The following is a 72089-nucleotide window of genomic DNA, read 5'->3' as shown; positions in this document are numbered from 1 at the left end:
GAATAGTGAGAAGCATTTCAGATTGGAGAGGGTGCACGCTGGGCTGAGGGACACCCCTCCCCCAGCACATGAATTTCATGCACCAGGCCTCTAGTATAAGCATAACTATTGAACACAAACAATAGGGGAGTGAAGGCTTGGTCTGGAGCTAGAGGTGGGCTGGAGAGGAAAAAAAGGGATATATGCAATGCTTTCAACAATAAAGAATTTTAACAAATAAAATGCATTTATTAATTTAACCAATAGGAGGACAGTGTACAATGTAAGACATGTCTGAATTTCACTCATTTCTCAGTGACTGCAATGATTTCTTTGCTATATAGAACCAGAGGTTTTAAATATTGCAATGGAAATTTTTTTTCTCAGTTTTTAACCCATGTAGAATTTAAACACATTTGTATCATACACTTACAGATTTAATCTGCACTGTTAACATTCTCCACCAAACTTATTAAGTCTAAGCAAGTGAAGTCTACATTTGTAATCCTTGTTAATATCCCTGGGGTAAATACTCCCATTGTCATGACATTCAAACTGGAAAAATGATGGCACTGAACATGGACATGATATTTCAGTAGCACATCATTATATTTTATTTCCAACATCCAATACAGCAGTACCAAATATACTCAAGAACTTTCATAATAAAACAGTAAAATTATTGGGATGCATCAAGTTTAAAGCTTTCTTAAAGTTTGATTCAAGTAGAATTGATATAAAATGGACATTTAATAAACACAGTATACCCTGTTTATGTTTTCATACATGCCTGAAACCAAGTTCCGCCAGCCCTTATCAGAGTCCCCAGACAATGACGCCAGAAGGTGAAGCCAGTGGTGGTCAGGGGGGCCTCCCTGAGACAATCTGGGAAGGTGTGGCAGAGTCCAATTGGAAGGCCTGCTGGGAGCATGCCTCCCCTCCCCCATTTGGGAGTTGAGGGGAGGTCACTGTGGCTGCTTTGGACAACTACAATTAGAAAGGGGGTCCTGGCTGGCATGTGAGTGCTGTGGCAGTATCTGACCTTTTCCTCAGGAGGCCTCGCAGTTTGCCTCCAGCCCCAGGCTGCCTTCAGAAGGGCTGATGGGCATCGCCTTCAGAAAAATAATCGCCATCGGGAAATTTACAGTCCTGAATGCACATAAAGAATTCATGGGCTTAAACATGTTTGCTTATTTATGAGTAAAAGTGCATCTATAAGGTGCTTTAGTTTACTCACCACAAGCATAGTTCTCCAGAGGAAAATGACAAACACAGAACTGTACAAGGAGACAGTGATGATGGTAAGCTTCCACAGAATTTCAAAAAACTGGCTGAGGACATAGTAATGGGGCAGGATATGCAACAGATGAAATAATATGTGAGATCCTGAGGGGCCTTAGACATTTACAATATGTCTGTCTCAAAAAATCATCTTTGGAATCCCAACACCATCCACCATTTGATCTCCAGAGGATTCTCTGCTTTAAGAAAGACTGCAAGTTGGCTGTGTCACTGGCTGTATTTATAGACATTAACACATTGGGTTTCACTGGGGAAAGCAGTTTCTAGTTCACCATGGACTCTGCTCACTTCAGTGTCTAAAATTTTGTAAGAATCCCTCAGAAACAGCTTCTCCGGTGGCAAAGTTAATTTTTACACTCAAGGACTAACCTAATTTAAAAACACAAAGACATGACTTTAATCAGAAACCATCAGATTTAAGGGCTTAAATAAAAACAAGGTGGGGATCATGACTATGACACTAATAGTGTGGGGTTATTCTGAAATCCATGATATTGATTCTTCTAGCCTCTTACATGAAAGGGGACAGACTTCCACGGAGTTCAGATGACTCTGATAACTGTTCTAGAGAGATAGCTTTGATTTAACCATATGTACTTGAAACATCAACACCTTAATTTTTTTTAAATTCTGTCCGAGGGAATTGTTTATTAATTTTAGATAGAGATAGAGAGAGGAAGGGAGAGAAAGAGAGGTGTGGGGGGGGGGGAGAGAAGAAGCATCGATAAAACAGGAAACATGGTTCAATTGCCTCCTCTTTGCTTTCTGAACAAGGATCAAATCTGAAACCTGTTAGTTAAGTGCCCTTACCATGAATCAAACAGGCCATCAATATCAATTTTTGGGGGTGAGCTTTACTGGAGGATGCTCCAACCCACTGAGCCCCCTGAGCAGGGCAGCACCTTAATTCTTAATGCTTCCTTTAAGAGAGTAAATGAGTATGACTCAGTATTTGTGGGGTCCCAAACTTTCTGTGATTTAGAAGGCACATAATAATGGCAGAAAATCACTCTTTGTCCAATATTGGCTTATTTTGCATTGCTGAACAAGGCCTTGAAAGAAAGTCTGCATGACTTTGTGGTTCTAATTTGTAACCTGGTGCCTCTGTGATTGGTGAGATCAATGGTGATAAAGAATAGGAGTCCTTTATTGAGTTTGTGTGAACAATATGAATTATACTAGAGGCCCAGTGCATGAATTTGTGCACAGGTGGGGTCTCTCAACCTAGCCGGAGATTGGGGCAAATCTGTGCCATCTTGTCCAGTCCAGATCGGCCAGACCCCAGCAGCAAGCTAACCTACTGGTCTGCGTGTCTACCCCCCGGTGGTCAGTGTGCGTCATAGCAACCGGTCGTTCCCGGTTGTTCCACAGTTAGGGTCAATTTGCATATTACCCTTTTATTATATACGATAGATTCTTTGTTCACAGTAAGTATTCCATAATTCTCAGCAATGTTTCGAGAAACTCCTCCCCACAGACTTCAAAAGAGCCATGTGCCAGGTAGTATGAAATTTCATACACTGGTGTCATTTGTTGTAAGACTCTGAGTTTTAAATGGAACCACCATTAGGACAGAAACACTGTATTCACAATGAGTGGGAAAGACTGTAGTAAACTGGAGGAAAAGTGCCCTTCTGAACATTTCCCAAAAATGATCAAAGGTCTGTGGCTTATGTGATGTTTGCTAACAGACATTGTCAGGGCCTCCATATCTGTTTTCTGTGGCTGAAGTCATTGACAGAAAAAATCAAGAGTTCGTTGGAGTCCCTGGCCTCACCTCAAGGTTTCCTCAACTGGCTAGACATCAGAGCTGAGGAAGGATGATCCTATAATCAGTCCCAGGATGTATTTTTTGTAACCAGTCAGCATTCCTATGGATTCTGATGGCAAAAGTCTCCACTGCTTGCCGATATTTGCTGCTCCTGTGGCAACGCTTGTCCTCCCAGGAAATTAGGAGAGAGATGATAGAGCCTATATACGGTTGCGATTTTAATTTCCTAACAAGACAGGGATCTCCACTTCTTTAGTTGGAAGTTCTTTTTAAGGTTTTATTAAATCTATTTATAGATGACATGCAACAAAATGCACTCTTCTAATGTGTACTATGTAGTGAGCTTGGACATATGGATAAAGCTGTAAAAATGTCACGTGTGATATGAAAACCTGCTCAAAGTCACTAATCATCCGAGAGATGCAAATCAAAACAACAATGAGGTACCATCTCACACCTGTCAGAATGGCTATCATCAACAAATCAACAAACGACAAGTGCTGCTGGGGAAGTGGAGGAAAAGGAACCCTCGTGCACTGCTGGTGGGAATGCAGACTGGTGCAGCCACTGTGGAGAACAGTATAGAGTTTCCTCAAAAAACTAAAAATGGAACTGTCATTTACCCAGTGATCCCACTTCTAGGAATATGTCCCAAGAAACTAGAAACACGAATCAGAAAGGACATATGCACCCCTATGTTCATAGCAGCACAATTTACAATAGCTAAGATTTGGAAACGGCCTAAATGCCCATCAGCAGATGACTGGATTAAAAAACTGTGGTCCATCTACACAATGCAATACTATGCTGCGGTAAAAAGGAAGGAGTTCTTTCCATTTGCAACAACATGGATGGAGCTGGAGAGCATTATGCTAAGTGAAATAAGCCAGGCAAAGAAAGATAAATATCACGTGATCTCACTCATTTGTGGAATATAATGAACAACATAAACTGATGAACAAAACAGATCCAGAGACAGAGAAACATCGATCAGAATGTCAAACCTCAGGGAATGTAGGGAATGGTGTGGGTAAGGGAGAGAGATCAACCAAAGGACTTAAATGCATGCATATAAGCCTGATCAATGGACACAGACAACAGGGGGTAAGGGCATGAATGGGGGGCTTGGGGGTACTGGGGGAATAAGGACACATATGTAATACCTTAATCAATAAAGGAATTTTAAAAAATGTCACATGTGAAATAATCATATATCTCACCCATGTGCAGGCTGGAGAAAAAGTAGGCTTATAGAATTGGGTATGCAAATCACAGAGTTTATTCTCTTATCTACACTAATAAAAGAGAAATATGCTAATTGACCATACCTCCTTGATGCCCACCAGCCAATCAGTAATGATATGCAAATTAACCCTACAAAGATGGGTAAATTTGCATTCCCAGGCAGGGTGGGCAGTGCCAGATGCCACCTGCAGGGTCCAGGCTGTGATCGGGGACCGGGGCAGGCGAGGCTGACCAGCGTCTCCTGGATCAGTGTCTGCCCCTGGGACGCCTGCGGACACTGGTGGAGCAGGCCCAGGTTGAACATTTTAATGAAAATGGGATGCCTGTGCCCCTGCCCACCGAGCCCCATCCCTGGCAAGGAAAAGGCAGTGGGCAGTTAGGAGGTACCGGAGCTTGGAAGGGACTGGGAGCAACCTGCAGGCTTGCTACCAGGAAGAGGTGCTGAACCATGATGACGCAGAGGGCTGGCTGATGGAGGTGCGCAAAGGTGCAGATGAGGCGGCTCTCACCAGCACTAAGCTCGAAAGCGCATCGACAGCCTGATGGACGAAATTGCCTTTCTGAAGAAGGTGCACGTAGAGGAGATCGCTGAGCTGCAGGTGCAGATCCAATACGCTCAGATCTCCGTGGAGATGGACATGTTCTCCAAGTCTGACCTCTCCGCCACACTCAAGGACATCTGCGCCCAGTACAAGAAGCTGGCTGCCAAGAACATGCAGAATGCCAAAGAATGGTACAAGTGTCGCTTCACCATGCTGACCGAGAGCAATGCCAAGAACACCTACAGGATGTGCGCCGCCAAGGAGGAGGTATCTGAAAGCCGCCGCCTGCTCAAGGCCAAGACCCTGGAGATCAAAGCAAGCCCGGGCATGAACGAAGTGCTGGGAAAGCAGCTGCGAGAGCTGGAGGATAAGCAGAACGCCGAAGTTAGTACTATGCAGGACACAATCAACAAATCAGAAAATGAGAACTACAAAGAGTGAAATGGCACGACATTTAAAAGAATACCAGGACCTCCTCAATGTGAAGATGGCTTTGGACACTGACATTGCAGCTTACAGGAAACTCTTATAAGGTGAGGAGACCCGGCTTATTTCACCAGCGTGGGAAGCAAAGCCAGTGGCTACTCCCAGAGTTCCCAAGTCTTTGGTCGATCTGCCTACGGTGGTTTACAGACCAGCTCCTACTTGATGTCCACTCGCTCCTTCCCTCCTTAATACACCAGCCACGTCCAGGAGGAGCAGATCGAGTTGGAGGAGACCATTGAGGCTGAAAAAGCCGAGGAAGCTAAGGATGAACCCCCTTATGAAGGAGAAGCTGAAGAGGAGGAGAAGGAGAAGGAGAAGGAAGAGGCTGAGGAAGGGGAAAGAGAGGAAGAGGATGAAGGTTCCAAGGAAGAATTTGAGGATGCAAAGGAGGAAGAAGGAGGTGAAGGTGAAGGAGAAGATGCCCAAGAAGCTGAGGACGAGAGGAAAGATGAAGGTGTTGGGGAGGAGCAAGCAACCAAGAAGAAAGATTGAGCCCCCCTTTCCTTAATTATTTCTGGAATAATCCTCCTGAAACCAGGTCAACCCCGTCACCAACCAAGCAGTTGAGTTCCCGATACTATATGAATTAAGAAGTCAATTTATATAACATTCTGAGGTGACTCAGGTTGGACATTAAATGTTGTGCTATGACTTTTCTTCTCATGCAGAGTATCTGCTTGCAGAGTGGCTTCCTGGCTTGCTGCTAGCCTATGCATGGTCCACGCTTATGAGTTCAGGATCTATGACAATGTGAATAATTCAGATGTTTACAACAAAAACACATGAGTACATGAATTCACTGATGTTAATGTTAAACTTTATGGCAAAAATAGTCCTTTGAATCTTTGGTGGTTAGAAATTAAAGACCTTAAATCATGTGCAATAAACAGTAAATAAAGTTACACTGAATGACCAAAAATATATATATTAGGGGCCAGGAAATGTTCAAAGAACTGGGGAACCATTCCCAATTCAGGAAGGGAAGTCACAGGGTGTATATTATTGCTATGAATACAGTATTTCCTACTACTTACAACATATACAATGTAATGTATTAGATGCCTTCCTATCTCATGAAGTACTTATTCTCATAGAGTAATACTGGTAGATATGTTATAGTTATGGCAGTATGTCATATCCTATATATTAATAAAAGGGTAATAGGCTAATTAGAACATGAGACCTTCCAGATGTCCTTCCGGACAAAGCCATGGTGGCAGGGCCGAGGTAGAGGCAGTTAGGGGTGAGCAGGCCAGGAGCAGAGGGCAGTTGGGGGTGAGGGGGTGGGAGGGTTGGCGGGGGGGGGGGTAGTTGGGGATGAGAAGGCAGGCAGGAGGGGCATTTGGGGGCGAGAAGGCAGGCAGATGGGACCAGTTGGGGGTGAGCAGGCCAGCAGGGTGGTGCAGTTGGGGGCAAGCAGGCCATCTTGCAGAGTGGTTAGGGGCGATCAAGCAGGCAGGCAGGTGAGAGGTTAGGAGCCAGCAGTCCCGGATTGTGAGGGGGTTGTCCGACTGCCGGTTTAGGCCCGATCCCACAGGAGTCCCAGATTGGAGAGGATGGAGGCCGGGCTGAGGGACACCCCCCCATCCCCGTGCACAAATTTCATGCACCAGGCCACTAGTTTTATATAAGTCTTTTTCCTTTTTAAAAATAAAGTTATTGACCTTTTAGAAAGAGAGGAAGGGAGAGAGTGAGACATGGAGATATGTGAAATATTGAACTGCTGCCTCCTGTCTGCCACCTACAGGGCATCCAGGTGGGCATGTGGCCTGACCTGGACTGGAACCAGTGAGCTTTCAGGGCAAGGGATGGTGCCCAACCAACTGAAGTACAATGGCCAGGGAAGAGATTTTTCTTGTGCTATTATTTACTAACTATTGTATTAATTTCCTTACCAACAACTCTACACATACTTTACCACACCCCATATTTACCTCCTGCCCTTTTATAATCTCTCTTTCCGCCTTCCCCAGCTCTAAATGCAATCATTGATTTTCCTTCCTTTACAAGGTTAGTTCATATTTTTCGTAATATTATAAACACTATAATGTGTGTATTCTTTAACAAGTATGTGACTCTTTCATGCTACACAGTTAATTTGAGGTTCAACACTAATGTTTATGTGAAATGTTAATTCTTTGTTTTTCTGTTTAGTATTGTGTTCTATAAATAACCACTTAATCTATTGATCTGTCTGGTTTTTTTTTTTTTGTTGTTGTTATTTCCAGTTTTGAGGTATTATCAATAAATTTTCTGGGAATATTGGGTTCAGTTCTTTGTACAAATGTATGTTTTCTTTATCTAACTATTGCCATATAGGTGAGTGTTTTACTTTTTAAGATATGCAGAACTGTGATCTAAATGGTCCTTTCTTTGCCTTCCCAGACATCCACAATAATGAAAATTCTAGTTTTTATTATCCCTGTGAGTACATGCAATGTGTAATATTAATTGTAGGCCTGAAAATAAGTATTGTTAACTTGTTTTGTTTTAATTCCATTTCCCTAAGAAATTTTTATTGTGGGCATTTCTTTATGCATTTATTTACACTGTTTTTATCTCCTTTGTTGAAAAGTCTGGTCAGAAACTTTTGCCAATTTTTAAAATGAATTCATGATTTAATCAATAGGAAGTCATTTCACCACCTAACACATCTGTTTTCACCTCACTCATTCCTCAAGGACTCAACTTCTCTCTTTGCCCTTTGGAACTTTATGTTTTGAACACTGTAAGGAAAGTTGTTTCTCTAAAATTGTATCCTATGTACAATTTAAAGCCACTTGCTTGATACACTTATAAGATTAACCTACGTTGCTAACATTCTCCACCATTCAATTTAAGTTGAAGCATTCAACAGTATATTAAGTGAAGTCAAGGTCTGTAGTATTTGTCAATTTTCTGGTGTAAATACTCTCATCATCGTCACTTTCAAACTTCCAAAGTGACAGCACTGAATATGGGCTGATGAGATATTTCAGTATTCAATCATTATATTGTATCTCCACCTTATTGATATAGTAGGTATAAATATGTTCAAGAACTTTCATAATAAAATAGTACAATAATTGGGAAGTGGCAAGTTTTAATCATTTTTCAAACTTTGATGTAAGTATAATTGATTTAAAACATACATTCAAAAATCTTTTTATTGATTTCAGAGAGGAAGTGAGGAGTGAGGGATAGAAACATTAATGATGAGAGAGAATCACTGATAGGCTGCCTCCTGCATGCCTCACATCGGGGATCCAGCCCACCACCTGAGCATGATTCCTGACTGGGAATGCAACCGTGACCTCCAGCTTCATAGGTCAATGCTCAACCTTTGAACCACAACAGTCAGGCTCTCCTAAGCTTTTAAGGGATCCCGCTCGACCTGCAACCAAGGCAGCAATGAGCAGCGACAGCTCATCCCGGGCTAACCCCCTGAACCTGAACTCAAGCCCTCCTTTTCGCTGATTCTCGAGTGAGCTCACAGTAGTGTTTCTAGAGAGCCCAAGGAGCCCCACCCAGTCTCTCTGCTGTTCCTTGTTCTATCCTAAGCCCTCGATGTTTTTCATTATCCCCATCTTTAATAAATGTTCCCTCAAAATCTCTGAACTCCTGTTGTGAAATCTTTTCTGAATGAAGTCAAGAACTCAAACACTATAGGCCAAGCTGAGTCAGACCGGCTCCAGGCAGGCTACTGTTCCCTAAAAGTTATGCCTGGGACATCCTGTGTAAAGACAGAACATGGCATGATTTTGCTTACAAGACTTGGAAGAAAATGTGATGTCCCACAATCTCTTTGTTGTTGTTCAGTCAAATCAATCTTAATACTGTTAATTTTTCAAATGTCTTTATTGATTTTTGAGAGAGAAAGGGAGAGGAAGAAACATCAATGATGAGAGAGAATCATTGATAGGCTGCCTCCAGCATTCCCCTTACTGGGATGGAGCCCACAACCTGGGTATATGCCTTGACCTGGAATCGAACCAGCGATATGTTGGTTGATGGTTACACGGCCAGCCACTGAGAACCACCCGCTGTGCATACTATTATTTTTTACTAGAGGCCCAGTGCACGAATTCGTCCAATGGTGGGGTCCCACCGGTCCAGCCCCAATCAGGGTGGATCAGGCTGGGCCTGTCAGAAGGAAGAGATGGCGGGAGGTTGGTTGGCCCAAGGCCAGATCAGGGCCAGATCAGGGCCTGATCAGGGCCAGACCGGCTGGGGAAAGGGGCCATGGGTAATTTGCTAATGGGCCCTGCCCCCGATTGGGGTTGGGGTGCTAATTGAGTGTGGGGTAGGCCTAGGGAAGGGCTGTGGGTTGTGGGTAGGCCAGCCCTGCCCTGAATGGGGTGGGTGGGGGGGCAGATCTGGTATGGGGCCAGGTGGGGATAGGACTTGCAGGAGATTGGCTGGCCAGCCAGAGTCAAGTGCCCTCCCACCCGTGTGTACCTCAAAATTGCATGAGATCAAGACCCAGCCGGCCAACCCCCATTAAGCACCATAGGGCAGGGGTATGGCTTCAGGTCCCTCAGCCCCAGCACCGGGATGGGGGACTCGGCATCAGGTCCCCTGGCCAGGCCTCATGTCATACGGCCCCAGTGCCAGGGTGGAGGGCGCAGCCTCATGTCCCGCGTCAACCCTCTCTGAGCGGGGGCGCAGCCTCAGGTCCCCCCACTTGGCCTCAGGTCCCCCTACACTGGCGTGAGGGCATGAGGGCGTGAGGGCGCAGGGCAAGGGCGCGACGACCACTTGTGTAGTAGCTCTTTATTATATAGGATTGCTGACTCTATTACAGATGTTCCCAATTTCTGCCATCCTCCTCTACCCTTTTCTCCCTCTACCCTGCCTCCCCTGCTCCTAGTCTCTCACCACATTATTGTCTATGTCCATGGCCTATACATATATGTACATACTTTGTTTAAAATATTTTTGTTGATTTTAGAGTGCAATGGAGAGAAAGAGAGGAAAACATCAATGATTAGAGAGAATTGCTGATGAGTTGCCTCGTGCATGACTCCATCCCCACACTGGGAATTGAGCCTGCAAACCATGTATGCGCCCTGACCAGGAAAAGACCCAGTATCACATGACCTCATCATTTGAAGAATATCATGAACAGCATAAATTGATGAACAAAAATAAATTCATAGTCATAGAAGCATTGAAAAGACGGTCAAACTTCAGAGGGAAGTCCGGGAAGGGAGGGGTTAAGGGATCAACCAAAGGACTTATATGCATTCATATAAGCATAACCAGTGGACACAGACACTATGGGGGGTATGGGCATGTGCTGAGGCATGGGGGTTGCTGGGCAGAGCTCAATGGGGGAAAATGTTATATGTAATACTATATGTGATGATTTAAACAATAAGTAAGTTAAAAATAAAAATAAAATGAAAAGAACCATGACCTCCTGGTTCATAGGTCGAGGCTCAACCACTGAGCTACACCAGCTGGGCTACATTATGTTAAAATTTACAAAAATACATGTAATTTTTATTGTTGATAGCATTATCGATGTCTCCCATGTCCCTCCTCTGTATATATTCTTTGGTGGATCTCTTGCATTCCTCCCACCTCCTTCCCCTCAGGGATCTGTTCATCAGATCCTGTTAGCCAGGCCTCTAGGAATCACAGAAGCGTCTCAACCCTGGACTTGGCAGTGGTTCTAGGCTATGACAATAAAGGCACAGACACCAAGAGGAGAAGTACACAAACCGGACTTCTTGGAAATTAAAATTTTTTACATCAAGTGACCCTATCAACAGTAAAATGCCAACCCACAAAATAGGGGAAAATACGTTTAAATCACATATCTGATGAGGGGTCCATAGCCAGACAATACGTACACAACTCCTAAAACTCAATAACCAACCAGCCCAATTCAACAAGGGGCAAAGGACTGAGTGACATTTCCCCAAAGAAGACACACAAATGGCCAGTGCACACATGCAAACAGATGATGCTCAACATCACTGAGCAACAGGGGAAGGCAAACCCAGACTATGAGACACCACATCCCACCGTGAGGATGGGCATTATAGCAAACAAACAAAAAATACCCAGGAAATAAATGCTGATGAGGTATAGGAAAATTTGAACCCTTGTGCACTGTTGGTGGAAATGTAAAATAGTACAGCCACCATGTAAAATAGTATGTAGGCTTCTCAAATAATTAAAAATGAAATTACCAGCCTGGCCGGCGTGGCTCAGTGGTTGAGTGTTTAACCTATGAACCGAGAGGTCACAGATCAATTCCCTGTCAGGGCATGTGCCCGAGGTTGAGGGCTTGATCCCCAGTGTGGAGCTTGCAGAAGGCAGCTGATATATGATACTTTCTCATCATTGATGTTTCTATCCCTCTCTCCCTCTTCCTTTTCTGAAATCAATAAAAATATCCTATATAATAAAAGGCTAATATGCAAATTGTCCCCATGGGGAGTTCAACCCAGAGGCTAGGAGTTCGTTTGCTCACTATGGTGTGTGCTGACCACCAGGGGGCAGCAAGGAACATGGCGGGCGACCAGCGGCAGCAGTGGGGCGCTGAGGGAGCGAGGGAAGGAGGAGGCAGGGAGGCAGAGAGCCCGGGAGGCAGCGAACTTGATCGGCCCTGATGACCAGCCAGGCCTAGGGACCCTACCCATGCACGAATTTCGTGCACTGGCCTCTAGGAAGAAGGGACAGCCACCAATTTCATAAACATTTCCCAGAGCCCCACTCTGCAACCGTTAATGGCAGCTTGTTTTTCCTGTTGAAGGCTTCCACCTGAATGTTCTTGAAGGGGGCTCTCTCCCCAGAGAAGGGCTTTGCTGATTCTGAGCCCCTTATGGTGGTTGGAAGCCCATTTCTCTTTATCTCAGTGGAGAACCACATCGAAGACTGGCCTTTGGAACCACATGACCCCTTCCTGCTCCTCAGAATCTGTAGGAGGGGCCCCGTAGTACTGGCCCATAGCCAGGAAGAGAAGCCTGGAAGTCCCACCTCCTCCTCCTGCTGCCTCCCACCTCATTCCCACTACAGCTTTCCTTTCAGTGTCCCTTCCCAGCCCCTGTGGCTCGGAGCACTTCCTGGCCTCTCCGATCCAGGCTTTGTCTTCCAGTGAGCAGGCTCAAATCGAAGTCAGTTTAGAATCATCTGTGTAAGGGTGCAAGGTTAACCTCCTTTACTGAATCATTCCTCCTGGTTCAGGTTTTCTTGGGGGAAGAGGGTTGGTTGGGTGGTTTGATTGCATATTTTAGGACACCTTAGCTGGCTCACGAACCTTTCTTGTCTTCCCTTACCCTCAGGTTTGATCCCCAAGGATTACCGATCCCTGAAAACACAGTATCTACAGGTAAGGCCAGAAGAATGTCTTCATAAATGTGTTGATTTTAGCAAGAGAGGAGTGGGGGAGCAGGTGGGGCGAGAAAGACAGAGAGAAACATGGATTTGTTTCGCTTATTTATACATCGGTTGGTTGCTTCTTGTATGTGTCCTGACCGGGATCGAACCCACAACCTTGGTGTATCGGGATGACACTAACCAATAGCTACCCAGCCAGGGCTTCAAAAGAATGTCTTTGTGAGGGATCTTTATGGAGGGGGATCATTGGACATTTTAAAATATATATATTTATATTGATTTAAGAGAGGAAGGGGGAGGGAGAGAGAGATAGAAACATCAATGATGAGAGAGAATCATTGATTGGCTGCCACCTGTACGCCCCCTACTGGGGATTGATCCCGCAACCAGGGCATGTGCCCTTAACTGGAAGTGAGTCTGGGACCTTTCATTCCGTGGGCTGACACTCTATCCACTGAGCCAAACCGGCTGGGGATCATTGGACATTTTTGAACGAGGTAAAAAAAGAAACGGCCCCTTTCCTGTGCCTGTCCCCATCTGTCTCCATCTGGCCTTCCTCTCAGAGGTTCTCAGGATAGAGAACCTTTCAGCAGACATCCTCCCCATGCCCGTTTCTCACGGTTCTGGCCGGTGCCAGGAACACTGAACAATTCAGCTATTGGACCAGGGTCTGAGTTCTCGCCCCCACTCTCCCTCACTTTAGCCTTGTGAGACATTGACAAGCTTCCTTCCAGGTCTTTCTGTCACGTCTTAGCTGTGAAGCCTCCCCCACCATCCTCCAATCAGTAGCTTTCTCTGGACTTTAAGAGTTTCATATGCTTTTCTTCTTCTGGGTTTGGTGTTTGGTTATTTCTGATAAGAAAACCTTTTACATGAACAAGTATGAGCTCCATAAGGCGTAGACTGCACAACCCTCCCATCCCTCGCCTCCCTTGCCGCCCTCGCCTCCAAGCCTCCAAACAGTGCTAGACCCCTGCTGGGCGCTCAGGAAAGACTCACCTGCATTTCCTGCAGAGCTATGGCCCCGAGCACCTGCTGACCTTCTCAACCTGCGGCGGGCGGGGCTCCTGACTGAGCAGACCCCTGGGGACACCCTCACTGCTGTGGAGAGTAAAGTGAGCAAGCTGGTGACAGACAAGGCTGCAGGTGAGCACGGAGCACAGGGAACCCTTCCCCTCCTCTTCTCTGCACAGGCAGCACCCCTGGAGAGAGCTGAGCAGGAAGCACAGTGCGATTCCTACTGTTACTGTCATTACCGCCACGTCCACTAGGGGGACCTGTTCCCGGTTATTGGACACTCACCACGTGCTAAGCCCTTTAGATATGGTTTCTCCTTTAATCCTCACAAAGGTTAGTTTTATCTTCATTCTACAGATAAGGAAACTGAGGCTGAGAGGATAAGTGACTTGTCTAAGATCCCTCAAATTGTAAGTCACATTGGACCCCAGGTCACTGTGACTCCACAGCCCATACATCTATGTGTTTGCCCTGTAGAGAGCTGGCACCCTGTAGGAGGAGGAAGAGGGGTGGGGAGAGGGTGGTGAATGTCTCATGAGATCCAGGGAATTGTGGATGAACAGCTTAGAGATGTGATGGGTCCGGCTACTTGACTAGAGGCGGGCCTGCCATTTCTGGAATGGAATCCCATGTGGCAGTTTCACGAATCCATTGACTTAGATAAAACCCAGCACAGATGTCTTCCCCAGGAAAGATCACTGATGCCTTCAGCTCTCTGGCCAAGAGGAGCAATTTTAGGGCCATCAGCAAGAAGCTGAATTTGGTATGTGGAGCAGAGATGATCGGGAGTAGGGGGTGCCGGTTCGGTCCTTGGCGGAGTACTCTGAGTCCACAAAAACCTTTTCAGCTTTTGTTTCTATCAAGATCCTACCACCCTAGCTGGTTTGGTTCAGTGGTGAGAGCGTCGGCCTGCGGACTGAAGGGTCACGGGTTCCGTTCCCGGTTAAGGACACGTACCTTGGTTGCGGGCTTCTCCCCGGCCCGCATCAGGCATTGTGTGGGAGGCAACCAATCAATGTGTCTCTCACATGGATGCTTCTCTCTCTCCCCCTCCCTTCCACTCTCTCTAAAAATCAATGGGAAAATATCCTCGGGTGAGGATTCAAAAACAAGATTCTATCTTTCACAGCGTGATAGCACGGGCTGCACATACTAATGAGATAAGGCACACAGATGCATTGTTAGGAAACGTGTAACAAGCGCTTGACAAGGCCAGAGATGGGCTAAGTGCTGCTTCAGTGACAGACACGTCCCATGTCACCGAGGCGTCGGGATCGGGGCCCCTTCCCCCCAGCACTTCTCAGGGAGCATAAGAGCTCAGTCAAGAAAATCAGCGAGCCCTGACTGGTTTGGCTCGGTGGATAGAGCGATGGCCTGTGGACTGAAATGTCCCAGGTTCGATTGCGGTCAAGGGCATGTACCTTGGTTGCGGGCACATCCCCAGTGGGAGGTGTGCAGGAGGCAGCTGATCGATGTTTCTCTCTCATCGATGTTTCTAACTCTCTGTCCCTCTCCCTTCCTCTCTGTAAAAACTCAATAAAATATATATATTAAAAAAAATCGGCGGGCGTTGACCAGCAGCCGGAATCTTGTTTGGACTCTGCTTTTCAGGCCGTGGCTGCTTCTCCCTTTAATTGAAGGAAGAATAATTCTGGGGACCTTCCCTTCTCTCTGACCCTGTAAACGACTGGAGAGCTGAGCTGTCACTTGCTTTGCCCTCTAGATCCCACGTGTGGATGGCGAGTACGATCAGAAGGTGCCACGCGACATGGCGTATGTCTTCAGTGGCGCTTATGTGCCCCTCAGCTGCCACGTCATTGAGCAGGTGAGAACACGTGACCCTCGCTCCCATGCGTGTCTCCCTCTCTCTGCTTTCTCCTGGTCTCTGGTCTGTCCCAAGTTTTGACTGCCCTGCTAACTAGCAAGAAATGGGATGGTTGGGCCGCCGCGACCTTCCTTTCCTGAACCCCACCCTGTTGCCCTTTGGCCCAGTGGAGAGAGCGTAGGCCTGAGGTCGGAAGAATCCCTGGGTTCGATTCCAGTCAAGAGCACGTGCCGGGTTGCAGACTAGATCTCCAGGAGGGGGCGTGCAGGAGGCAGCCAATCAATGATTCTCTCTCATCATTGATGTTTATATATCTCTCTCCCTCTCCCTTCCTCTCTGAAATCAATAAAAATATTTTTAAAAATAAATAATAAACCCCATCCTGCCTTAGACCTGAAACTCACTCTCGTGACCCCCCAGGTGCTGGAGCAGAGGAGCTGGCCGGGCCTGGACGAGGTGCTGCGGCTGCTCAACTGCAGCGAGCTGGCCTTCACAGGTGCGTGGCCTTGGCAGCGGGGCCGGGCGGGCCAGAGGTGGCTTAACGCGTCCCTGGTGCCAGCATGCCAGGCAAGGGCTGAGTCTGGCCCTAGCTAGTTTGGCTCAGTGGATAGAGTGTGGCCTGTGGACCCAAGGGTCCCGGGTTCAATTCCGGTCAAGGGCACGTACCTGGGTTGTAGGCTCCTCCCTGGCCAAGACCCTGTCGGGGCACATGCAGGAACCAACCAACCAATCGGTGTGTTTTTCTCAGTCTTTCCCTCTCTCTTCCCCTCTCCCTAAAAATCAATGGGAAAACATCCTCACGTGAGGATTAAACAAAAAACAAAAAAACAAAAAAAAGGCGAGTCTGGTCTGCTCCCCACAGGCGGGACCAGGGACGACAAGGCTCCCAGCGAGGCCCTGCACCTCATCCTGGAGGTGTTCCTGGGGGGCTGAACCTTCTCGGAGATCTCAGCCCTACGGTTCCTGGGCAGAGAGAAAGGTGAGCAAGAACGGAAGGGTGACAGCAGGTCGTGGACGGGCTCTGGGCTGCAAAGGGCAGCACTCGGGAAGGTTCTCTGCTGCCCTCTGGGTAGCGCTTGCTGTGGGCTGGAGAGTTAGGAGCCCAGTTCCAGGGCATGGCCAGTCGCTGTGCCCCGAGCCTGTGAACTGGTTCTTGGATCCAGCCCGGCTGTTCTACATAGCGTGGCCCGTGTTGGGGGCCACTGATCTGCTGGTTCTCACCTGGCTGGTGCTTTTGGTCCTCAGGGTACAGGTTCATTTTCCTGACGACAGCAGTCACCAACAGCGCTCGCCTCATGGAGGCCATGAGCAAGGTGAATGCCTGAAGCTGCCCCTGGACACACTCCCCAGGGGCTGAGGAGGGGGTGCAGCTTCCGAGTCCGTGTCCCCCCAGCCACCCTGCTCAGGGCTGGGCAACGGGACTTGTTTGGGATTTAGGGGACACATCAGAGGAGGGAGTCACCCTGCCCAAGGATCTTTTCCTGTTTTGGTGATGAAGTACAGCCCATGCTGAGAAGACATGGAGGAGGAGGATCTTTGGCTACATCCTGTTTGAGTCCCATTGTAAATAAAGCCTCTACATTCAATGTTATGTGTTTCATGCTGGATCAGCCCTGCCATCTTTGCTCGTGAAGCACAGGGGGTTCTCCGGGGGGGCTTCACATGCTCCGTGGATTGGCCCGTCGTGGCTCTGGGCCTGCTCTGGGTCTTCTCTGGGTCTTCTTGGAAACTCGCCCTGTTACTGGAGTTTTCAGAACCATAAAACGAGGAGATGGATCAGATAGTTGTAATAGGTGTAGTTTCAGTTGTAATTAAGCAAGTGTGAAGAAGGAAATGCCACTTTTCCATGAAACTAACGAAGAGGTTTAAAAGGAGGGCAGCGGTCAGAGCTGCCCAGGCTAAGAGGAGGTGCTCTGCCGGTGAGGCTCGCTTGGTGGGCGGGGCACATCCTATATAATAAATGGCCAATATGCAAATTGTCCCCTTGGGATTTCTACCACCCTCTATGACGTGTGCTGACAGCTAGGGGGCGGAATGAAGGAAGGCCCTGGCTGGCAGCTGGTAGCAGGGGGGCAGGGGGGTGGAAAGGGGAGAAGGAAGGCCGTGCTGGGCCCCAATCACTGGCCAGGCCTAGGGACCCTACCTGTGCACAAATTTCATGCACCGGGCCTCCAGTGAATAACTAACCTCTCTGGAAAGGGAGTGTGCAGTAGTTACCTTGTAGGAATCAACCTTGAACAATGCATGATGCAAAGATTTATGACCAAAGACATTTATTTGTAAAAATTGTGATTTAAGTATCCATCAATATAAAATAGTTGAAGTATAAGATATCCACATACCAGGATAATGTGCAACCAAAAATCTCTGAAGAAAAGTGATTGATAAACCTTTCTTTTTCCCAGCATCAATTTATTTTTCCAAGAATTTCGATACAATAACTGCAGCAAGACAGTGCTCAATACTATTCAAACCGCACTTAAGCCCTGACTGGTTTGGCTCAGTGAATAGAGCGTCGGCCTGTGGACTAAAGGGTCCCAGGTTCGATTCTGGTCAAGGGCATGTACCTTGGCTGTGGGCACAACCCCAGTAGGGGGTGTGCAGGAGGCAGCTGATCAATGTTTCTATCTCATCGATGTTTCTAACTCTCTATCCCTCTCCCTTCCTCTCTGTAAAAAATCAATAAAATATATTTTAAAAAAAAAACCACCTCACTTAAGATTCTTAAACTACCTCAGCATGTGTAAATGTGAATTCACATTCCAGTAAAACTGGAAAACTAAAATTTTACATACCAACAAATTTACTCAATATTGATGTAACTACAAAATTTTATGTTAACACGTGGCCTTTACAAACTAGTTTACAAACACAAAGTTACTCTGCTTACCTGTCCTAACCTATTTAGTGTTACACCAACAGATCCCCTTTCCCATAGCTTTTACCATGAAGAGACAGGTGATTCAGTGGCGAAAAAATTCCCACAAAAAACCCTGAAGTTCCCACCCAGAAAAAAATGTTAACAGAACTATCCAATTGTAAAGTATCAGCAGATATAACACTGGAAATAGGTCCTGGCAATCCTGAAGTCTTTTACCTAAGTAGTGTAACAGAAAGTTACAGTGTTGACCAAAAGAACACACAGGTTTCTCATTAAACTTTGTTATTTTAATGGGTCTCAAAATTCTGTGACAGATTTTTGGTCATGTTGTTTCCATTAAAAAGTACTGATTTTAAAAACTAATAATTTAAAAACTGCCACACACACAAAGGACCAAATGGTCCACAAAACATTCTCCTTTCCTTCTGAAGGTTTTACGATGCATTGTAATCATTAACCAGTCTTGTACTATTAAACTTAAATGGCCCATTGAGACAAACAGTTCTGAGACCGTTCTTCCACCACTGATTAAGACTGGGGTGGCAGGTGTTGCGAATAATATTCATTTAGCCTTCTGAGCTTCTGGGAAGACTTGGTGACTTTGCCAGCTCCAGCTGCCTTCTTGTCCCCTGCTTTGATGACACCCACAGCAACTGTGTGTCCCATGTCACGAACAGCGAAACGGCCCAGAGGAGGGTAGTCAGAGAAGCTCTCAACACATATGGGCTTGCCAGGAATCATATCAACGATGGCAGCATCACCAGATTTCAAAAACTTGGGGCCATCTTCCAGCTTTTTCCCAGAACGACGATCAATCTTCTCCTTCAGCTCAGCAAATTTGAAAGCAATGTGAGCTGTGTGACAATCCAGCACAGGTGCATATCCAGCACTCATCTGGCCTGGGTGGTTGGGGATAATCACCTGAGCTGTGAAGCCAGCTGCTTCCATTGGTGGATCATTTTTGCTGTCACCAGCCACATTGCCCACGGCGAACATCTTTGACAGACACGTTCTTGACGTTGAAGCCCACATTGTCCCCAGGAAGAGCTTTACTCAAAGCTTCACGGTGCATTTCAACAGACTTTACTTCAGTTGTAACATTGACTGGAGCAAAGGTGACCACCATGCCGGGCTTGAGAACACCAGTCTCCACCCTGCCCACAAGGACAGTACCAATACCACCAATTTTTTAGACATCCTGGAGGGGCAGACCCAGGGGCTTGTCAGTTGGACAAGTTGGTGGCAGGATGCAATCCAGAGCTTCAAGCAGTGTGGTTCCACTGGCATTGCCATCTTTACGGGTGACCTTCCATCCCTTGAACCAAGGCATATTAGCACTTGCTTCCAGCATGTTGTCACCATTCCAACCAGAAATTGGCACAAATGCTACTGTGTCAGGGTTGTAGTTAACTTTCTTTTTTTTTTTAAATATATTTTATTGATTTTTTACAGAGAGGAAGGGAGATGGATAGAGAGTTAGAAACATCGATGAGAGAGAAACATCGATCAGCTGCCTCCTGCACACTCCCTACTGGGTATGTGCCCGCAACCAAGGTACATGCACTTGACCTTGGTACAACCAAGGTACATCCCCTAGCCTTGAAGGGGCCAGAGCCCCATCCATTGGCCACACCTGCTGCTGACTGGCGGCAGCAACAGGTGTGTCCAGTGAATGGGACTGCTTGGCCCCAAGATGCCCCAAACTACCTGTGTCTCCCCAGGTGCATCTCACACCCTCTTTTCTTCTTTCCCCGCCTCCCTAGCCCCTGCACTAGGCTGGGCAGCCCCCTAAGGGAGCACAGGAAGGCAGGCAGGAGGGGTTTGAGGCCCCTACCCTGCCTGCTTCCATTGTAGGCCTCAAGTTTCCCCTTTTCTCACATGGGGCCCTACTCACAAGGAACTAGCCTTGCCCACTGCCACCCCCTGCTACTCCCCAGATAGGTATGTGATCCTGTACAAATCTCCATCCTTTCCCATTTCAGTGTTTTTGTTTTTTACTGGAAGGATAGGAGAATTACAGGCCTCATACTTAAAGTTACAAGCCCCCATTTAAGAAGTAATCCTGCATAGTGGACTAAATTCCAGCTCGTGCATAAAGGACAGTCATGACTGGAAAAGGCCTAAAGTTGTATTGGAATGACCTATAACAAACCTTCAGTCAATTTCAAGATCAGTTTCCTCTTATGGGGTTCCTTTAAAATCATTATTTTCCCAATTCAGTATCTGAATAATTTACTTCTAAATACATTCCACCCTTCTGGAAAAGGATATGTGGCCATCCTCGATTTCAAGGAAATCTCAGCTGCTTTGTCTGTGAAGGGACCCATTCTTTATCTCACTGCTTCACTAATAAACTCACTTTCACTTAAAAAAGAAAAGAAAATATCACCCTATCAGGTGAATTGGGGCAGATTTAACTAATAAAAATATACAGGGTAGCCCGGCCGGCGTAGCTCAGTGGCTGAGCGTCGACCTATGAACCAGGAGGTGAGGGTTCGATTCCCGGTCAGGGCACATGCCCAGGTTTCGGGCTTGATCCCCAGTGTGGGGCGTGCAGGAGGCAGCCCATCCATGATTCTCTCTCATCACTGATGTTTCTCTCTCTCTCTCTCTCTCTCTCTCTCTCTCTCTCTCTCTTCCTCCCTTCCTCTCTGAAATCAATAAAATTTTTAAAATATATATATATATACAGGGTATCTCCAAAAAATGTATACACACTTTGAATAATTAATTTCATTGGGTTAAATTTGAAAAGAAAGAAACAACAATTGGGCTAGCAGCTGTTAAAGTATGTATACATTTTTTGGGACATCCTATATATTGCCCCATAACATTCCCTAACTAGAAGGGAACTGGTTCTGATTTACCTGTCCCTACCATTTGTATAGAAGCTTTACTCCAAGGGAGAGTGCTTCTTAATTGAGGAGGGTTTAAGATCAGATAAAGTAGCCCCAGTATCTACAAGGGCCTTAGTAATTTCCCCTTTTACAGTGATGTCAATTTTTCCAAAAGTATTAATAAGGAGAAGGGGAGCCCTAGCTGGTTTGGCTCAGTGGATAGAGCACTGACCTGGGGACTGAAGGGTCCTGGGTTTGATTCCAGTCAAGGGCACATGCCCTGGTTGTGGGCTTGATACCCAGTAGGGGGCATGCAGGAGGCAGCAGATAAATGATTCTCTCTCATCATTGATGTTTTTCTCTCTCCCTCTCCCTCTCTGAAATTAATGAAAATATATTTTTGAAACAATAAAAAGGGGAAATAACCTCTCATAGTCCTCAGAGCAACCTTATATTTGCTTCTTTTTATTTCTCTAAATCCTATTTTGGTTTTCTACATCCCTACTTTTTTGCGGGTTTTTTTTTGTTTTTGTTTTTGTTTTTGTTGTTGTTGTTGTTGTTGTTTTGTTAATCCTCCCCCAAGGATATTTTTCTATTGATTTTTTTAGAGAGAGTGGAAGAGAGAGGGAAAGACAGAGAGAAATATCTATGTGAGAGAAACATATCAAGTGGTTGCCTCCTGCATGAGCTCCAACCAGGGCTCAGGCTTGGGAGGAGCCTGCAACTGAGGTTTGTGCCCTTGACCGGAATCAAACATGGGACCCTTTTGGTGCGCAGGCCAATGCTCTACCCCTTGAGCCAAACTGGCTAGGGCTCCATTGATTTTTAGAGCTAGTGGAAGAGAGCAGGGGAGAGGGAGAGGGAGAGAGAGAGAGAAGGAGAGAGAAGGAGAGAGAACGAGAGAGAACGAGAGAGAACGGAGAGGAGGGAAGAGGGAGGAAAACATTGATGTGAAAGAGAAAAATCCTTTGGTTGCCTCCAGTTCACACCCTGACCAGGGCCAGGGATCCAGCCTTCAACCGAGGTATATACTAGTTGTACCGGTTAATAATGTGGATTTTGTAATCAAAGAAAACACGATAATTTCAAGAGAAACATCAAAAGTGCTTTATTCAAAGTAATGTCCATCACTAGCTACACATTTCCCCCAATCTTTCAGGTAATTTGTGGATACTGTCCCAATAGGACTTTTCTTATTTTGAGGCAGACCATTCAGAGACCCAATTTTCCACTTCTTCATATGTTTTGAAGTGCTGCTCAGAAAGTGCATGTGCCACTGATCGGAACAAGTGGTAATCTGAAGGAACAAGGTCTGGTGAATACGGCAGGTGGGTTAATACTTCCCAGGTAAGATATTTTAACGTGACTTTAACTGGTGTTGAAGTGTGTGTTGGTACGTCGTCATAAAGCAAAATTACTATGTTGTGTCTTCTGGCCCATTCTGGTTGTTTTATGAACAAAACGTGGTTCAAATTGATTATTTGTTGTCTGGAGGGATCAGTATTAATGGTTTCACCTGGTGTTAGAAGCTCATAATACACCACACCTTCCTGATCCCACCAAACACAGAGCATTGTCTTCTTTCCAAAGCGATTTGGCCTTGCATTCAATGTTGATGGTTGACCTGGATCAATCCATGATTTTGTGATTTGGGATTCCCAAAATAAATCCACTTTTCATTGCCAGTCACAATTCAATGCAAAAAAAGACTTTCTTTCCTGCTGTTGAAGCAACATTTTACTGATGACTTTTCGGTTTTCCATTTGTCCTTCGTTCAGTTGATGTGGAACCCATTTTCTTTCCTTTAACGTCTTTCCCATTACTTGTAAACAATCGGAAATTGTTTGCTGAACAACTTTTAATCTTTTTGCAAGTTGTTTTTGAGTTTGACTCGAACCTTTATCCAATAATGCTTGTAATTGTTGGTCTTCAAACTTTTTTGTTGACCTGGACATTCTTTGTTTTTCACATTGAAATCATCACTTTTAAAGCGTTTAAACCACCATTCACAAGTATCTTGAGATGGAGCATGTTCACCATAAGCTTCCGGAAGTATTCAGCAGCACTTTTCTTCAAAATAAAGTAATGAAATAAAACTTCCCGCAAATGCTCTTTTTTTTTTTTTTGGCATGATATTCGACATTTTTAAGCATAAAAATATCTATGATGTTAACACCTTCAGAAAATGTGACATATGAAGTTTTGAAGCTTGTTGTCAATACAACAAAATAGCATATATATCAAATTGCATATATATCAACATATGTGTAACTCCATCTGTTGAAAAAAAAAATCTGCATTATTAACCACTACACCTAGTGCCCTTGACTGGGAATCAAGGGGAATTGAACCTGAGGCTCTTTGGTCTCTGGTGCACTGCTCTAACCACTGACCTAACCAGCCAGGGCTGTAAATACTTCTCTTAGTGTGTCACAGGCAGTGGCTCATGCAGCTGATTTCTCTTTTGCTTTCCAGTGAGGTTATTGAGGAGGAGTCCACATTATATCTCCAAAAAGCCCTGAGTCCCCTTTGGGAAATATGGGAATTCATTGGGATTCCTGAGGACCAGCGGTTACAAAGAATTCAGGATATACATATGCATATCAAGGTGAGTTTAGTGCTGGTGTCTTTGCAGGAGGACATGGGTATTAAAATTTTGAAATTATTGGTGTTTTGGTGTTATTTGTTGCTTGGTGTTTTTTCCTCCCTTAGTTCCAAACTTTTATGGGGCTATTTTCTCTCTGGTAGGACCTCATGGATAAAATGATTGCTGAAGAGGGAAGTCTGAAGGCAAGGCTCATTAAAAGCATAGGCAACTGTCAAAAAGAGTTGGCTGTCTTGTGCAGCGAGTTGCGTGTTGAGCCATTTCAGGTACACAGGGTCTGGGCTCCTGTTTGGGTCTGAGACTGAGGCAGGAGCTTTGCCTTGGGGCTGAGTAGAGTGTTTCTGTGTCAGGGTGGTCCTGGACACGACAAGTGGGGGAAATGTGCTGCCTAGCCAACCAGTGCCAGCAGTCATTTTTACTGACGTAAAGCGTTGCCCTGTTGAGAGGTGAAGCAGCTAATTTATTTTTTTTTTATTTTTTCAAATTTTTATTAAGGTATTATATGTATACATATCTTACCATTGCCCCCCCCCACCCCACTCCCATACCTGCCCTCACCCCCCAATGTTTTGCATCCATTGGTTACTCTTATATGCATGCATACAAGTCCTTCAGTTGATCTCTTATTTCCCCCACCTCTCCCTAACCTTACCGCTGTAATTAGACACTCTGTTTGATGCTTTACTGCCTCTGTAACTATCTTTTGGTTCATCAGTTTATAATGTTTTTTATCCCTAAATGAGTGAGATCATGTGGTATTTTTCTTTCATTGACTGGCTTATTTCACTTAGCATAATGTTCTCTAATTCCATCCAGGTGTCTACAAATGGTAGTAATTCCTTCTTTTTATGGCAGCATAGTATTCCATTGTGTAGATGTACCATAGTTTTCTGATCCAGTCATCTGCTGACGGGCACCTAGGCTGTTTCCAAATCTTAGCTATTGTAAATTGTGCTGCTATGAACATAGGGGTGCATATATCCTTTCTGATTGGTGTTTCTGGTTTCTTAGGATATATTCCTAGGAGTGGGATTACTGGGTCAAATGGGAGTTCCATTTTCAGTTTTTTAAGGAAACTCCATGCTGTTCTCCACAGTGGCTGCACCAGTCTGCATTCCCACCAGCAGTGCACGAGGGTTCCTTTTTCTCCGCATCCTCGCCAACACTTGTCGTTTGTTGATTTGTTGATGATAGCCATTCTGACAGGTGTGAGATGGTATCGCATTGTCGTTTTCATTTGCATCTCTCGGATAATAAGTGACTTTGAGCATGTTTTCATGTGTCTCTTGGCCTTCCTTCTGTCTTCTTTCGAAAAGATTCTATTTAGGTCCGTTGCCCATTTTTTTATTGAATCATTTATCTTCCTTTTATTAAGTTGTATAAGCTGCCTGTAGATGTTGGACATTAAACCTTTATCAGTGATACCATTTGCAAATATGTTCTCCCATACAGTGGGGTTTCTTGTTGTTTTGTTGATGGTTTCTTTTGCTGTGCAAAAGCTTTTTATTTTGATGTAGTCCCATTTGTTTATTTTCTCTTTGGCTTCCATTGCCCTAGGGGCAGTATCACTGAAAAAGTTCTTTTGGCATATGTCTGAGATTTTGCTGCCTGTGGATTCCTCTAGTATTTTTATGGTTTCCCGTCTTATATTTAAGTCCTGTATCCATTTTGAGTTTATTTTTGTGTATGGTGTAAGTTGGTGATCTAGTTTCATTTTTTTGCATGTATCTGTCCAATTTTCCCAACACCATTTATTGAAGAGACTGTCTTGACTCCATTGTATGCTCATGCCTCCTTTGTCAAATATTAATTGTGCATATTATTTTGGGTCAATATCTGGATTCTCTATTCTATTCCATTGATCTATATGTCTGTTCTTCTGCCAGTACCAGGCTGTTTTGAGGACAGTGGCTTTGTAATACAGCTTGAAATCTGGTATTGAGATCCCTCCTACTTTATTCTTCTTTCTCAGGATTGCTGTGGCTATTCGGGGTCTTTTTTTATTCCAGATGAATTTTTGGAGAGTTCTTTCTAGGTCTGTGAAATATGCTGTTGGTATTTTAATGGGGAGTGCATTGAATCTATAGATTGCTTTGGGTAGTATGGACATTTTGATGATGTTGATTCTACCAATCCATGAACATGGTATGTTCTTCCATCTGTTTACATCTTCCTCTATCTCTTTTTTCAGTGTCCTGTAGTTTTCCGCATATAGGTCTTTTACCTGCTTGGTTAGGTTTATTCCTAAGTATCTTAATTTTTTTGGTGCGATGGAAAATGGGATTGCTTTTTTAGTCTCTCTTTCTGTAAGTTCACTGTTGGTGTATAGAAATGCCATAGATTTCTTGGCGTTAATTTTGTATCCTGCTACCTTGCCAAATTCATTTATTAAGTCTGTTAGTTTTTTGATAGAGTCTTTCGGGTTTTTTATGTACAATATCATGTCATCTGCAAATAAGGACAGCTTTACTTCATCTTTTCCAATTTGGATGCCTTTTATTTCTTCTTCTTGTCTAATTGCAATGGCTAATACTTCCAGTACTATGTCAAACAGGAGTGGTGAGAGTAGGCATACTTGTCTTGTTCCTGTTCTTAGGGGAAATGGTTTTAGTTTTTGCCCATTGAGTATGATGTTAGCTGTGGGTTTATCATATATAGCTTTTATTATGTTGAGGTATGATCCTTCTATTCCCACCTTGTTGAGAGTTTTTATCAAGAAAGGGTGTTGGATTTTGTCAAATGCTTTTTCTGCATCAATTGATATGACTATATGATTTTTATCTTTCAATTTGTTTATGTGATGTATCACATTTATTGATTTTCGGATATTGAACCATCCTTGCATTCCTGGGATAAACCCTACTTGTTCATGGTGTATGATCTTTCTGATGTACTGCTGGATCCGATTTGCTAGAATTTTGTTGAGGATTTTGGCATCTACATTCATGAGGGATATTGGCCTGTAATTCTCTTTCATTGTGTTGTCTTTATCTGGTTTTGGTATTAGGGTGATGCTGGCTTCATAGAAGGAGCTTGGAAGTGTTCCTTCCTCTTGAATTTTTTGGAATAATCTGAGGAGGATAGGTTTTAGTTCTTCCTTGAATGTTTGGTAAAACTCTCCTGTGAAGCCGTCTGGCCCCGGGCTTTTGTTTGCCGGAAGCTCTTTGATGACTGCTTCAATTTCTTCCATAGTTACTGGCATATTGAGCTGTTTAGATTCTTCCTGATTGAGTTTTGGAAGGTTATATTTTTCTAGGAATATGTCCATTTCCTCCAGGTTGTCCAGTTTGTTGGAATAGAGTTGTTCGTAGTATTTTTTAACAATCCTTTGTATTTCGGCGGGATCTGTTGTTATTTCACCTCTTTCATTTCTGATTTTGTTTATTTGAGTCCTCTCTCTTTGCTTCTTGGTGAGCCTGGCTAGAGGTTCATCAATCTTGTTTATCCTTTCAAAGAACCAGCTCTTTGTTTTGTTGATCTTTTGTATTGTTTCTTTGGTCTCTATGTCGTTTATCTGTGCTCTGATCTTTATTATTTCCTTCCTTCTACTTACACTGGGCTTTTCTTGTTGCTCTTTTTCTAACTCTTCGAGTTGTTGGGTTAGGTAATTTATTACCCCTGTTTCTTGTTTTTTGCAGTAGGCTTGTAGAGCTATGAACTTCCCTCTCAAGACTGCTTTCGCTGTGTCCCATAGATTTTGGATTGTAGTGTTTTCATTGTCATTTGTTGTCATGATGTTTTTTATTTCTTCTTTGATCTCTCTGGTAACCCAGTCATGGTTTAATAGCATGCTGTTTAGTCTCCATGTGTTTGATTTCTTTGGGTTGTTTTTATTGTAGTTGATTTCCAGTTTTATGCCACTGTGGTCTGAGAAGATGCTTGATATGATTTCTATCTTCTTGAATTTGAAGAGACTTTGCCTATGTCCCAACATATGGTCTATCTTTGAAAATGACCCATGTGCACTTGAGAAGAATGTATATTCTGTGGCTTTGGGGTGAAATGTTCTGAAGATGTCAATTAATTCCATCTGGTCTAGTGAGTCATTTAGGATTGATGTTTCTTTGCTGATTTTTTGTTTAGAGGATTTGTCCAATGGTGATAGTGGGGTATTAAAGTCTCCTACTATGATTGTATTGCTGTCAATCTCTCCCTTGATATCCTCCAGGAGTTTTTTTATGTATTTGGGTGCTCCTGTATTGGGTGCATATATGTTTACCAGAGTTATTTCTTCTTGTTGGATTGCTCCCTTTAGTATTATGAAGTGGCCTTCCTTATCTCTTGTTATGTCCTTCACTTTGAGATCTAATTTGTCAGATATAAGTATTGCTACCCAAGCTTTTTTTTCAGTTCCATTTGCCTGGAAAACCTTTTTCCATCCCTTCACCCTCAGTCTGTGTGCGTCTTTTTTTCTGAGGTGGGTTTCTTGTAGACAGCAGATATATGGGTCATGTTTTCTTATCCAATCCATTACCCTATGTCTTTTGATTGGGGCATTTAATCCGTTTACATTTAAAGTTATTATTGATAGGTACTTATTTGTCGCCATTCCTATTCTTTACACCTGTGTTCCTTCTTCGCTTCCTATTTCTTTTTTTTTTTTTTTTTTTTTTTTACAGCAGACCCTTTAGCATTTCTTGCATTGCTGGTTTGGTGGTAATAAATTCCCTTAGTCCTTTTTTGTCTGTGAAGCTCCTGATTTCACCTTCAATTTTGATTGACAGCCTTGCTGGGTACAGTATTCTTGGATTCAGACCCTTCCTTTGCATGACTTTGTATATTTCATTCCATTCCCTTCTGGCCTGATGAGTTTCTGTTGAGAAATCAGTTGCTAGTCTGATGGGGGTTCCTTTGTATGTAACTTTCTGTCTCTCTCTGGCCGCTTTTAAGATTCTTACTTTGTCGTTGGTGTTTGCCAATTTAATTATAATGTGCCTTGGCATCGGTCTTTTGGGGTTCATTTTGCTTGGGACTCTGTGAGCTTCTTGGATTTGTGTGGGTTTTTTCTTCTCTATATCAGGGAAATTTTCTGTCATTATTTCTTCAAATAGGTTTTCTATTCCTTGCTCAGCTTCCTTTCCTTCTGGAACCCCTATTATGCGGATGTTGTTTTGTTTCGTGTTGTCCCAAAGTTCCCTTAGGCTCTCCTCCTGCCTTTTAATTTTTTTTTCTAGAAGTTGCTCTACTTGGGTACTTTTTCCCATCTTGTCTTCTAGCTCACTGATGCGGTCCTCTGCTTCTTCTAGTCTACTCTTGATGCTTTCTATTGAGTTCTTTACAGCAGCAATGTCATTTTTCATTTCTTCTTGGTTCTTCTTCATTTCCTCTTGGTTCTTGCTCATATTGTCGAATTTGTCTTCCATTCTTTTCAGCCACCTTATGACCATTTCTCTGAATTCTTTTTCTGGAAGGTTGCTTGCTTCCATTTCGTTTACTTCCTTTTCTGGTGATGCCTGCTTTTCTTTCATATGCGGGCTGTGTCTTTGTCTCCCCATGGTCTCTCTTCTCTGGGTGTCTGGTTATGTAGTTCTCTCTCTTCTGCGTCGATTTCAAGGCACAAAATACAGCACTACCAGGTACAACACACAAGGCACTGAACAGAAGTGTATTCACGATATTAATAACCTCCAATAAAGGTGACCACCAGAGAAAGGCAAATTAGGGGATAGTAGAGAAAGAAGAAGAGGAAAAAGAAAGAAAGAAGAAGAAGAAGAAAAGGGGTGTCAAAATGGAATTGGGAAAAGGGAAAAAAAGAAGAAAAAAAGTAAGAGAGACAAGAAAGAGACTAAGAGAGAAAGGGAAACAGACTATATATATTGGGGATAAAACTCCAATAGAACAATCACTTATCCCAGCAAATGCCAGCAACAAGTACCTGGGGATTAATACAAACTACAACACCAACTAATATTGAGTGAGGCAAGGGAAAACAGAAGCACTAAAAAAACAAAAAAATAAACAAAAGAAGAATAAGCAAAACAATCTCACAAAAAAGCATAAAAATTCGATATAATCTACATTCAAGCGAACAACAACAAAAGGACAGAGAGAAAAACAATTTTTTGGATAGTTAAGACAGCGAAGAGAGAGGTGTGTATGGACTTGGAGCAGGGGATTGGAGATTAGATATATATAAGTAGGGTGAAATTTTAAAAGGGGGTAAACAGAAAGAATAGGGAAAATCTAAAGCAGGAAAGGGGTAAGATAAACAGGACACTGAAAAGGGAAAAGTGAGGAAGAGAGTGATGGCATAAAGGTAGATTTGAGATAGAGTAAAATGATGCTAAAGGAAAGATAAAAATAGAATGTAGAACATTAATCCCAAAACAAAATGAAGAGAAAATAAAATGATACTTAAAAAAAAAAAAGATAAAATAGCAGTAGTAATAATACGGATTGAAAATAAAAATGTAATAATTAAGAAGGTAAAATCAAGTGAGGAAAAAAATTAGTTTCTTGAGTAAAAGATGCAAAAAATGAAAATAAAAAAAATAAAAAATAAAAATAAAATGTGGAGTAGTGAAGGTCATTCACTTCCTCTGTTGTTCTGTTTGGCACGCCTGTTTCTCAGTCCGGACAGTATTGCAGTTCCCTGCGTTCCACTGCTCTTCAGTGATGTAAGCCAGTCCTGATTTTAAGCAGGCGGTGTGTCTTAATTCGTATTCCTTTATTTTTGATTACACAAGAGTCAATTTGTGATTCAGCCCCTGGGTGGCAGTGTTTCTGGATTGACTTCCGGGTTTATCTATGGCCTCTCTAGGGAGTGTTAGAGCCTTCTTTCCCTGTGGCACTCACTACCGGTTTGTGGGAGTGGGCTGCCTCAGAGCTGGCTCTCCGATGGTCACTCCCTGCTCCGATCCCCAGGTTCCAGAAAAACAACTTTCCCCTGCAGTCTCCCAGGGTGTCCCCAACTGGGTGAACCTATGAATTGGGCTTAGTAATCAGAAGCAAGAATTTCAAGAGGAAAAAGCCCAAGTGTGCGCACTCCGTGGCTGCGCATAAGTCTAGCACACCCCTGAAATTCTTAGGGTGTCCCTGCACTTCAGATCAAAATGGGTTGCTTTTTAGAGAGCCCTTCTGTTAGCAGCTCTGAGGACCCCCTTCCACATTCACAGATCACGCCAGCCCCAGCAGCCACCGATTTTTCTAGGCACAGACTTCCCTGGTCCTCCAGCTCCCGCAAAACGCGCGTTCCTCTCTCGCGCTGGGACCAGAGACCTCACCTTATCCTAGGCGAAATCTGACCTTTCCGTGGTGGAGTGTAGAGCTCCTCTGAACCCGTGTGTTTGCGCCAATTGGGGAGCGTTGTTCTGGGGCTCGCAGCTGTTCCGTGGGTGCCGCAGTTGTGGATTCTCAGGCTTCCGATAAGCTCCACTTTCCGGTTCCAGATGGCGGCGACTCCGCGTCCAAGCCCGCAGCTCCGGGAGGGGACCCAGCCACAGTGGGAGCTGCCAGGTCAGGGGAACCCCGTCTAGCAGTCTCCCACCTTCTTCTGGAGTTCAGCTGTCCCCCAACTTGCCAACAAACACTCCTAGTGCGACCCTCAGCTGTTCTTTCTTTCTGCTCCGGGACAAGGCTCGGAACACGTCTGTCTATTGCGCCGCCATTTTTCTCCTCGCTAATTTATTTTTTGAGAGTTTGTTTATTAAAGCTGGGGACAGCAAAACAAGGAAGGGTTTAGAAGAAATAGGAGAGAGTCTCGTTGGAGCTGTTTTGGAAAGTCAGAGAAAAGGGGGCCATGGAGACAGGTTCAAGGGGTTGGCCCAGGACAAGACCCTGCACATTGCTCCCCTGAGTGTAAGTCTCCTGGGGACTCTTAGAGTTTCGGAGATGCCGCCTGAGGGAGAGAGGCGTGGGCGTGCTCCCAGGAGGGACAGCTTGCCAGAGGTGAATCAGCTAATGAGTGTAGCAGTGCTTTAGTCTAAAACACTTCCTCTTGCTATCAGTCTGTGAGGCATATACTACAACTTTTTTATTTTTAACTCTCAGGAAAAGTTAGGCAGAGATGATACTGTGCCATGAACTGATTTATTTCTAAGTTGTCCTACTCTTTTGTTGCCCTACTCTTCCTTTGAGGAAATCCACTTGGAACTTGGAACAATGGTATCTCCTCTTCTACAGCAGGAAGGAGAGCCGACGACCATCTTGCAGCTAGAAATAGACTTGCGCGCTGAGGTGGAGCTGAGGCGCAAACAGAAAGAGGAGAGGAAACGTGAACTGAAACTACTTACGGAACAAGATCAAGAACTGTCTGAAGTGCTTTCCATGCCACGCTATGACATTGACAGCAACTCCGTTCCCAGCCTGGAAGAGCTGAACCAGTTCAGACAACATTTGGCAACTTTGAGGGAAACAAAGGTATACTCCTTGCCTCCATAGTTCCTAAAAGTCAGTTTGACTTTCCTGTGGGTGTCTTCTGATCATTTGATTTTACAGGCATCTCGGCGTGAGAAGTTTGTCAACATGAAAAAAAAGATCATACTATGTATGGAAGAATTAGATCACACCCCAGATACAAGCTTCGAAAGAGATGTGGTGTGTGAAGATGAAGATGTCTTTTGTTTATCTTTGGAAAATATTGCAGCACTACAGAAGTTGCTACTGCAGGTAATGTCTATTTGGAATATGGCCTGGGATCTCACTTCCATAGTATCCAGCAATTTAAAAAAAAGGGACAGTTTTTTCCCTGCAGTGTTTTTTAGGGCCCAATGTAGGTTAAGAGAATGAGGGAGAGAGGATGAAGATAGTATATGATATACAACCATGATGTTTTTTAAAAGAAAACTTAATTTATATGTAGCTATAAGAACATGAAATTGAAATGATGGATGAAATAATAGTCATTGAATTAGTGTTTAATTGAAAAAAAAATTTTAATCTTTAGGTTGAGTTCATTACAGATGTCCCTCTTTTTTCCCCCCATTACTCCCCTCTACCGGAAAAAAGTTTTATTTCAAAATTTGAATCCTAATTCTTGGGGTCTGAGATCCTGCTGTAAATGACAGACTTACAGTTTGTGTTCAGAAGTCATGAAAACACACCTCTTCACAATCTTATAACAGTGCTTATTCTGCAAAAGCTCCAGAGGGCTAGCCTCTGCTGCTGCCTTTGCCATAACCACTGTCTTTCCTTGTCACAGCTGGAAGTGCGGAAATCACAAAATGAAGCAGTGTGTAAGAGGCTGCGTGTTCAGATCCGGGAGCTCTGGGACAGACTACAAATACCAGAAGAGAGAGAAGCTGTTGTGGCCATGGTTATGACTGGGTCGAAGGCCAAAGTTCAGAAAGCGGTAGGAAATCCATAACGTGCTGGGTCCGTAGTCTCTACAGGCATTTTTATGTCTTATCTCATGTTTTTACCAACTTCTGCCTTGAACAAGTCTTTTGTTGTTGTTGTGAATCCTCACCCAAGGATATTTTCTCCATTGATTTTGAGAGAGAGTAGAAGGGAGGAAGAGAAACATTGATGTGATAGAGACATATGAATTAGTTGCCTTCCACATGCACCCTGACAGACTGGGGATCAAACCATCAACCCAGGTACCTGCCCTTGACCAGGAATCAAATCTGAGACCCTTCGGTGCACAGGCTAATGCTCTAACCTAAACACACTGGCCAGGGAGAGCAAGTCTATTTTAAAGTAAGCATCAGAAAAAGGTGGCAGGAACCCACTTATCTTTTATCTTTCCTGTATCTTTCTTAGGTTTCTGGCTCCTTTGATAGCATTGTTAAAGTGTGGACTTACCTCTGTGATTTTGTACTATAATTTTATTTAAAAAGGGGAAATTTTTAAAGTATATTATATTGATTTTTTGCAGAGAGGATGGGAGAGGGAGAGAGAGAGTTAGAAATATCGATGAGAGAGAAACATCGATCAGCTGCCTCCTGCACACCCCCCACCAGGGATGTGCCTACAACTAAGGTACATGCCCTTGACCGAATCGAACCTGGGACCCTTGAGTCCGCAGGCCGACGCTCTATCAACTGAGCCAAACTGGTTAGGGCAAAAAGGGGAAATTTTTGCCCTAGCCAGTTTGTCTCAGTAGATAGAGCGTCGGCCTGCGAATCAAAAGGTCCCGGTTTGATTCTGGTCAAGGGCATGTACCTTGGTTGCAGGTTCCTCCTCTGCCCAGGCCCTCATGGGACTCATACAGGGGCAACCAATCGATGTGTTTCTCTCACATCGATGTTTCTCTCTTCCTTTCACTCTCCCTTAAAAAAAAAAAAAAAGGTAAAATATCCTTGGCCCTAGCCGGTTTGGCTCGGTGGATACAGGGTCAGCCTGCGGACTGAAGGGTCCCCAGGTTCAATTCCGTTCAAGGGCACATGCCAAGGTTGCGGGCTCGATCCCCAGTAGGGGGCATGCAGGAGGCAGCCAGTCAATAATTCTCTCTCATCATTGATGTTTCTGTCTCTTTCCCTCTCCCTTCCTCTCTGAAATCAATAAAAATATATTTTAAAAACATATCCTTGTGTGAGCATTAACAAAAATAAATAAATAAAAATGGGAAATTTTTGCCAGGCTCTGTGAATGTAAAAGTAGAACAAGCACCTTTACCAGGTATCTGTGTTTCAGCTGCAGTTAGAAGTGGATCGCTTGGAAGAACTGAAAATGCAAAACATTAAGAAACTGATTGAGGCAACACGAGTGGAGCTGGCTAAGTGCTGGGACCACTGTTTCTACAGCCAGGAGCAGAGACAAGCTTTTGCTGCTTACCATGATGGTTAGTACAGGAGCGCTGGCCTTTATGTGGCCTGCACTTGTGAAGAAGTGCAGGTGTTCACCAGAAAGTGTTTCCTCTGCTGAACAGATAAAACTGCCTTTTCAAGCCTTTCACCATAAGTTGCCATTCCTGTGTCAGTGAGCATTTGCAGGTGCTACTGGGAAATAAGGGATGTCTTGATTTCTGAAGCAGCTTATCACTGTAGCCTATAGTTGCGAAGCTCAAGTTTATCAGCGCTTGCTTGCTCTATGCCAGGTGCAATGTCAAGCTCTTAACAATAATATCTCAATCTCATGTCAAGAGATGAGGACACAAAGGTGCATAAATGTTGAGCAACTTGAACCAGAGGCACAGCGGGTAAAGGGCAGAGTTCACATTTAAGGCCACAGAGTCTGACCCCAGAGCCCAGCAGAATTCTAGTCTGACCTGACCTGAGTATAAAGATGAGGTTATCTACTAAATTCCACACTGGGGACATTTTCTGTGCCCCAACCCACTCCTGAGCAGGGTGGAAACAAAGGATATGAAAGAAAGCTTAGAGAAGGTGAGACATGACACAGAGGTTTGTGAATCTTAGTCATTTTAGTTCACACTTTAGGTCCTTACTCCTAGTCTCTCCAGGCAGATGGTGACAAACCAGATTTTTATTATCCACAATGTATACTTATTCATGTAGCGTTTTTACTATCGTGAAGAATAATCTATTTCCAGTTTAGGGAATGAGGGGTTAGAAAGTAAGATGCTAAACACTAGAGGAATTTTTTTAAACTCCTGGGCTTTTATCTTGCAGAGGACTACACAGCAAGTCTGTTCCAGGTCCATGATGAAGAGGTTGTGTGGTTAAAAAACTACTACGAGGTTTGCAAAGAACTCTTTGAAGACGTGCAGAAGTGGGAAGAAAGCTGGAGGCTTTTCTTAGAGTTTGAGGTACTGCCCTCACTTTCCTCTGTTTTCCTCAGAGGACAATGAAGTATTAAGAAAGCATGCCCTTGCCCTGGCCTGTTTGGCTCAGTGGATAGAGCGTCAGGCTGCGGACTAAAGGGTCCCGAGTTCAGTTCTGGTCAAGAGCACTGGTCAGGGAGCATCAGGGAGACAACCAGTTGATGTGAGAGAGACATCTACCAATGGTTTCTCTCTGTCTTTTCCCCTCCCTTCCCCTATCTCTAAAAATGGAACAATATCCTTGGGAGAGGATTTAAAAAAAAAAGAAGGAGGAAAGAAATCATGTCCTTTATAGAGTCAGTCTTCTTTTCTCCTTACTGAGTTTCTAATACCAGTGTCGTCATCACTGAGACTCTAGCTTACTACTGACCCATCTTTATTTGTGAGGCTCACATACAGGAACACATAAGAGAAAAGCCCTGAACAAATGGCTTCATGCACGTAGAAGTTTCTGGCATAAAGGAAGTCCAGAGGGGCCAGTGCAGGGCAGGTGTGGCAGTTCCACAGTCAGTGGGGTCCCAGGCTTCTCCAGCTCGCGAACCTTATCCTCAGGTTCAGGTTGGCCCTCGTGCTCCACCACAGCCCTCAGACACCATGTGGAGGAAGGGACACAGAAGGCACTGTCCCCACAGCCCCTCTAAGGGCTCTCCCAGCTCTCGTCCCAGCATCTCTCGCATGTGCCATGCTGGTGAAGCTGGCGGTCCTGCTGCCACAGAGGAATTCGGTTGTTACTGAGGAGGGAGAGAAGGATAGAATATATTCTCTTCCAACTTTTGCTGTTTTCTTAGAAAATCGCCTGGGTGTTAGTGCACATTTGTATGCTGAATTCCGTTTCTTCTGATCGACATAGCACAGGCAGGTTCCCTCAGAGCATTTCAGAGCTCGGGGCTGGGACTAGGAGGAGGCATAGTGGACACAAAATTCAAGCAGCCTTGCTCTTAGGTTCATGCTGGCCCCGTTAGAGTCTGATGGGTCCTTCAGGAAGTCCTGAGTTCAACCTCACGTTTACAGGTGGGAAACTAGGACTCAGACCTGGGGAGAACTGTGTGAGACCTTACAGCTGTTTAAGGACAGGTTTCCCCGTCCTCAGTGACCCCTGACTTCTGCTTGAAAGCAAGAAGGAGGAGGAATAAACGTCAGTAAAGAGCCAAATAAGTAACCCTTGTTGACATGCAAGTGTTTAAGAAAAAATAAGAGACTAACTCTCATCCCTTTTAGGAATTGTTTATAGGCCATCGCCGACCAAGCAGGCTGGGAGGGGAATGGAATTTCTTCACAAGCTTAGCAAATTGTCAGGATTGCTTCTGTACTTTTCTGATGACCTGCCCCTAACTTTGAGTGTACACGTCTAATTCCTATTTCTAAATTATATGCTTATACTACTGTTCTGGTATACTGTATGCATGATAGAATTAAAAAAAAAAAAAACAGAAAAAAAAGAAGCCTAACATACTATATTTTTTTGTCCATTTTGTGAGGTTCTATTCAATGAAAAACAGATTATCTGTGATGCTTAACCTTGCATATTTAAGCTGCATTGTCTCAATAGGCAGAAAGAGAGTGGACAAGTAGGGGTGCCCACCATTCTCCGAGTGTGGACCTTTCCCTTGTCTCCTCACATAGCTCATTTCCTGTAGGTGACGTAATCTTTTGACATCTGAACCAAGGAAGGGAGCCAGTGGCGTGGTGCGTTAATATTGCAGCCTGTCTTTTTAGATGACAAAGGAAGTACTGGTTTTCCTGCACCAAGTGGATGTGCTCACACCCAGCTCCCCTGCCTTAGGACCCTCCATTCCTCACTGCTGAGAAGCAGTGGGAATGCAAACCTCACAGACTCCTTAACCAGTTAACTGCCATGCGTCCAAAACAGAAACCATCCCCACACACCACGATATTTTGAATTTAATTTAAAAAGTCAATTTGCAATGAATATTACAAAAATAAATATATTACTCCCAATTCAGGTGTTCTTGAATATTTTCAGCTGAAAATTCACACAAAAAAATTATTTTAAAGTTGGTCAGGGCTACCACTTAGGGAAAACATTTTTTTTTTATATAGACGCGTGTGGTGTGTGGGGAAGGTCTGCCGCTAGGGTCTACAGATGCGTATGGCGTACAATGGGTTAATAATGTACATCCGAGTATGACAGCAAGGAGTCCTAGCAGAAGTGATTGGACTGATTGCCTGTCCCAGGGTTTAACCTGATTCAAATGTATTTTCACAGAGAAAAGCAACAGATTCAAGTAGACTTACCAATCATGGAGCAAATCTTCTAAAAGAGGAAAAGCAGCGAGCCAGGCTCCAAAAAACACTTCGTAAGGTAACAGTGTTAATAGTTTCGATGCTTGACTACAAAATACCTCACTTTTGGTGAATTCTCTGCTTTGAATCATTTGCCCCAAACTGTCTTCTCGTTCTCTAACTATTCTGAGCCATTGACAGCTATTTTCCTTTGATTTTGCAGTGGTTTCTGGCACTCTCCTATAAGTGTCTTACAGTTCTACTTAAATGACCTCACTGCATCTACAAAGACGATTTAACACTGTTCTCTGCAGTGGAAAACCGTCATACACTTGTCTTTCAACTATGTTTTACAGTTTACTGCTACAATACAGGAGTTCGAGTTCTTTCAAAGACTGGTTTAAGGTGCTTATTGCTCTATTACCCGGATATCCCGCTTTGTACGAAATCCTGTCTATACTGTTGACTGATATTCAGAGGTCTTATCCACTCGTTCTCTAACTATTCTGTGCCATTGTCTGCTATTTTCCTTTGATTTCGCAGTGGTTTCTGGCACCTTGCTATAACTTGATTACTGTTCTACTTAAATAACATACCTGCATGTACAAACAACCTTGTACACTCTTCTCTGCAGGGGAGAAACCTAATACAGTTCTCTTTCAATTTTTTTATAAACTTTATTGATCCTTTTCAGTAATTCTAGTATTTTCAAAGACTACTTTAAGGTGCTTATTGATCTTTCTCAAGATTTCTGGTATCATGCTAAGTTCTTTCTACAGAGAAGCTTGACATAGAGAAGTCATCCATTCGTTCTGTAACTATTCTGTTGAATTAACTGCTATTTTCCTTTGAATTCGCAGTGGTTTCTGGCACTGTCCTATAAGTGGCTTCCTGTTCTACTTAAATAACTTCGCTGCATGTACAAACAACATTGTACACTCTTCTTGGCGGTTCAGAAGCCTCATACACTTGACTTTCAACTATGTTTTACAGTTTACTGCCACATTTCAGGAGCTCTACTTGATTCAAAGAGTGGTTTAAGGTGCTTATTGCTCTATTTCCCGGTTATCCCGCTATGTACAAAATCCTGTCTATACTATTGCCTGATATTGAGAAGTCTTATCCACTCGTTTTCTAACTATTCTGTGCCATTGACAGCTATTTTACTTTGATTTTGCAGTGGTTTCTGGCACTCTCCTATAAGTGTCTTACAGTTCTACTTAAATAACCTCACTGCATTTACAAAGACGATTTAACACTCTTCTCTTCAGTGGAGAACACTTATACACTTGTCTTTCAACTATCTTTTACAGTCCACTGCTACATTTCAGGAGTTCTGGTTGGTTCAAGGACTACTTTAAGGTTCTTATTGCTCTCCTTCGCTGATACCCGCTTCATAAGAAATCGTATCTACAATATTGCCTGATATTGAGAAGCTTTATCCACTCATTCTCTAACTATTCTCTGCCATTAACGGCTATTTCCCTTTGCTTTTGCAGTGCTTGCTGGCAATCTCCTCTAAGCTGCTTACTGTTCTACTTAATTAACATTGCTGCATGTACAAACAACATTGTACACTCTTTGATTGAGAACCCTCATACACTTTTCCTTCAACTATGTTTTACAGTTTACTGCTACATTTCAGGAGTTCTACTTGATTCAAAGAGTGGTTTAAGGTGCTTATTGCTCTATTTACCAGATATCCCGCTTTGTACGAAATCCTGTCTATACTATTGCCTGATATTAAGAAGTCTTATACATTCGTTCTCTAACTATTCTGTGCCATTGACAGCTATTTTACTTTTATTTTGCAGTGGTTTCTGGCACTCTCCTATAAGTGTCTTACAGTTCTACTTAAATAACCTCACTGCATTTACAAAGACGATTTAACTCTCTTCTCTGCAGTGGAGAACCCTTATACACTTGTCTTTCAACTATGTTTTACAGTTTACTGCTACATTTCAGGAGTTCTACTTGATTCAAAGAGTGGTTTAAGGTGCTTATTGCACTATTTCACGAATAGTCGCTTCGTACGAATTCCTATCTACACTATTGCCTGATATTGAGAAGTCTTATCCACTCATTCTCTAACTATTCTGTGCCATTGACAGCTATTTTCCTTTGATTTTGCAGTGGTTTCTGGCACTCTCCTGTAAGTGTCTTACAGTTCTTCTTAAATGACCTCACTGCATTTACAAAGACGATTTAACACTCTTCTCTGCAGTGGAGAACCCTTATACATTTGTCTTTTAACTATGTTTTACATTTTACTGCCACATTTCAGGAGTTAGAGTAGTTTTAAAGACTGGTTTATGGTGCTTACTGCTCTATTTCCCGTATTTTCCGCTTTGTGGGAAATCCTGTCTATACTATTGCCTGATAATGAGAAGTCTTATCCACTCGTTCTCTAACTATTCTGTGCCATTGTCAACTATTTTCCATTGATTTCGCAGGGGTTTCTGGCACCTTTCTATAACTTGATTACTGTTCTACTTAAATAACATCGCTGCATGTACAAACAACCTTGTACACTCTTCGCTGCAGTGGAGAAACCTAATAGAGTTGTCTTTCAATTTTTTTATAAACTTTATTGATCCTTTTTAGTAATTCTACTATTTTCAAAGACTACCATAAGGTGCTTGTTTATCTTTCTCAAGATTTCTGGTATCATACTAAGTTCTTTCTACAGTGTAGCTTGACATAGAGGAGTCATCCATTTGTTCTCTAACTATTCTGTTGAATTAACTGCTATTTTCCTTTGAATTCGCAGTGGTTTCTGGCACTGTCCCATAAGTGGCTTCCTGTTCAACTTAAATAACTTCCCTGCATGTACAAACAACATTGTACACTCTTCCCTGCGGTTGAGAAGCCTCATACACTTGTCTTTCAACTATGTTTTACAGATTACTGCCACATTTCAGGAGTTCTGGTTGTTTCATACTACTTTAAGTTTTTATAGCTCTATTTCGCAAATACCATTGAAAGGTATTTTCCTTTGATTTTGCAGGGGTTTCGGACACACTCCAATAAGTGTCTTACAGTTCTACTTAAATGACCTCACTGCATTTACAAAGACCATTTAACACTCTTCTCTGTAGTAGAGAACCCTCATACACTTCTCTTTCAACTATGTTTTACAGTTTACTGCTACATTTTAGGAGAATAAGCTGTTTCATAGACTACTTTAAGGAGCTTATTGATCTATTGCAAAGATTTCTGTATCATACTAAGTTCTTTCTATAGTGTAGATTGACATAGAGCAGTCTTTTCCAATTATTCTCTAACTATTCTGTTGAATTACCTGCTATTTTCCTTTGAATTCGCAGTGGTTGCTGGCACTCTTTTATAAGTGGCTTACTGTTCTACTTAAATTACTTCCTTGCATGAACAAACAACATTGTCACTGTTCTCCGCAGTGGAGAACCCTCATACACTTCTCTTTCTACTATGTTTTACAGTTTACTGCTACATTTCTTGAATTCTGGTGGTTTCAAAGACTACTTTAAGGTGCTTATTGATCTACTTCAAGAATTTCTGGTATCATACTAAGTTCTTTCTATAGAGTAGCTTCACATAGAGAAATCTTTTCCAATTATTCTCTAACTATTCTGTTGAATTAACTACTTTCCTTTGAATTCGCAGTGGTTGCTGGCACTCTTTTATAAGTGGCTTACTGTACTACTTAAATTACTTCCTTGCTTAAACAAACAACATTTTCACTGTTCTCTGCAGTGGAGAACCCTCATACACTTCTCTTTCTACTATGTTTTACAGTTTACTGCTACATTTCCTGAATTCTGGTGGTTTCAAAGACTACTTTAAGGTGCTTATTGATCTACTTCAAGAATTTCTGGTATCATACTAAGTTCTTTCTATAGTGTAGCTTGACATAGAGAAGTCTTTTCCAATTATTCTCTATTTTGTTGAATTAACTGCTATTTTCCTTTGAATTCTCAGTGGTTGTTGGCACTCTTCTATCAGTGGCTTATTGTTCTACTTAAATTACTTCCTTGCATGAACAAACAACATTGCCACTGTTCTCTGCAGTGGAGAACCCTCACACACTTCTCTTTCTACTATGTTTTACAGTTTACTGCTACATTTCCTGAATTCTGGTGGTTTCAAAGACTACTTTAAGGTGCTTATTGATCTACTTCAAGAATTTCTGGTATCATACTAAGTTCTTTCTATAGTGTAGCTTCACATAGAGAAATCTTTTCCAATTATTCTCTAACTATTCTGTTGAATTAACTATTTTCCTTTGAATTCGCAGTGGTTGCTGGCACTCTTTTCTAAGTGGCTTACTGTTCTACTTAAATTACTTCCTTGCTTAAACAAACAACATTTTCACTGTTCTCTGCAGTGGAGAACCTCATACACTTCACTTTCAACTATGTTTTACATTTTACTGCTACATTTCCTGAATTCTGGTGGTTTCAAAGACTACTTTAAGGTGCTTATTTTTCTTTCTCAAGATTTCTAGTATCATACTAAGTTCTTTCTACAGTGTAGCTTGACATAGAGAAGTCTTCCATTCGTTCTCTAACTATTCTGTTGAATTATCTGCTATTTTCCTTTGAATTCCCAGTGATTCTGGCACGGTCCTGTAAGTGCCTTCCTGTTCTACTTTAATAACTTCCCTGCATGTACAAACAACATTGTACAGTCTTCCCTGGGGTTGAGAAGCCTCATACACTTGTCTTTCAACTATGTTTTACAGTTTACTGATACATTTCAGGAGTTCTATTGATTTCAAAGACTACTTTAAGGTGCTTATTGATCTATTTCAAGGATTTCTGGTATCATACTAAGTTCTTTCTATAGTGTAGCTTGACATAGAGAAGTCTTTTCCAATTATTCTCTAACTATTCTGTTGAATTAACTGCTATTTTCCTTTGAATTCGCAGTGGTTGCTGGCATTGTCCTATAAGTGTCTTCCTGTTCTACTTAAATAACTTCCCTGCATGTACAAACAACATTGTACACTCTTCCTGGCGGTTGAGAACCCTCATACACTTTTCCTTCAACTATGTTTTACAGTTTACTGCCACATTTCAGGAGTTCTATTTGATTCAAAGAGTGGTTTAAGGTGCTTATTGCTCTATTTACCGGTATCCTGCTTTGTACGAAATCCTGTCTATTCTATTTCCTGATATTGAGAAGTCTTATACACTACTTTTCTAACTATTCTGTGCCATTGACAGCTATTTTACTTAGATTTTGCAGTGGTTTCTGGCACTCTCCTATAAGTGTCTTACAGTTCTACTTAAATAACCTCACTGCATTTACAAAGAAGATTTAATTCTCTTCCCGGCGGTTGAGAAGCCCCTTACACTTGACTTTCAACTATGTTTTGCAGTTTACTGCCACATTTCAGGAGTTCTACTTGATTCAAAGAGTGGTTTAAGGTGCTTATTGCTCTATTTCCCGGTTAACCCGATATGTACGAAATCCTGTCTATATTATTGCCTGATATTGAGAAGTCTTATACACTCGTTCTCTAACTATTCTGTGCCATTGACAGCTATTTTCCTTTGATTTTGCAGTGGTTTCTGGCACTCTCCTATAAGTGTCTTACAGTTCTACTTAAATAACCTAAGTGCATTTACAAAGATGATTTAACTCTCTTCTCTGCAGTGGAGAACCCTCAAACACTTGTCTTTCAACTATGTTTTACAGATTACTGCTCCATTTCAGGAGTTCTGGTTGTTTCAAAGACTAGTTTAAGTTTCTTATTGCACTATTTCGCGATTACTCGCTTCGTACGAATTCCTATCTACACTATTGCCTGATATTGAGAAGTCTTACCCACATTCTCTAACAATTCTGTGCCATTGACAGCTATTTTCCTTTGATTTTGCAGTGGTTTCTGGCACCTTTCTATAACTTGATTACTGTTCTACTTAAACAACTTCCCTACATGTACAAACAACATTGTACACTCTTCCCTGCGGTTGAGAAGCCTCATACACTTGTATTTCAACTATGTTTTACAGATTACTGCAACATTTCAGAAGTTCTGGTTGTTTCATACTAGTTTAAGTTTCTTATAGCTCTATTTCGCGAATACCATTGAAAGGTATTTTCCATTGATTTTGCAGTGGTTTCGGGCACTCTCCTATAAGTGTCTTACAGTTCTACTTAAATGACCTCACTGCATTTACAAAGACGATTTAACACTCTTCTCTGTAGTGGAGAACCCTCATACACTTGCCTTTCACCTTTGTTTTACAGTTTACTGCTACATTTCAGGATTTCTAGTGATTTCAAAGACTACTTTAAGGTGCTTATTGATCTACTTCAAGAATTTCTGGTATCATACTAAGTTCTTTCTACAGTGTAGCTTGACATAGAGAAGTCTTTTCCAATTATTCTCTAACTATTCTGTTGAATTAACTGCTATTTTCCTTTGAATTCGCAGTGGTTGCTGGCACTCTTTTCTAAGTGGCTTACTGTTCTACTTAAATTACTTCCTTGCATAAACAAACAACATTGTCACTTTTCTTGGCAGTGGAGAACCCTCATACACTTCTCTTTCTACTATGTTTTACAGTTTACTGCTACATTTCCTGAATTCTGGTGGTTTCAAAGACTACTTTAAGGTGCTTATTGATCTACTTCAAGAATTTCTGGTATCATACTAAGTTCTTTCTATAGTGTAGCTTGACATAGAGAAGTCTTTTCCAATTATTCTCTAACTATTCTGTTGAATTAACTGCTATTTTCCTTTGAATTTGCAGTGGTTGCTGGCAGTTTCCTATAAGTGTCTTCCTGTTCTACTTAAATAACTTCCCAGCATGTACAAACAACTTTGTACACTATTCCTGGCGGTTGAGAACCCTCATACACTTTTCCTTCAACTATGTTTTACAGTTTACTGCCACATTTCATGAGTTCTATTTGATTCAAAGAGTGGTTTAAGGTGCTTATTGCTCTATTTACCGGGTATCCCGCTTTGTACGAAATCCTGTCTATTCTATTTCCTGATATTGAGTAGTCTTATACACTAGTTATCTAACTATTCTGTGCCATTGACAGCTATTTTACTTAGATTTTGCAGTGGTTTCTGGCACTCTCCTATAAGTGTCTTACAGTTCTACTTAAATAACCTCACTGCATTTACAAAGACGATTTAACTCTCTTCCCGGCGGTTGAGAAGCCCCTTACACTTGACTTTCAACTATGTTTTGCAGTTTACTGCTACATTTTAGGAGATCGAGCTGTTTCATAGACTACTATAAGGTGCTTATTGATCGACTTCAAGGATTTCTGGTATCATACTAAGTTCTTTCTATAGTGTAGCTCAACATAGAGCCGTCTTTTCCAATTGTTCTCTAACTATCTGTTGAATTATCTGCTATTTTCCTTTGCATTCGCAGTGGTTACTGGCAATCTTCTATAAGTCGCTTACTGTTCTACTTAAATTACTTCCTTGCATAAACAAACAAATTGTACACTGTTCTCTGCAGTGGAGAACCCTCATACACTTCTCTTTCAACTATGTTTTACAGTTTACTGCTACATTTCCTGAATTCTGATGGTTACAAAGACTACTTTAAGGTGCTTATTTTTCTTTCTCAAGATTTCTAGTATCATACTAACTTCTTTCTACAGTGCAGCTTGACATAGAGAAGTCTTTTCCAATTATTCTCTAACTATTCTGTTGAATTAACTGCTATTTTCCTTTGAATTCGCAGTGGTTGCTGGCACTGTCCTATAAGTGTCTTCCTGTTCTACTTAATAACTTCCCTGCGTGTATAAACAACATTGTACACTCTTCCTGGCGGTTGAGAACCCTCATACACTTTTCCTTCAACTATGTTTTACAGTTTACTGGCACATTTCAGGAGATCTACTTGATTCAAAGAGTGCTATAAGGTGCTTATTGCTCTATTTCCCGGGTATCCCGCTATGTACGAAATCCTGTCTATACTATTGCCTGATATTGAGAAGTCTTATACACTCGTTCTCTAACTATTCTGTGCCGTTGACAGCTATTTTACTTTTATTTTGCAGTGGTTTCTGGCACTCTCCTATAAGTGTCTTACAGTTCTACTTAAAGAACCTAACTGCATTTACAAAGATGATTTAACTCTCTTCTCTGCAGTGGAGAACCCTCAAACACTTGTTTTTCAACTATGTTTTACAGATTACTGCTCCATTTCAGGAGTTCTGGTTGTTTCAAAGACTAGTTTAAGTTTCTTATTGCACTATTTCGCGAATTCTCGATTCGTACGACTTCCTATCTACACTATTGCCTGATATTGAGAAGTCTTACCCACATTCTCTAACTATTCTGTGCCATTGACAGCTATTTTCCTTTGATTTTGCAGTGGTTTCTGGCACCTTTCTATAACTTGATTACTGTTCTACTTAAACAACTTCCCTGCATGTAAAAACAACATTGTACACTCTTCCCTGCGGTTGAGAAACCTCATACACTTGTCTTTCAACTATGTTTTACAGATTACTGCAACATTTCAAAAGTTCTGGTTGTTTCATACTAGTTTAAGTTTCTTATAGCTCTATTTCGCGAATACCATTGAAAGGTGTTTTCCTTTGATTTTGCAGTGGTTTCGGGCACTCTCCTATAAGTGTCTTACAGTTCTACTTAAATGACCTCACTGCATTTACAAAGACGATTTAACACTCTTCTCTGCAGTGGAGAACCCTCAAACACTTGTCTTTCAACTATGTTTTACAGTTTACTGTTACATTTTAGGAGATCGAGCTGTTTCATAGACTACTTTAAGGTGCTTATTGATCGACTTCAAGGATTTCTGGTATCATACTAAGTTCTTTCTATAGTGTACCTTGACATAGAGCAGTCTTTTCAAATTATTCTCTAACTATTCTGTTGAATTATCTGCTATTTTCCTTTGCATTCGCAGTGGTTGCTGGCACTCTTTTATAAGTGGCTTACTGTTCTACTTAAATTACTTCCTTGCATAAACAAACAACATTGTACACTGTTCTCTGCAGTGGAGAACCCTCATACACTTCTTTCAACTATGTTTTACAGTTTACTGCTACATTTCCTGAATTCTGATGGTTTCAAAGACTACTTTAAGGTGCTTATTGATGTATTTCAAAGATTTCTGGTATCATACTAAGTTCTTTCTATAGTGTAGCTTGACATAGAGAAGTCTTTTCCAATTATTCTCTAACTATTATGTTGAATTAACTGCTATTTTCCTTTGAATTCGCAGTGGTTGATGGCGCTGTCCTATAATTGTCTTACAGTTCTACTTAAATAACCTATCTGCATTTACAAAGATGATTTAACTCTCTTCTCTGCAGTGGAGAACCCTCAAACACTTGTCTTTAAACTATGTTTTACAGATTACTGCTCCATTTCAGGAGTTCTGGTTGTTTCAAAGACTGGTTTAAGTTTCATATTGCACTATTTCTCGAATTCTCGATTCGTACGACTTCCTATCTACACTATTGCCTTATATTGAGAAGTCTTACCCACATTCTCTAACTATTCGGTGCCATTGACAGCTATTTACCTTTGATTTTGCAGTGGTTTCTGGCACCTTTCTATAACTTGATTACTGTTCTACTTAAACAACTTCCCTGCATGTAAAAACAACATTGTACACTCTTCCCTGTAGTTGAGAAGCCTCATACACTTGTCTTTCAACTATGTTTTACAGATTACTGCAACATTTCAGAAGTTCTGGTTGTTTCATACTAGTTTAAGTTTCTTATAGCTCTATTTCGCGAATACCATTGAAAGGTATTTTCCTTTGATTTTGCAGTGGTTTCGGGCACTCTCCTATAAGTGTCTTACAGTTCTACTCAAATGACCTCACTGCATTTACAAAGACGATTCAACACTCTTCTCTGCAGTGGAGAACCATCAAACACTTGTCTTTCAACTATGTTTTACAGTTTACTGCTACATTTTAGGAGATCGAGCTGTTTCATAGACTACAATAAGGTGCTTATTGATCGACTTCAAGGATTTCTGGTATCATACTAAGTTCTTTCTATAGTGTACCTTGACATAGAGCAGTCTTTTCCAATTATTCTCTAACTATTCTGTTGAATTATCTGCGATTTTCCTTTGCATTCGCAGTGGTTGCTGGCACTCTTTTATAAGTGGCTTACTGTTCTACTTAAATTACTTCCTTGCATAAACAAACAACATTGTACACTGTTCTCTGCAGTGGAGAACCCTCATACACTTCTCTTTCAACTATGTTTTACAGTTTACTGCTACATTTCCTGAATTCTGATCGTTTCAAAGACTACTTTAAGTTGCTTATATTTCTTTCTCAAGATTTCTAGTATCATACTAAGTTCTTTCTACAGTGTAGCTTGACATAGAGAAGTCATCCATTCGTTCTCTAAATATTCTGTTGAATTAACTGCTATTTTCCTTTGAATTCCCAGTGATTCTGGCACTGTCCTGTAAGTGCCTTCCTGTTCTACTTTAATAACTTCCCTGCATGTACGAACAACATTGTACAGTCTCCCCTGGGGTTGAGAAGCCTCATACACTTGTCTTTCAACTATGTTTTACAGTTAACTGCTACATTTCAGGAGTTCTAGTGATTTCAAAGACTACTTTAAGGTGCTTACTGATGTATTTCAAAGATTTCTTATCATACTAAGTTCTTTCTATAATGTAGCTTGACATAGAGAAGTCTTTTCCAATTATTCTCTAACTATTCTGTTGAATTAACTGCTATTTTCCTTTGATTTCGCAGTGGTTGCTGGCACTGTCCTATAAGTGTCTTCCTGTTCTACTTAAATAATTTCCCGGCATGTACAAACAACATTGTACACTCTTCCTGGCGGTTGAGAACCCTCATACACTTTTCAGCAGTTCTATTTGATTCAAAGAGTGGTTAAAGGTGCTTATTGCTCTATTTACCGGGTATCCCGCTTTGTACGAAATCCTGTCCATACTATTTCCTGATAACGAGAAGTCTTATACACTAGTTATCTAACTATTCTGTGCCATTGACAGCTATTTTACTTAGATTTTGCAGTGGTTTCTGGCACTCTCCTATAAGTGTCTTACAGATCTACTTAAATAACCTCACTGCATTTACAAAGACGATTTAACTCTCTTCCCGGCGGTTGAGAAGCCCCTTACACTTGACTTTCAACTGTGTTTTGCAGTTTACTGCCACATTTCAGGAGTTCTACTTGATTCAAAGAGTGCTTTAAGGTGCTTATTGCTCTATTTCCCGGGTATCCCGCTATGTACGAAATCCTGTCTATACTATTGCCTGATATTGAGAAGTCTTATACACTCGTTCTCTAACTATTCTGTGCCGTTGACAGCTATTTTACTTTTATTTTGCCGTGGTTTCTGGCACTCTCCTATAAGTGTCTTACAGTTCTATTTAAAGAACCTAAGTGCATTTACAAAGATAATTTAACTCTCTTCTCTGCAGTGGAGAACCCTCAAACACTTGTCTTTCAACTATGTTTTACAGATTACTGTTCCATTTCAGGAGTTCTGGTTGTTTCAAAGACTAGTTTAAGTTTCTTATTGCACTATTTCGCGAATATTCGATTCGTACGACTTCCCATCTACACTATTGCTGATATTGAGAAGTCTTACCCACATTCTCTAACTATTCTGTGCCATTGACAGCTATTTTCCTTTGATTTTGCAGTGGTTTCTGGCACCTTTCTATAACTTGATTACTGTTCTACTTTAACAACTTCCCTGCATGTAAAAACAACATTGTACACTCTTCCCTGCGGTTGAGAAGCCTCATACACTTGTCTTTCAACTATGTTTTACAGATTACTGCAACATTTCAGAAGTTCTGGTTGTTTCATACTAGTTTAAGTTTCTTATAGCTCTATTTCGCGAATACCATTGAAAGGTATTTTCCTTTGATTTTGCAGTGGTTTCAGGCACTCTCCTATAAGTGTCTTACAGTTCTACTTAAATGACCTCACTGCATTTACAAAGACGATTTAACACTCTTCTCTGTAGTGGAGAACCCTCATACACTTGTCTTTCACCTATGTTTTACAGTTTACTGCTACATTTCGGATTTCTAGTGATTTCAAAGACTACTTTAAGGTGCTTATTGATCTATTTCAAGGATTTCTGGTATCATCCTAAGTTCTTTCTATAGTGTAGCTTGACATAGAGTAGTCTTTTCCAATTATTCTCTAACTATTCTGTTGAATTAACTGCTATTTTCTTTTGAATTCGCAGTGGTTGCTGGCACTGTCCTACAAGTGTCTTCCTGTCCTACTTAAATAACTTCCCTGCATGTACAAACAATATTGTAAACTCTTCCCTGCGGTTGGGAAGCCTCATACACTTGTCTTTCAACTATGTTTTACAGTTTACTGCCACATTTCAGGAGTGCTACTTCATTCAAAGAGTGGTTTAAGGTGCTTATTGCTCTATTTCCCGGATATCCGCTCAGTACGAAATCCTGTCTATACTATTGCCTGATATTGAGATGTCTTATCCACTTGTTCTGTAACTATTCTGTGCCATTGTCTGCTATTTTCGTTTGCATTCGCAGTGGTTGCTGGCACTCTTTTATAAGTGGCTTACTGTTCTACTTAAATTACTTCCTTGCATAAACAAACAACATTGTACACTGTTCTCTGCAGTGGAGAACCCTCATACACTTCACTTTCAACTATGTTTTACAGTTTACTGCTACATTTCCTGAATTCTGATCGTTTCAAAGACTACTTTATGGTGCTTATTTTTCTTTCTCAAGATTTCTAGTATCATACTAAGTTCTTTCTACAGTGTAGCTTGACATAGAGAAGTCATCCATTCGTTCTCTAACTATTCTGTTGAATTAACTGCTATTTTCCTTTGAATTCCCAGTGATTCTGGCACTGTCCTGTAAGCGCCTTCCTGTTCTACTTTAATTACTTCCCTGCATGTACGAACAACATTGTACAGTCTTCCCTGGGGTTGAGAAGCCTCATACACTTGTCTTTCAACTATGTTTTACAGTTAACTGCTACATTTCAGGAGTTCTAGTGATTTCAAAGACTACTTTAAGGTGCTTACTGATGTATTTCAAAGATTTCTGGTATCATACTAAGATCTTTCTATAGTGTAGCTTGACATAGAGAAGTCTTTTCCAATTATTCTGTAACGATGCTGTTGAATTAACTGCTATTTTCCTTTGAATTCGCAGTGGTTGCTGGCACTGTCCTATAAGTTTCTTCCTGTTCTACTTAAATAACTTCCCTGCATGTACAAACAACATTGTACACTCTTCCTGGCGGTTGAGAACCCTCTTACACTTTTCCTTCAACTATGTTTTACAGTTTACTGGCACATTTCAGGAGATCTATTTGATTCAAAGAGTGGTTTAAGGTGCTTATTGCTCTATTTACCGGGTATCCCGCTTTGTACGAAATCCTGTCTATACTATTGCCTGATATTGAGAAGTCTTATACACTCGTTCTCTAAGTATTCTGTGCCAATGACAGCTATTTTACTTAGATTTTGCAGTGGTTTCTGGCACTCTCCTATAAGTGTCTTACAAATCTACTTAAATAACCTCACTGAATTTACAAAGACGTTTTAACTCTCTTCCCGGCAGTTGAGAAGCCCCTTACACTTGACTTTCAACTGTGTTTTGCAGTTTACTGCCACATTTCAGGAGTTCTACTTGATTCAAAGAGTGCTTTAAGGTGCTTATTGCTCTATTTCCCGGGTATCCCGCTATGTACAAAATCCTGTCTATACTATTGCCTGATATTGAGAAGTCTTATACACTCGTTCTCTAACTATTCTGTGCCGTTGACAGCTATTTTACTTTTATTTTGCAGTGGTTTCTGGCACTCTCCTATAAGTGTCTTACAGTTCTACTTAAAGAACCTAACTGCATTTACAAAGATGATTTAACTCTCTTCTCTGCAGTGGAGAACCCTCAAACACTTGTCTTTAAACTATGTTTTACAAATTACTGCTCCATTTCAGGAGTTCTGGTTGTTTCAAAGACTGGTTTAAGTTTCATATTGCACTATTTCTCAAATTCTCCATTCGTACGACTTCCTATCTACACTATTGCCTGATATTGAGAAGTCTTACCCACATTCTCTAACTATTCGGTGCCATTGACAGCTATTTTCCTTTGATTTTGCAGTGGTTTCTGGCACCTTTCTATAACTTGATTACTGTTCTACTTAAACAACTTCCCTGCATGTAAAAACAACATTGTACACTCTTCCCTGTGGTTGAGAAGCCTCATACATTTGTCTTTCAACTATGTTTTACAGATTACTGCAACATTTCAGAAGTTCTGGTTGTTTCATACTAGTTTAAGTTTCTTATAGCTCTATTTCGCGAATACCATTGAAAGGTATTTTCCTTTGATTTTGCAGTGGTTTCGGGCACTCTCCTATAAGTGTCTTACAGTTGTACTTAAATGACCTCACTGCATTTACAAAGACGATTTAACACTCTTCACTGTAGAGGAGAACCCTCCTACACTTGTCTTTCACCTATGTTTTACAGATTACTGCTACATTTCGGATTTCTAGTGATTTCAAAGACTACTTTAAGGTGTATATTGATCTATTTCAAGGATTTCTGGTATCATACTAAGTTCTTTCTATAGTGTAGCTTGACATAGAGAAGTCTTTTCCAATTATTCTCTAACTATTCTGTTGAATTAACTGCTATTTTCCTTTGAATTCGCAGTGGTTGCTGGCACTGTCCTACAAGTGTCTTCCTGTTCTACTTAAATAACTTCCCTGCATGTACAAACAACATTGTAAACTCTTCCCTGCGGTTGAGAAGCCTCATACACTTGTCTTTCAACTATGTTTTACAGTTTACTGCCACATTTCAGGAGTGCTACTTCATTCAAAGAGTGGTTAAAGGTGCTTATTGCTCTATTTACCGGGTATCCCGCTTTGTACGAAATCCTGTCTATTCTATTTCCTGATATTGAGAAGTCTTATACACTAGTTATCTAACTATTCTGTGCCATTGACAGCTATTTTACTTAGATTTTGCAGTGGTTTCTGGCACTCTCCTATAAGTGTCTTACAGATCTACTTAAATAACCTCACTGCATTTACAAAGACGATTTAACTCTCTTCCCGGCGGTTGAGAAGCCCCTTACACTTGACTTTCAACTATGTTTTGCAGTTTACTGCCACATTTCAGGAGTTCTACTTGATTCAAAGAGTGCTTTAAGGTGCTTATTGCTCTATTTCCCGGGTATTCCGCTATGTACGAAATCCTGTCTATACTATTGCCTGATATTGACATGTCTTATCCACTTGTTCTGTAACTATTCTGTGCCATTGTGTGCTATTTTTGTTTGCATTCGCAGTGGTTGCTGGCACTCTTTTATAAGTGGCTTACTGTTCTACTTAAATTATTTCCTTGCATAAACAAACAACATTGTACACTGTTCTCTGCAGTGGAGAACCCTCATACACTTCACTTTCAACTATGTTTTACAGTTTACTGCTACATTTCCTGAATTCTGATAGTTTCAAAGACTACTTTCAGGTGCTTATTTTTCTTTCTCAACATTTCTAGTATCATAATAAGTTCTTTCTACAGTGTAGCTTGACATAGAGAAGTCATCCATTCGTTCTCTAACTATTCTGTTGAATTAACTGCTGTTTTCCTTTGAATTCGCAGTGGTTGCTGGCACTGTCCTATAAGTGTCTTCCTGTTCTACTTTAATAACTTCCCTGCATGTACGAACAACATTGTACAGTCTTCCCTGGGGTTGAGAAGTCTCATACACTTGTCTTTCAACTATGTTTTACAGTTAACTGCTACATTTCAGGAGTTCTAGTGATTTCAAAGAGTACTTTAAGGTGCTTACTGATGTATTTCAAAGATTTCTGGTATCATACTAAGTTCTTTCTATAGTGTAGCTTGACATAGAGAAGTCTTTTCCAATTATTCTCTAACTATTCTGTTGAATTAACTGCTATTTTCCTTTGAATTCGCATTGGTTGCTGGCACTGTCCTATAAGTATCTTCCTGTTCTACTTAAATAACTTCCCTGAATGTACAAACAACATTGTACACTCTTCCTGGCGGTTGAGAACCCTCTTACACTTTTCCTTCAACTATGTTTTACAGTTTACTGCTACATTTCCTGAATTCTGATCGTTTCAAAGACTACTTTAAGGTGCTTATTTTTCTTTCTCAAGATTTCTAGTATCATACTAAGTTCTTTCTACAGTGTAGCTTGACATAGAGAAGTCATCCATTCGTTCTCTAACTATTCTGTTGAATTAACTGCTATTTTCCTTTGAATGCCCAGTGATTCTGGCACTGTCCTGAAAGCGCCTTCCTGTTCTACTTTAATAACTTCCCTGCATATACGAACAACATTGTACAGTCTTCCCTGGGGTTGAGAACCCTCATACACTTTTCCTTCAACTATGTTTTACAGTTTACTGGCACATTTCAGGAGTTCTATTTGATTCAAAGAGTGGTTTAAGGTGCTTATTGCTCTATTTACCGGGTATCCCGCTTTGTACGAAATCCTGTCTATACTATTGCCTGATATTGAAAAGTCTTATACACTCGTTCTCTAAGGATTCTGTGCCATTGACAGCTATTTTCCTTTGATTTTGCAGTGGTTTCGGGCACTCTCCTATAAGTGTCTTACAGTTCTACTCAAATGACCTCAATGCATTTACAAAGACGATTTAACACTCTTCTCTGCAGTGGAGAACCCTCAAACACTTGTCTTTCAACTATGTTTTACAGTTTACTGCTACATTTTAGGAGATCGAGCTGTTTCATAGACTACTTTAAGGTGCTTATTGATCGACTTCAAGGATTTCTGGTATCATACTAAGTTCTTTCTATAGTGTACCTTGACATAGAGCAGTCTTTTCAAATTATTCACTAACTATTCTGTTGAATTATCTGCTATTTTCCTTTGCATTCGCAGTGGTTGCTGGCACTCTTTTATAAGTGGCTTACTGTTCTACTTAAATTACTTCCTTGCATAAACAAACAACATTGTACACTGTTCTCTGCAGTGGAGAACCCTCATACACTTCACTTTCAATTATGTTTTACAGTTTACTGCTACATTTCCTGAATTCTGATGGTTTCAAAGACTACTTTAAGGTGCTTATTGATCTATTTCAAGGATTTCTGGTATCATACTAAGTACTTTCTAGTGTAGCTTGACATAGAGAAGTCTTTTCCAATTATTCTCTAACTATTCTGTTGAATTAACTGCTATTTTCCTTTGAATTCGCAGTGGTTGCTGGCACTGTCCTACAAGTGTCTTCCTGTTCTACTTAAATAACTTCCTGCATGTACAAACAACATTGTACACTCTTCCTGGCGGTTGAGAAACCTCATACACTTTTCCTTCAACTATGTTTTACAGTTTACTGCCTCATTTCAGTTCTATTTGATTCAAAGAGTGGTTAAAGGTGCTTATTGCTCTATTTACCAGGTATCCCGCTTTGTACGAAATCCTGTCTATTCTATTTCCTGATATTGAGACGTCTTATACACTAGTTATCTAACTATTCTGTGCCATTGACAGCTATTTTACTTAGATTTTGCAGTGGTTTCTGGCACTCTCCTATAAGTGTCTTACAGTTCTACTTAAAGAACCTAACTGCATTTACAGAGATGATTTAACTCTCTTCTCTGCAGTGGAGAACCCTCAAACACTTGTCTTTCAACTATGTTTTACAGATTACTGCTCCATTTCAGGAGTTCTGGTTGTTTCAAAGACTAGTTTAAGTTTCTTATTGCACTATTTCACGAATTCTCGATTCGTAAGACTTCCTATCTACATTATTGCCTGATATTGAGAAGTCTTACCCACATTCTCTAACTATTCTGTGCCATTGACAGCTATTTTCCTTTGATTTTGCAGTGGTTTCTGGCACCTTTCTATAACTTGATTACTGTTCTACTTAAACAACTTCCCTGCATGTAAAAAGAACATTGTACACTCTTCCCTGCGGTTGAGAAGCCTCATACACTTGTCTTTCAACTAAGTTTTACAGATTACTGCAACATTTCAGAAGTTCTGGTTGTTTCATACTAGTTTAAGTTTCTTATAGCTCTATTTCGCGAATACCATTGAAAGGTATTTTCCTTTGATTTTGCAGTGGTTTCGGGCACTCTCCTATAAGTGTCTTACAGTTGTACTTAAATGACCTCACTGCATTTACAAACACGATTTAACACTCTTCACTGTAGAGGAGAACCCTCATACACTTGTCTTTCACCTATGTTTTACAGATTACTGCTACATTTCGGATTTCTAGTGATTTCAAAGACTACTTTAAGGTGTATATTGATCTATTTCAAGGATTTCTGGTATCATACTAAGTTCTTTCTATAGTGTAGCTTGACATAGAGAAGTCTTTTCCAATTATTCTCTAACTATTCTGTTGAATTAACTGCTATTTTCCTTTGAATTCGCAGTGGTTGCTGGCACTGTCCTACAAGTGTCTTCCTGTTCTACTTAAATAACTTCCCTGCATGTACAAACAACATTGTAAACTCTTCCCTGCGGTTGAGAAGCCTCATACACTTGTCTTTCAACTATGTTTTACAGTTTACTGCCACATTTCAGGAGTGCTACTTCATTCAAAGAGTGGTTAAAGGTGCTTATTGCTCTATTTACCGGGTATCCCGCTTTGTACGAAATCCTGTCTATTCTATTTCCTGATATTGAGAAGTCTTATACACTAGTAATCTAACTATTCTGTGCCATTGACAGCTATTTTACTTAGATTTTGCAGTGGTTTCTGGCACTCTCCTATAAGTGTCTTACAGATCTACTTAAATAACCTTACTGCATTTACAAAGACGATTTAACTCTCTTCCCGGCGGTTGAGAAGCCCCTTACACTTGACTTTCAACTATGTTTTGCAGTTTACTGCCACATTTCAGGAGTTCTACTTGATTCAAAGAGTGCTTTAAGGTGCTTATTGCTCTATTTCCCGGATATTCCGCTATGTACGAAATCCTGTCTATACTATTGCCTGATATTGACATGTCTTATCCACTTGTTCTGTAACTATTCTGTGCCATTGTGTGCTATTTTTGTTTGCATTCGCAGTGGTTGCTGGCACTCTTTTATAAGTGGCTTACTGTTCTACTTAAATTATTTCCTTGCATTAACAAACAACATTGTACACTGTTCTCTGCAGTGGAGAACCCTCATACACTTCACTTTCAACTATGTTTTACAGTTTACTGCTACATTTCCTGAATTCTGATAGTTTCAAAGACTACTTTCAGGTGCTTATTTTTCTTTCTCAACATTTCTAGTATCATAATAAGTTCTTTCTACAGTGTAGCTTGACATAGAGAAGTCATCCATTCGTTCTCTAACTATTCTGTTGAATTAACTGCTGTTTTCCTTTGAATTCGCAGTGGTTGCTGGCACTGTCCTATAAGTGTCTTCCTGTTCTACTTTAATAACTTCCCTGCATGTACGAACAACATTGTACAGTCTTCCCTGGGGTTGAGAAGTCTCATACACTTGTCTTTCAACTATGTTTTACAGTTAACTGCTACATTTCAGGAGTTCTAGTGATTTCAAAGAGTACTTTAAGGTGCTTACTGATGTATTTCAAAGATTTCTGGTATCATACTAAGTTCTTTCTATAGTGTAGCTTGACATAGAGAAGTCTTTTCCAATTATTCTCTAACTATTCTGTTGAATTAACTGCTATTTTCCTTTGAATTCGCATTGGTTGCTGGCACTGTCCTATAAGTGTCTTCCTGTTCTACTTAAATAACTTCCCTGAATGTACAAACAACATTGTACACTCTTCCTGGCGGTTGAGAACCCTCTTACACTTTTCCTTCAACTATGTTTTACAGTTTACTGCTACATTTCCTGAATTCTGATCGTTTCAAAGACTACTTTAAGGTGCTTATTTTTCTTTCTCAAGATTTCTAGTATCATACTAAGTTCTTTCTACAGTGTAGCTTGACATAGAGAAGTCATCCATTCGTTCTCTAACTATTCTGTTGAATTAACTGCTATTTTCCTTTGAATGCCCAGTGATTCTGGCACTGTCCTGAAAGCGCCTTCCTGTTCTACTTTAATAACTTCCCTGCATATACGAACAACATTGTACAGTCTTCCCTGGGGTTGAGAACCCTCATACACTTTTCCTTCAACTATGTTTTACAGTTTACTGGCACATTTCAGGAGTTCTATTTGATTCAAAGAGTGGTTTAAGGTGCTTATTGCTCTATTTACCGGGTATCCCGCTTTGTACGAAATCCTGTCTATACTATTGCCTGATATTGAAAAGTCTTATACACTCGTTCTCTAAGGATTCTGTGCCATTGACAGCTATTTTCCTTTGATTTTGCAGTGGTTTCGGGCACTCTCCTATAAGTGTCTTACAGTTCTACTCAAATGACCTCAATGCATTTACAAAGACGATTTAACACTCTTCTCTGCAGTGGAGAACCCTCAAACACTTGTCTTTCAACTATGTTTTACAGTTTACTGCTACATTTTAGGAGATCGAGCTGTTTCATAGACTACTTTAAGGTGCTTATTGATCGACTTCAAGGATTTCTGGTATCATACTAAGTTCTTTCTATAGTGTACCTTGACATAGAGCAGTCTTTTCAAATTATTCACTAACTATTCTGTTGAATTATCTGCTATTTTCCTTTGCATTCGCAGTGGTTGCTGGCACTCTTTTATAAGTGGCTTACTGTTCTACTTAAATTACTTCCTTGCATAAACAAACAACATTGTACACTGTTCTCTGCAGTGGAGAACCCTCATACACTTCACTTTCAATTATGTTTTACAGTTTACTGCTACATTTCCTGAATTCTGATGGTTTCAAAGACTACTTTAAGGTGCTTATTGATCTATTTCAAGGATTTCTGGTATCATACTAAGTACTTTCTAGTGTAGCTTGACATAGAGAAGTCTTTTCCAATTATTCTCTAACTATTCTGTTGAATTAACTGCTATTTTCCTTTGAATTCGCAGTGGTTGCTGGCACTGTCCTACAAGTATCTTCCTGTTCTACTTAAATAACTTCCTGCATGTACAAACAACATTGTACACTCTTCCTGGCGGTTGAGAAACCTCATACACTTTTCCTTCAACTATGTTTTACAGTTTACTGCCTCATTTCAGTTCTATTTGATTCAAAGAGTGGTTAAAGGTGCTTATTGCTCTATTTACCAGGTATCCCGCTTTGTACGAAATCCTGTCTATTCTATTTCCTGATATTGAGACGTCTTATACACTAGTTATCTAACTATTCTGTGCCATTGACAGCTATTTTACTTAGATTTTGCAGTGGTTTCTGGCACTCTCCTATAAGTGTCTTACAGTTCTACTTAAAGAACCTAACTGCATTTACAGAGATGATTTAACTCTCTTCTCTGCAGTGGAGAACCCTCAAACACTTGTCTTTCAACTATGTTTTACAGATTACTGCTCCATTTCAGGAGTTCTGGTTGTTTCAAAGACTAGTTTAAGTTTCTTATTGCACTATTTCACGAATTCTCGATTCGTAAGACTTCCTATCTACATTATTGCCTGATATTGAGAAGTCTTACCCACATTCTCTAACTATTCTGTGCCATTGACAGCTATTTTCCTTTGATTTTGCAGTGGTTTCTGGCACCTTTCTATAACTTGATTACTGTTCTACTTAAACAACTTCCCTGCATGTAAAAAGAACATTGTACACTCTTCCCTGCGGTTGAGAAGCCTCATACACTTGTCTTTCAACTAAGTTTTACAGATTACTGCAACATTTCAGAAGTTCTGGTTGTTTCATACTAGTTTAAGTTTCTTATAGCTCTATTTCGCGAATACCATTGAAAGGTATTTTCCTTTGATTTTGCAGTGGTTTCGGGCACTCTCCTATAAGTGTCTTACAGTTGTACTTAAATGACCTCACTGCATTTACAAACACGATTTAACACTCTTCACTGTAGAGGAGAACCCTCATACACTTGTCTTTCACCTATGTTTTACAGATTACTGCTACATTTCGGATTTCTAGTGATTTCAAAGACTACTTTAAGGTGTATATTGATCTATTTCAAGGATTTCTGGTATCATACTAAGTTCTTTCTATAGTGTAGCTTGACATAGAGAAGTCTTTTCCAATTATTCTCTAACTATTCTGTTGAATTAACTGCTATTTTCCTTTGAATTCGCAGTGGTTGCTGGCACTGTCCTACAAGTGTCTTCCTGTTCTACTTAAATAACTTCCCTGCATGTACAAACAACATTGTAAACTCTTCCCTGCGGTTGAGAAGCCTCATACACTTGTCTTTCAACTATGTTTTACAGTTTACTGCCACATTTCAGGAGTGCTACTTCATTCAAAGAGTGGTTAAAGGTGCTTATTGCTCTATTTACCGGGTATCCCGCTTTGTACGAAATCCTGTCTATTCTATTTCCTGATATTGAGAAGTCTTATACACTAGTAATCTAACTATTCTGTGCCATTGACAGCTATTTTACTTAGATTTTGCAGTGGTTTCTGGCACTCTCCTATAAGTGTCTTACAGATCTACTTAAATAACCTTACTGCATTTACAAAGACGATTTAACTCTCTTCCCGGCGGTTGAGAAGCCCCTTACACTTGACTTTCAACTATGTTTTGCAGTTTACTGCCACATTTCAGGAGTTCTACTTGATTCAAAGAGTGCTTTAAGGTGCTTATTGCTCTATTTCCCGGATATTCCGCTATGTACAAAATCCTGTCTATACTATTGCCTGATATTGACATGTCTTATCCACTTGTTCTGTAACTATTCTGTGCCATTGTGTGCTATTTTTGTTTGCATTCGCAGTGGTTGCTGGCACTCTTTTATAAGTGGCTTACTGTTCTACTTAAATTATTTCCTTGCATTAACAAACAACATTGTACACTGTTCTCTGCAGTGGAGAACCCTCATACACTTCACTTTCAACTATGTTTTACAGTTTACTGCTACATTTCCTGAATTCTGATAGTTTCAAAGACTACTTTCAGGTGCTTATTTTTCTTTCTCAACATTTCTAGTATCATAATAAGTTCTTTCTACAGTGTAGCTTGACATAGAGAAGTCATCCATTCGTTCTCTAACTATTCTGTTGAATTAACTGCTGTTTTCCTTTGAATTCGCAGTGGTTGCTGGCACTGTCCTATAAGTGTCTTCCTGTTCTACTTTAATAACTTCCCTGCATGTACGAACAACATTGTACAGTCTTCCCTGGGGTTGAGAAGTCTCATACACTTGTCTTTCAACTATGTTTTACAGTTAACTGCTACATTTCAGGAGTTCTAGTGATTTCAAAGAGTACTTTAAGGTGCTTACTGATGTATTTCAAAGATTTCTGGTATCATACTAAGTTCTTTCTATAGTGTAGCTTGACATAGAGAAGTCTTTTCCAATTATTCTCTAACTATTCTGTTGAATTAACTGCTATTTTCCTTTGAATTCGCATTGGTTGCTGGCACTGTCCTATAAGTGTCTTCCTGTTCTACTTAAATAACTTCCCTGAATGTACAAACAACATTGTACACTCTTCCTGGCGGTTGAGAACCCTCTTACACTTTTCCTTCAACTATGTTTTACAGTTTACTGCTACATTTCCTGAATTCTGATCGTTTCAAAGACTACTTTAAGGTGCTTATTTTTCTTTCTCAAGATTTCTAGTATCATACTAAGTTCTTTCTACAGTGTAGCTTGACATAGAGAAGTCATCCATTCGTTCTCTAACTATTCTGTTGAATTAACTGCTATTTTCCTTTGAATGCCCAGTGATTCTGGCACTGTCCTGAAAGCGCCTTCCTGTTCTACTTTAATAACTTCCCTGCATATACGAACAACATTGTACAGTCTTCCCTGGGGTTGAGAACCCTCATACACTTTTCCTTCAACTATGTTTTACAGTTTACTGGCACATTTCAGGAGTTCTATTTGATTCAAAGAGTGGTTTAAGGTGCTTATTGCTCTATTTACCGGGTATCCCGCTTTGTACGAAATCCTGTCTATACTATTGCCTGATATTGAAAAGTCTTATACACTCGTTCTCTAAGGATTCTGTGCCATTGACAGCTATTTTCCTTTGATTTTGCAGTGGTTTCGGGCACTCTCCTATAAGTGTCTTACAGTTCTACTCAAATGACCTCACTGCATTTACAAAGACGATTTAACACTCTTCTCTGCAGTGGAGAACCCTCAAACACTTGTCTTTCAACTATGTTTTACAGTTTACTGCTACATTTTAGGAGATCGAGCTGTTTCATAGACTACTTTAAGGTGCTTATTGATCGACTTCAAGGATTTCTGGTATCATACTAAGTTCTTTCTATAGTGTACCTTGACATAGAGCAGTCTTTTCAAATTATTCACTAACTATTCTGTTGAATTATCTGCTATTTTCCTTTGCATTCGCAGTGGTTGCTGGCACTCTTTTATAAGTGGCTTACTGTTCTACTTAAATTACTTCCTTGCATAAACAAACAACATTGTACACTGTTCTCTGCAGTGGAGAACCCTCATACACTTCACTTTCAATTATGTTTTACAGTTTACTGCTACATTTCCTGAATTCTGATGGTTTCAAAGACTACTTTAAGGTGCTTATTGATCTATTTCAAGGATTTCTGGTATCATACTAAGTACTTTCTAGTGTAGCTTGACATAGAGAAGTCTTTTCCAATTATTCTCTAACTATTCTGTTGAATTAACTGCTATTTTCCTTTGAATTCGCAGTGGTTGCTGGCACTGTCCTACAAGTGTCTTCCTGTTCTACTTAAATAACTTCCTGCATGTACAAACAACATTGTACACTCTTCCTGGCGGTTGAGAAACCTCATACACTTTTCCTTCAACTATGTTTTACAATTTACTGCCTCATTTCAGTTCTATTTGATTCAAAGAGTGGTTAAAGGTGCTTATTGCTCTATTTACCAGGTATCCCGCTTTGTACGAAATCCTGTCTATTCTATTTCCTGATATTGAGACGTCTTATACACTAGTTATCTAACTATTCTGTGCCATTGACAGCTATTTTACTTAGATTTTGCAGTGGTTTCTGGCACTCTCCTATAAGTGTCTTACAGTTCTACTTAAAGAACCTAACTGCATTTACAAAGATGATTTAACTCTCTTCTCTGCAGTGGAGAACCCTCAAACACATGTCTTTCAACTATGTTTTACAGATTACTGCTCCATTTCAGGAGTTCTGGTTGTTTCAAAGACTAGTTTAAGTTTCTTATTGCACTATTTCGCGAATTCTCGATTCGTAAGACTTCCTATCTACATTATTGCCTGATATTGAGAAGTCTTACCCACATTCTCTAACTATTCTGTGCCATTGACAGCTATTTTCCTTTGATTTTGCAGTGGTTTCTGGCACCTTTCTATAACTTGATTACTGTTCTACTTAAACAACTTCCCTGCATGTAAAAAGAACATTGTACACTCTTCCCTGCGGTTGAGAAGCCTCATACACTTGTCTTTCAACTAAGTTTTACAGATTACTGCAACATTTCAGAAGTTCTGGTTGTTTCATACTAGTTTAAGTTTCTTATAGCTCTATTTCGCGAATACCACTGAAAGGTATTTTCCTTTGATTTTGCAGTGGTTTCGGGCACTCTCCTATAAGTGTCTTACAGTTGTACTTAAATGACCTCACTGCATTTACAAAGACGATTTAACACTCTTCACTGTAGAGGAGAACCCTCATACACTTGTCTTTCACCTATGTTTTACAGATTACTGCTACATTTCGGATTTCTAGTGATTTCAAAGACTACTTTAAGGTGTATATTGATCTATTTCAAGGATTTCTGGTATCATACTAAGTTCTTTCTATAGTGTAGCTTGACATAGAGAAGTCTTTTCCAATTATTCTCTAACTATTCTGTTGAATTAACTGCTATTTTCCTTTGAATTCGCAGTGGTTGCTGGCACTGTCCTACAAGTGTCTTCCTGTTCTACTTAAATAACTTCCCTGCATGTACAAACAACATTGTAAACTCTTCCCTGCGGTTGAGAAGCCTCATACACTTGTCTTTCAACTATGTTTTACAGTTTACTGCCACATTTCAGGAGTGCTACTTCATTCAAAGAGTGGTTAAAGGTGCTTATTGCTCTATTTACCGGGTATCCCGCTTTGTAAGAAATCCTGTCTATTCTATTTCCTGATATTGAGAAGTCTTATACACTAGTAATCTAACTATTCTGTGCCATTGACAGCTATTTTACTTAGATTTTGCAGTGGTTTCTGGCACTCTCCTATAAGTGTCTTACAGATCTACTTAAATAACCTCACTGCATTTACAAAGACGATTTAACTCTCTTCCCGGCGGTTGAGAAGCCCCTTACACTTGACTTTCAACTATGTTTTGCAGTTTACTGCCACATTTCAGGAGTTCTACTTGATTCAAAGAGTGCTTTAAGGTGCTTATTGCTCTATTTCCCGGGTATTCCGCTATGTACGAAATCCTGTCTATAATATTGCCTGATATTGACATGTCTTATCCACTTGTTCTGTAACTATTCTGTGCCATTGTCTGCTATTTTTGTTTGCATTCGCAGTGGTTGCTGGCACTCTTTTATAAGTGGCTTACTGTTCTACTTAAATTATTTCCTTGCATAAACAAACAACATTGTACACTGTTCTCTGCAGTGGAGAACCCTCATACACTTCACTTTCAACTATGTTTTACAGTTTACTGCTACATTTCCTGAATTCTGATAGTTTCAAAGACTACTTTAAGGTGCTTATTTTTCTTTCTCAACATTTCTAGTATCATAATAAGTTCTTTCTACAGTGTAGCTTGACATAGAGAAGTCATCCATTCGTTCTCTAACTATTCTGTTGAATTAACTGCTGTTTTCCTTTGAATTCGCAGTGGTTGCTGGCACTGTCCTATAAGTGTCTTCCTGTTCTACTTTAATAACTTCCCTGCATGTACGAACAACATTGTACAGTCTTCCCTGGGGTTGAGAAGTCTCATACACTTGTCTTTCAACTATGTTTTACAGTTAACTGCTACATTTCAGGAGTTCTAGTGATTTCAAAGAGTACTTTAAGGTGCTTACTGATGTATTTCAAAGATTTCTGGTATCATACTAAGTTCTTTCTATAGTGTAGCTTGACATAGAGAAGTCTTTTCCAATTATTCTCTAACTATTCTGTTGAATTAACTGCTATTTTCCTTTGAATTCGCATTGGTTGCTGGCACTGTCCTATAAGTGTCTTCCTGTTCTACTTAAATAACTTCCCTGCATGTACAAACAACATTGTACACTCTTCCTGGCGGTTGAGAACCCTCTTACACTTTTCTTTCAACTATGTTTTACAGTTTACTGCTACATTTCCCGAATTCTGATCGTTTCAAAGACTACTTTAAGGTGCTTATTTTTCTTTCTCAAGATTTCTAGTATCATACTAAGTTCTTTCTACAGTGTAGCTTGACATAGAGAAGTCATCCATTCGTTCTCTAACTATTCTGTTGAATTAACTGCTATTTTCCTTTGAATGCCCAGTGATTCTGGCACTGTCCTGAAAGCGCCTTCCTGTTCTACTTTAATAACTTCCCTGCATATACGAACAACATTGTACAGTCTTCCCTGGGGTTGAGAACCCTCATACACTTTTCCTTCAACTATGTTTTACAGTTTACTGGCACATTTCAGGAGTTCTATTTGATTCAAAGAGTGGTTTAAGGTGCTTATTGCTCTATTTACCGGGTATCCCGCTTTGTACGAAATCCTGTCTATACTATTGCCTGATATTGAAAAGCCTTATACACTCGTTCTCTAAGGATTCTGTGCCATTGACAGCTATTTTCCTTTGATTTTGAAGTGGTTTCGGGCACTCTCCTATAAGTGTCTTACAGTTCTACTCAAATGACCTCACTGCATTTACAAAGACGATTTAACACTCTTCTCTTCAGTGGAGAACCCTCAAACACTTGTCTTTCAACTATGTTTTACATTTTACTGCTACATTTTAGGAGATCGAGCTGTTTCATAGACTACTTTAAGGTGCTTATTGATCGACTTCAAGGATTTCTGGTATCATACTAAGTTCTTTCTATAGTGTACCTTGACATAGAGCAGTCTTTTCAAATTATTCACTAACTATTCTGTTGAATTATCTGCTATTTTCCTTTGCATTCGCAGTGGTTGCTGGCACTCTTTTATAAGTGGCTTACTGTTCTACTTAAATTACTTCCTTGCATAAACAAACAACATTGTACACTGTTCTCTGCAGTGGAGAACCCTCATACACTTCACTTTCAATTATGTTTTACAGTTTACTGCTACATTTCCTGAATTCTGATGGTTTCAAAGACTACTTTAAGGTGCTTATTGATCTATTTCAAGGATTTCTGGTATCATACTAAGTTCTTTCTAGTGTAGCTTGACATAGAGAAGTCTTTTCCAATTATTCTCTAACTATTCTGTTGAATTAACTGCTATTTTCCTTTGAATTCGCAGTGGTTGCTGGCACTGTCCTACAAGTGTCTTCCTGTTCTACTTAAATAACTTCCTGCATGTAAAAAGAAAATTGTACACTCTTCCCTGCGGTTGAGAAGCCTCATACACTTGTCTTTCAACTAAGTTTTACAGATTACTGCAACATTTCAGAAGTTCTGGTTGTTACATACTAGTTTATGTTTCTTATAGCTCTATTTCGCGAATACCATTGAAAGGTATTTTCCTTTGATTTTGCAGTGGTTTCGGGCACTCTCCTATAAGTGTTTTACAGTTCTACTTAAATGACCTCACTGCATTTACAAAGACGATTTAACACTCTTCTCTGTAGTGGAGAACCCTCATACACTTGTCTTTCACCTATGTTTTACAGTTTACTGCTACATTTCGGATTTCTAGTGATTTCAAAGACTACTTTAAGGTGCTTATTGATCTATTTCAAGGATTTCTGGTATCATACTAAGTTCTTTCTATAGTGTAGCTTGACATAGAGAAGTCATCCATTCGTTCTCTAACTATTTTGTTGAATTAACTGCTATTTTCCTTTGAATTCCCAGTGATTCTGGCACGGTCCTGTAAGCGCCTTCCTGTTCTACTTTAATAACTTCACTGCATGTACGAACAACATTGTACAGTCTTCCCTGGGGTTGAGAACCCTCATACACTTTTCCTTCAACTATGTTTTACAGTTTACTGGCACATTTCAGGAGTTCTATTTGATTCAAAGAGTGGTTTAAGGTGCTTATTGCTCTATTTACCGGGTATCCCGCTTTGTAGGAAATCCTGTCTATACTATTGCCTGATATTGAGAAGTCTTATACACTCGTTCTCTAAGGATTCTGTGCCATTGACAGCTATTTTACTTTTATTTTGCAGTGGTTTCGGGCACTCTCCTATAAGTGTCTTACAGTTCTATATAAATGACCTCACTGCATTTACAAAGAGGATTTAACACTCTTCTCTGCAGTGGAGAACCCTCAAACACTTGTCTTTCAACTATGTTTTAAAGTTTACTGCTACATTTTAGGAGATCGAGCTGTTTCATAGACTACTTTAAGGTGCTTATTGATCGACTTCAAGGATTTCTGGTATCATACTAAGTTTTTTCTATAGTGTAGCTTGACATAGAGAAGTCTTTTCCAATTATTCTCTAACTATTCTGTTGAATTAACTGCTATTTTCCTTTGAATTCGCAGTGGTTGCTGGCACTGTCCTACAAGTGTCTTCCTGTTCTACTTAAATAACTTCCCTGCATGTACAAACAACATTGTAAACTCTTCCCTGCGGTTGAGAAGCCTCATACACTTGTCTTTCAACTATGTTTTACAGTTTACTGCCACATTTCAGGAGTGCTACTTCATTCAAAGAGTGGTTTAAGGTGCTTATTGCTCTATTTCCTGGATATCCGCTCAGTACGAAATCCTGTCTATACTATTGCCTGATATTGAGATGTCTTATCCACTTGTTCTGTAACTATTCTGTGCCATTGTCTGCTATTTTCGTTTGCATTCGCAGTGGTTGCTGGCACTCTTTTATAAGTGGCTTACTGTTCTACTTAAATTACTTCCTTGCATAAACAAATATTGTACACTGTTCTCTGCAGTGGAGAACCCTCATACACTTGTCTTTCACCTATGTTTTACAGTTTACTGCTACATTTCGGATTTCTATTGATTTCAAAGACTACTTTAAGGTGCTTATTCATCTATTTCAAGTATTACTGGTATCATACTAAGTTCTTTCTATAGTGTAGCTTGACATAGAGAAATCTTTTCCAATTATTCTCTAACTATTCTGTTGAATTAACTGCTATTTTCCTTTGAATTCGCAGTGGTTGCTGGCACTGTCCTACAAGTGTCTTCCTGTTCTACTTAAATAACTTCCCTGCATGTACAAACAACATTGTAAACTCTTCCCTGCGGTTGAGAAGCCTCATACACTTGTCTTTCAACTATGTTTTACAGTTTACTGCCACATTTCAGGAGTGCTACTTCATTCAAAGAGTGGTTTAAGGTGCTTATTGCTCTATTTCCTGGATATCCGCTCAGTACGAAATCCTGTCTATACTATTGCCTGATATTGAGATGTCTTATCCACTTGTTCTGTAACTATTCTGTGCCATTGTCTGCTATTTTCGTTTGCATTCGCAGTGGTTGCTGGCACTCTTTTATAAGTGGCTTACTGTTCTACTTAAATTACTTCCTTGCATAAACAAATATTGTACACTGTTCTCTGCAGTGGAGAACCCTCATACACTTGTCTTTCACCTATGTTTTACAGTTTACTGCTACATTTCGGATTTCTAGTGATTTCAAAGAAAACTTTAAGATGCTTATTGATCTATTTCAAGGATTTCTGGTATCATACTAAGTTCTTTCTATAGTGTAGCTTGACATAGAGAAGTCTTTTCCAATTATTCTCTAACTATTCTGTTGAATTAACTGCTATTTTCCTTTGAATTCGCAGTGGTTGCTGGCACTGTCCTATAAGTGTCTTCCTGTTCTACTTAAATAACCTCCCTGCATGTACAAACAACATTGTACACTCTTCCTGGCGGTTGAGAACCCTCATACACTTTTCCTTCAACTATGTTTTACAGTTTACTGCCACATTTCAGGAGTTCTATTTGATTCAAAGAGTGGTTAAAGGTGCTTATTGCTCTATTTACTGGGTATCCCGCTTTGTACGAAATCCTGTCTATTCTATTTCCTGATATTGAGAAGTCTTATACACTAGTTATCTAACTATTCTGTGCCATTGACAGCTATTTTACTTAGATTTTGCAGTGGTTTCTGGCACTCTCCTATAAGTGTCTTACAGTTCTACTTAAATAACCTAAGTGCATTTACAAAGATGATTTAACTCTCTTCTCTGCAGTGGAGAACCCTCAAACACTTGTCTTTCAACTATGTTTTACAGATTACTGCTCCATTTCAGGAGTTCTGGTTGTTTCAAAGACTAGTTTAAGTTTCTTATTGCACTATTTCGCGAATTCTCGATTCGTACGACTTCCTATCTACACTATTGCCTGATATTGACAAGTCTTACCCACATTCTCTAACTATTCTGTGCCATTGACAGCTATTTTCCTTTGATTTTGCAGTGGTTTCTGGCACCTTTCTATAACTTGATTACTGTTCTACTTAAACAACTTCCCTGCATGTGACAACAACATTGTACACTTTTCCCTGCAGTTGAGAAGCCTCATACACTAGTCTTTCAACTATGTTTTACAGATTACTGCAACATTTCAGAAGTTCTGGTTGTTTCATACTAGTTTAAGTTTCTTATAGCTCTATTTCGCGAATAACATTGAAAGGTATTTTCCTTTGATTTTGCAGTGGTTTCGGGCACTCTCCTATAAGTGTCTTACAATTCTACTTAAATGACCTCACTGCATTTACAAAGATGATTTAACACTCTTCTCTGAGGCTGAGAAGCCTCATACACTTGTCTTTCACCTATGTTTTACAGTTTACTGCTACATTTCGGATTTCTAGTGATTTCAAAGACTACTTTAAGGTGCTTATTGATCTATTTCAAGGATTTCTGGTATCATACTAAGTTCTTTCTATAGTGTAGCTTGACATAGAGAAGTCTTTTCCAATTATTCTCTAACTATTCTGTTGAATTAACTGCTATTTTCCTTTGAATTCGCAGTGGTTGCTGGCACTGTCCTACAAGTGTCTTCCTGTTCTACTTAAATAACCTCCATGCATGTACAAACAACATTATACACTCTTCCTGGCGGTTGAGAACCCTCATACACTTTTCCTTCAACTATGTTTTACAGTTTACTGCCACATTTCAGGAGTTCTATTTGATTCAAAGAGTGGTTAAAGGTGCTTATTGCTCTATTTACCGGGTATCCCGCTTTGTACGAAATCCTGTCTATTCTATTTCCTGATATTGAGAAGTCTTATACACTAGTTATCTAACTATTCTGTGCCATTGACAGCTATTTTACTTAGATTTTGCAGTGGTTTCTGGCACTCTCCTATAAGTGTCTTACAGTTCTACTTAAATACCCTAAGTGCATTTACAAAGATGATTTAACTCTCTTCTCTGCAGTGGAGAACCCTCAAACACATGTCTTTCAACTATGTTTTACAGATTACTGCTCCATTTCAGGAGTTCTGGTTGTTTCAAAGACTAGTTTAAGTTTCTTATTGCACTATTTCGCGAATTCTCGATTCGTACGACTTCCTATCTACACTATTGCCTGATATTGACAAGTCTTACCCACATTCTCTAACTATTCTGTGCCATTGACAGCTATTTTCCTTTGATTTTGCAGTGGTTTCTGGCACCTTTCTATAACTTGATTACTGTTCTACTTAAACAACTTCCCTGCATGTGACAACAACATTGTACACTTTTCCCTGCAGTTGAGAAGCCTCATACACTAGTCTTTCAACTATGTTTTACAGATTACTGCAACATTTCAGAAGTTCTGGTTGTTTCATACTAGTTTAAGTTTCTTATAGCTCTATTTCGCGAATAACATTGAAAGGTATTTTCCTTTGATTTTGCAGTGGTTTCGGGCACTCTCCTATAAGTGTCTTACAATTCTACTTAAATGACCTCACTGCATTTACAAAGATGATTTAACACTCTTCTCTGAGGCTGAGAAGCCTCATACACTTGTCTTTCACCTATGTTTTACAGTTTACTGCTACATTTCGGATTTCTAGTGATTTCAAAGACTACTTTAAGGTGCTTATTGATCTATTTCAAGGATTTCTGGTATCATACTAAGTTCTTTCTATAGTGTAGCTTGACATAGAGAAGTCTTTTCCAATTATTCTCTAACTATTCTGTTGAATTAACTGCTATTTTCCTTTGAATTCGCAGTGGTTGCTGGCACTGTCCTACAAGTGTCTTCCTGTTCTACTTAAATAACCTCCATGCATGTACAAACAACATTATACACTCTTCCTGGCGGTTGAGAACCCTCATACACTTTTCCTTCAACTATGTTTTACAGTTTACTGCCACATTTCAGGAGTTCTATTTGATTCAAAGAGTGGTTAAAGGTGCTTATTGCTCTATTTACCGGGTATCCCGCTTTGTACGAAATCCTGTCTATTCTATTTCCTGATATTGAGAAGTCTTATACACTAGTTATCTAACTATTCTGTGCCATTGACAGCTATTTTACTTAGATTTTGCAGTGGTTTCTGGCACTCTCCTATAAGTGTCTTACAGTTCTACTTAAATACCCTAAGTGCATTTACAAAGATGATTTAACTCTCTTCTCTGCAGTGGAGAACCCTCAAACACATGTCTTTCAACTATGTTTTACAGATTACTGCTCCATTTCAGGAGTTCTGGTTGTTTCAAAGACTAGTTTAAGTTTCTTATTGCACTATTTCGCGAATTCTCGATTTGTACGACTTCCTATCTACACTATTGCCTGAAACTCTAACTCTTCTGTGCCATTGACAGCTATTTTCCTTTGATTTTGCAGTGGTTTCTGGCACCTTTCTATAACTTGATTACTATTCTACTTAAACAACTTCCCTGCATGTGAAAACAACATTGTACACTCTTCCCTGCAGTTGAGAAGCCTCATACACTTGTCTTTCAACTATGTTTTACAGATTACTGCAACATTTCAGAAGTTCTGGTTGTTTCATACTAGTTTAAGTTTCTTATAGCTCTATTTCGCGAATACCATTGAAAGGTATTTTCCTTTGATTTTGCAGTGGTTTCGGGCACTCTCCTATAAGTGTCTTACAATTCTACTTAAATGACCTCACTGCATTTACAAAGATGATTTAACACTCTTCTCTGAGGCTGAGAAGCCTCATACACTTGTCTTTCACCTATGTTTTACAGTTTACTGCTACATTTCGGATTTCTAGTGATTTCAAAGACTACTTTAAGGTGCTTATTGATCTATTTCAAGGATTTCTGGTATCA

The 72089-nt window shown here is 40.7% G+C and overlaps 1 protein-coding gene, 1 long non-coding RNA gene and 1 pseudogene across 3 annotated transcripts; 2 read left to right on the top strand and 1 right to left on the bottom strand.

The window, feature by feature from the left end:
• The first annotated feature begins 13699 nt into the window (after positions 1-13699).
• LOC308238938 lies at positions 13700-15499 on the top strand. The gene is made up of 3 exons (XR_013959664.1): positions 13700-13800; positions 14361-14434; positions 15395-15499. It is a non-coding gene; the product is annotated as an uncharacterized lncRNA (long non-coding RNA).
• A 3245-nt stretch (positions 15500-18744) lies between these two features.
• On the bottom strand, positions 18745-20656 carry LOC308239048 (elongation factor 1-alpha 1-like; annotated as a pseudogene). Its single transcript has 2 exons — positions 20624-20656; positions 18745-19791 (listed from the first exon to the last, which is right to left on the bottom strand). The product of its transcript is annotated as an elongation factor 1-alpha 1-like (transcript).
• A 3004-nt stretch (positions 20657-23660) lies between these two features.
• LOC308239047 (protein regulator of cytokinesis 1-like) lies at positions 23661-39275 on the top strand (the record flags this gene model as incomplete). The annotated part of the gene is made up of 9 exons (XM_080651592.1): positions 23661-23822; positions 23963-24085; positions 31941-32177; positions 32256-32426; positions 32959-33108; positions 34395-34542; positions 35333-35469; positions 37712-37807; positions 39228-39275. The coding sequence occupies 9 exons, from the start codon at positions 23661-23663 to the stop codon at positions 39273-39275; spliced, it is 1272 nt and encodes a 423-aa protein (XP_080507718.1).
• Positions 39276-72089: the final 32814 nt, after the last annotated feature.

Source organism: Plecotus auritus, assembly GCF_963455305.1.
Source record: "Plecotus auritus genome assembly, chromosome: 15".
In the NCBI taxonomy this organism is placed as follows: Eukaryota; Metazoa; Chordata; class Mammalia; order Chiroptera; family Vespertilionidae; genus Plecotus; species Plecotus auritus.
The sequence above is the reverse complement of the archived record's forward strand: the minus strand, read 5'-3'. Positions and strand labels throughout refer to the sequence as shown.